The sequence below is a fragment of the Euphorbia lathyris genome, chromosome 2 (assembly GCF_963576675.1).
Source record: "Euphorbia lathyris chromosome 2, ddEupLath1.1, whole genome shotgun sequence".
Lineage (NCBI taxonomy): Eukaryota > Viridiplantae > Streptophyta > Magnoliopsida > Malpighiales > Euphorbiaceae > Euphorbia > Euphorbia lathyris.
The window spans coordinates 60,461,272-60,533,360 of record NC_088911.1 but is presented as its reverse complement, the minus strand read 5'-3'; positions in this window follow the sequence as shown (position 1 = coordinate 60,533,360).

Here is a 72,089-nt window from a genome sequence, read left to right as displayed (position 1 = left end):
AACCATTACACCAAAGCATGCACAGTCTGTTCTTTGATTCCTACAGAACACCGAACAATTCCCTAGATGGAACATACACAAGAGGAGAGAAAAATATGGAAACAAACAATAATTACCAAGGACATGCACAAAAATTCTCAAGGGATATTTGTTCTACATCAAATTACTAATTTAAACAAACAAATTAAAAGCATTTATCATGTTATTTCCGCAATAAATTGTGACACACACAATCCACCCCCAAAAAATAATAAAACATTGTCCTCAATGTTATGAATCACGGCAGCAGATTGTTAATAAAACAGGCAGACCATAACATGATAGAGTGAGGGTGTTAGAGGTTACCAGATGCTAGGATAGCGACTATCGGTACAGATCAGGCGTGATGGGAGAGAGAGGAGTTAACCTCTCTATCCATAGGGGCAGGAATGCCCTCCTCTTTTGAGGAGGCAGCAGAATTAGCCTTAACATTAGCACTGGCAGGTGTTTCGGGAATTTGTCTTACCGGACTTTTTACAGAGAAACCAGAAGGACTTTCCTTGGCATGCTCCTCAATGCAAAGGCTCTTGAGCATATCGATCTCGCCCTGTTGTGACGCGTATTTTTGCTCCATGGCGAATATCATCTCACGGTTTGCCAGATTCTGGGCAAACAGGGCGTTAAATCGATCCATTACATCCTCGCTGGTCAGCTTTTCACACTTCTTATAAAAGTCTAAGTCCTTTGGCTTCTCGACTTGTTCGGAATCCAACGACACTGATACAGTAGGCTCGCTTTTCCTTTTTCGCCTCTTAGTCTGCCGAGATGTAACAAAGTCAGACATCCAGACCCACTTCCCGTTCACCAGTTTTCCGAATAGCATCTTTTGGAGGCTCTTGAGATCAATCGGGTCAGGGTGATTCACAATCGTGAGACGGAAGCGGTCTTCTGGTTTAAAAACCCCGATTGACTCCGCAATCCTGGTGACAATGCTTCCACAACAGATGATCGACGAGTTTTTCTTGGAAAAAGCGCTAATGTATTCTCCGAACTAGAATCCCAAATTCATTCTCGGTCCAACTGCCATACTCCACAACGCGGTGAGATCTGCATGTGGCATGGTGGCTTGGTTTTCCCGGGCGAAGATTGTACCGGAGATCAACTTGTGCAAATATCGAACAGCGTAATCATCGATATTGGACGCCTTGGACGAACTTCCGTCATAATATTTCTATCCTGAAAGTGGTTCCCAGAAGGCCACAGGGTCGAAAACATCAGGCGTTGTGGTGAATGCCTCTTTATAGCTCTCGGATTCTAGATCGTCATCGTCGGCAGCACCTAGCATCTGGTTAAACAGGTTAAGCGAAGGCCTCTGGGAGTGACCCATGAGCCTAAAACTAAATTTTCCCTCTTCGTCGGGTTCGGTTATCTCAGCGTTGTGCTTAAAGGTGGCCAAGAACTCGAGTGTCAGTTCCCGATAGGCAGGTTCCGTCATTTCAAAGAAACATTCAAAATGACCGGCCTTCATGAGGGTGCGCACACGATCCTCGAGCTTCAGCCTCTTTACGGATTCCCAGCAAACTGTTCGGAGGGGTCCGAACTGAAGTTTTGCTAACTCATCATAGTACGCCTGTACAGAGGCGTCTTTAAACTGGGAGAGTTTCTTGACCAACTTTTCATCCGGGACAAAAGCCACAGTGCTCGGCTCCGCCATTTTTGCTTTTGCTTTTTCTTTCTTGGAAAATCCCTCCATTTTCACGTTTTTGTCCGAGCCTCGGGTTCTCATTTCGCTTTTTAGTTTAAGCAGGGTTTTCCAGTGGTACAAGGCACAGATCATGAACTTCCTTTGTGAAAAGAAATCTCAAAGAAAAGAAAGAAATATGGTGAAAGACGGACTGAAATGAGATAAATCTTCTTTAAGTAGGGGAAACGAGGCGTCTTCTCGCCAATCTGTCATTATGAGGTTGAATCAGAGTCGGCCACTTGGACAGATTGGCAGAAAGGTGCGTATTTTCGAATTAGAACGAGGGGTGATGAACGGTCAAGATTTGATTTTAGCATTTATTTCCCCCTAACCGTTCAATCTTATCGAGGAGAAAAATAGGCGGTATGATTGCCTATGGGTATAGGAGTGGACGTTCCACTTTTTTCCTAGCTTTTAATTAAAAAATTTCTACCGCTCTAGTTTCTACGATAATCCCTTCCCTACAAAACAGGTACAATTGTACTACCTCACCCTTGGAAGGATTTTTAGGTTTTACAATTGTGCCTGGGCAGAAGATACTCATTATGAAGAAAAACTCAACACATTTGACACAAGAATAAAAATAAAAATAAAAATAAAATTAAATAAAATGCAAAGTTACTTGTGCTACAATTGGTGTTTGTAGCGGACACCCTGTTCTCGTGCTTTTACTGACTTGGGGGATCCTGGAAATGAACAGTATCGATCTTCCTTGTGTGATCGTTCTCTAAATATGGTTTTAATCTTTGCCCGTTCACCTTAAAAGGATCACCCCCGTACTTGAAAATTTCAACAGCTCCATGTGTGAATACACGGTTCACTATGAATGGTCCTGACCATCTTGACTTGAGCTTTCCTGGAAAGAGCCTTAATCGTGAATTGTAGAGAAGGACGTTTTGTCCTTCATGAAACACCTTGTTCAGGAGCTTTTTGTCGTGCCACTGCTTGGTCCTGGCTTTGTAATTCATCGCATTTTCGTACGAGAACAGTCTGAATTCCTCAATTTCGCTCAGTTGTAAACTTCTCTGTTCACCAACAGCCTGTGTCTCAAAATTTAAAAATGTTAACGCCCAAAATGAACGGTGTTCCATTTCCACCGGCAGGTGATAAGATTTCCCGTGTAACAAACGAAACGGAGACATTCCAATCGGTGTTTTATAAGCGGTACGATATGCCCATAGAGCATCATCGAGCTTGTTTGCCCAATCCCTCCGAGAGTTGCCAACAGTTTTCTCTAAAATTATTTTTATTTCTCTATTGGAGATCTCTACCTGTCCACTGGTTTGTGGATGGTATGGGGTGGCAACCCTGTGTGAGACCCCAAGTTTCCCCATTAATTTTTCAAATTTCGCATTATAGAAGTGGGTCCCTTGATCACTGATGATAGCTCGCGGGACCCCGAATCTGGCAAACAGCCTTTTCAGAAATTTTACTACCACACGGGCATCATTAGTGGGACTAGCCATTGCTTCGACCCACTTGCTCACATAATCCACAGCCACTAAGATGTATTTATTTCCTAAAGATGTCGGGAATGGTCCCATAAAATCTATGCCCTAAATGTCAAAAATTTCGCACACAACTATGTTGTTGAGGGGCATAGCATTTCGAGCCGAAATATTGCCAGTTCGTTGGCACTCATTGCAAGTTCTAACGAAGGCATGGGCATCCTTGAAAAGAGTGGGCTAGAAAAAACCTGATTGGAGAACCTTGGCTGCAGTTCGGCTTGCGATATGGTGTCCTCCGGCTTCACGGTTATGATAGTGGCTTAGAACATCATGTCCTTCTTCTTGCGATATACATCTTCGAATGATTTGGTCCGCGCACAAACTGAAAAGGCAAGGGTCATCCCAAAAGTAATATTTGACTTCAGAGAAAAACTTCCTTCTTTGATTCGTGGATAGGTTGTATGGCTTGAGCGAAGTTGCAAGGTAATTAGCTATATTGGCGAACCATGGCGCAGACTGTGCCGCATATAGATTCTCGTCAGGAAACCTTTCAACAATTTCTGCTTGTTCCAAACTGCCCTGGTGATCAATCCTTGACAAATGATCAGCTGCAACATTCTCCGATCCCTTTTTATCCTTAATTTCTAGATCAAACTCCTGGAGTAATAACAACCATCGGCTCAACCTTGGCTTAGCATCTTTCTTCGCGAACAAGTATCGCAACGCTGCGTGGTCTGTGTGAACAATCACCCTGGATAACACCAGGTAGGGCCTGAATTTGTCGAAAGCATACACAACCGCAAGAAGTTCCTTCTCGGTAGTTGTGGAGTTCTGCTGGGCCTCGTTTAATGTCTTGCTTGCATAGTAGATGGGTCGAAACTTCTTTTCAATCCTCTGTCTAAGAACAGCTCCCACACAATTATCGCTTGCGTCGCACATTATTTCAAACGGTTTCTCCCAGTCAGGTCCAGCTAGTATTGGTGAATTGATCAGTTTGCTCTTCAAGAGTTCAAATGCCTGTACACAGCTTGCGGTGAATACAAATTCAGCTTCCTTATGAAGTAGGGCAGACAAGGGTAGTGCAATTTTTGAAAAATCTTTGATAAACCGGCGATAGAACCCTGCATGCCCCAGAAAACTTCGCATATCCTTTACATTGGTGGGCACAACCAGCTTTTCTATCACCTCTACTTTAGCTTTGTCCACTTCCATCCCTTTTTCTGAAATTTTATGCCCAAGGACAATTCCTCCCGTGACCATGAAGTGGCATTTCTCCCAATTTAAAACCAAGTTAGTTTCCTTGCATCACACAAGCACAGCTTCGAGGTTGTTTAGACAACTATCAAAAGAGTTTCCATAGACCGAGAAGTCATCCATGAATATTTCTACTGTTCGCTCCACCATGTCATGAAAAATGGACACCATGCATCGCTGAAAAGTGGCAGGAGCATTGCACAGGCCGAACGACATTCTTCTGTAAGCATAAGTCCCATATGGACATGTGAACGTTGTTTTCTCCTGGTCCTCACAATGAATTGCGATTTGGTTGTACCCTGAATATCCGTCAAGAAAACAGTAGAATGCATAGCCCACTAAACGCTCTAGCATCTGATCAATGAAGGGCAGCGGAAAATGATCCTTCCTTGTCACCTCATTGAGCTTCCTGTAATCAACACAAACTCTCCATCCTCTGATTGTTCTTGTGGGCACCAACTCTTCTTTCTCATTGAGGACTACTGTCGTTCCTCCCTTCTTTGGCACAACATGAACAGGGCTTGTCCACACACTATCGGATATTGGGTAGATAATTCCAGCATCAAGAAGCTTGATTACTTCTTTACGTACAACCTCCTTCATATGGGGATTTAATCTGCGTTGCGGCTGGATCGTTGGTTTATGCTCCTTTTCCATCAAGATTCTGTGAACACAGACTGCTGGGCTAATTCTTTTTATGTCATTAATTTTCCGCGCGATTGCAGCCTTGTTTCTTCGCAAAACTTCCATGAGTTGCGCCTTTTGATCGGGAGTCAACTTTGAAGATATGATGACCGGACATCCGCTGGGTGGTTCAAGGAATGCGTACTCGAGATGTTCAGGCAATGGCTTCAATTCTGGTTTAGATACAGGCACAGTTGGTACCTCTGGTGGTTCTTGATGAGTTGGAACAGTAGGGTCGAACGGAGGTGCCGGAAGGTTGGACTCAATGGAACAGCCTGTCCCCGCGCATATGTTCACCTCTTCTCCCAATAAAGTTTCTAATGTGTCCTGTTCCTGCAAAGTAGAAAGACTTTGAAAATCATCTAAGAAACAGCATGTGTCATCATTATTATTCGCACGCCTCATAGCCTCGTTCATCTTAAAGATAACTTCTTCCCCGTTAATTCTTAAAAATAAGCGCCCCTCACCCACGTCTATCAATGCCTTCCCTGTTGCTAAGAATGGTCTTCCTAGGATGATAGGAACATGCAAGTCTTCATCTATGTCCATTATAATAAAATCAACGGGCAAAATGAATTTTCCTACTTTTACTAGCACGTCTTCCACAATCCCCCTAGGGTAGCATACGGAACGATCAGCTAACTGAATAGACATGTGATAGGGGTCAAAAACCCCTATCTTTGGGTACGGTTTTAGGACGGGTTTTAGAGTTATTTGGTTAATAAGCGAGCAATTCTCGCATTTAAATGCTTTTATGTGAGTTAGTTAGGAATTGGAAACGTTCTATTTACTTTTCGTCGTTTAGGCTCGTTTTATGATCAATTTAGGCAAATACGGCCGAAATAGCATGCATAGTAGAATTCCGTTATCTTTTGAAGCTAATTGGTCCGTCAAAAGTCGCACCAAACGAAGCGTTTGCTCAAAATAGGCGATTGACGGATCAATTTGGCTTTTGGACTAATGTTTTCTGGAGTTTTTATACGTGTGCAGGTGTAAGTTCGGACGAAAAAGGGCATAGAAGTCACTCGGCATGAATCGAGCACGCTTCGGGCGAAAACGCTCGGCGAGCAGGGCCCCACGGGCCATTTCTGCTCGCCGAGCAGGGCGCTAGGCGCCTGCTCACCGAGCAGGCCACCAGGCGCCTGCTCGGCGAGCAGGGGGCTGCTCGGCGCGAGCAGCCCTGCTCGCCGAGCAGCCTTTCCTGCTCGGCGAGCAGCCCTGCGGGAATTGGTCAAAAAGACCAATTCCGCCCCCACGAAGCCACGTTCGGCCCCACGTCTTCTTACACCAACAAGGACACGAAAATAGGTCAAAACGAGGCCCGAGACGCGTCTATAAATAGGATTTTTCCATTGTAAATTATATATCTTTTTCCTTTGTAATTTTCTTAGCTTTTCACCTTGAGAAATCCTCTCCACCTCCTCCATATCCTTCAAACCTCCATTGAAGACACCTCCGAAGCTCCATTCACCGAGGATTGCTCAAGCTTCATCCTTAAATCCTAGAAAGACGCCTGCATTGGTAGATAGGTTCCCTGAAAGGGATTTTTCTTCTTTTACATTCTGTCTAGCCTCTGATACATGCTATGAATTCTAGGTTTATTGTAACTTCGTGACAATGTTTCCATCTTTGATATATATTATAGTTCTTGTTTATTCAATTGTTTTGATGTTTTAATCTTTGTCTTACGCTTTGTCTGATTGGTTTAACTCATTCGATAATCCCAAAATTAGGTTGGCACATATTGCGAGCTGAATCTGACCTAGTCAGTGCCTACAGGATTGACGACCCTATAGAAGATTAAGCCCAAATTACTGAGCCTTAGAGCTAGTTTCGGCCTTACAAGGGAATCACGAACTAGGGACTTTAGGAGGATAGGTCGGGTTAATCGCCTTGGACACAAGTGACTTAGGTTTCAATTCAATTGTTAAACATTCTATTCTCATTATCATCGTATCCCTTCACGTTCCTTCGGTTAATTGCATTGGTAAAAGATCACTTAGGAGTAGTTTAACTTAATTAGGGGTGGAGTAACTTAATTAGGCGTAGAATCACTTAGTTAGAATTGGATAACTTAGCTAGGAGTAGCGTAATTCAACCTAGGAGTAAACTAATTTAATCAAACAAACTCAAAACCCCCTAAGCCTAGATAACATCCGAGATCGAGTAGCTCGGTACTTGCAAAAATAAATCCTGTGGACGATAACCTGGACTTAAACCAGAAATTTATTACTTGATAACGACGGGGTACACTTATCCCTTAGTGAGTTCCCATCTCTAACCTAGGTGGGGACGCATCAAGTTTTTGGCGCCGTTGCCGGGGATAGTAGATTAATTCTATAAATACCCGACAACCGCCAATAATCAAGTTTTTGGCGCCGTTGCCGGGGATTTATTTCTTCTGCAATATCGAACCAAAGGTCGACTTGTTAGTTTAGGCATTCCTTGTCAATATATCCTTTGTTAATATCATTTATACTTGTTTATATCATACTTACTTATATTCGACTATAACTTATACTTGTATACATAAATACTTGTTGATCATATTATTTGTACTTATAAAATCGTTCTTCCAGCAACTATGGATAACAGAGCGTCAAATCCGTCCATGAACGATCTTAACACAAAAATGGATTTCCTTGTGGCTTCATACAGCCATAATGACCAACCAAGGACACCATTTTGCGAGAGATGCGACCAGAATCACCCCGGTAGGGTATGCCACATCAACTATTACGTACCTAGAGGTGAGAATGTAAGTTTTTTGGGTAATCATCAAAGGTATAATTCTGAACCCTCAACTTACAACTACTACGATCAGGAGCATACGCGATATCCACCGGCGCCTTACATGGCACCTGTGGATACCCTTCCATGTCCCCATTCTAACTCTGATTTTTATGGCAGGCAAACAGAGTACTCAGGAGGAATAATGACCCTCTTAAGAGAGATATCCGTCCGATTGGCAGCCAATGAGGAGGCATGCAGGACCCTGAGTAATCAGCTTGCCACGATCAGACAAGAAGAAAGGGAATACCAAGAGGCGTTCCTCTTACAAGGAGAGGCAATTCACGCCATCACCCTAAGGAGCGGCAAGGAAGTGGACACACTCATGGCACCTCCATCGCAAACGTACCCATCACCTCAGGTAAGTAGGGAACCGGAAGTGGTAAGCAACCCCGGTCCCGCATCTGAAACTCCAGCTCCTGAAGTAGCTGTAGAAAAAGTAGTTAGGCCTTATACACCAAAACTGCCATTCCCTCAGAAGCAGAAAAAGGCCAACCTAAATAAGAAATTTGCTCGGTTCTCGGAAATCCTTAGTAGATTAGAAATAAACATTCCATTAATGGAAGCACTAGAGGAGATGTCGAACTATGCAAAATTTCTTAAAGACATGTTGTCGAAAAAGAAAAAGTTTGGGGAAAATGAGATAGTGGCTTTAACAGAACAATGCTCGGCCATAATCACCCATAAATTACCCCCCAAGCTTAAAGATCAGGGGAGCTTTACCATCCCGTGTAGGATAGGCAACATGCACATAGATAGGGCATTATGCGACTTAGGAGCAAGTATTAATCTCATGCCTTTATCAATTTTCAGGAAATTGGGACTCGGAGAGCCTAAACCGACAAACATGACACTGCAGCTGGCGGACAGGTCGATCGCACGGCCTAGAGGCATAGTTGAAGATGTATTGGTGAAGGTGGACAAACTGATCTTCCCAGTCGACTTTGTGGTCCTCGACATGGAAGAAGATGACTCCGTCCCCATTCTTCTTGGGAGACCGTTTCTTGCAACCGGTAGGACACTGATAGACGTCCATGGAGGTAAATTGGTCCTAAGGGTGTAGGACGAAGAGGTAACATTTAACGTTTATGAGTCTATGAAATTTCCTCAAGAACGCTCCAAAAGTTGTAACTTTGTGGATGCACTAATAGATGAATGTATTGAGGAAGTTGACCTTAACATAAGAAATGCCTCTTTAGAAATCGGTCTAGGTGGTGAGGAATGTGGAAACTCGAATGAACCATTTGAAGATCTCCCACCTGAAAAATGTTATTGGGTTAAGGGTAGAAAAGAGGACTTTGATCATGAGATCAAACCTAAGCCTAAAACCTCGTTAGAGGAACCTCCAAAATTGGAGCTTAAACCCTTACCCAACAACCTGAAATATGTTTTTCTTCAACCTCCCACAGATTTACCCGTCATTATTTCTTCTTTGTTGACAGTTGAACATGAAGAAAAATTGGTGGAGGTGCTGATGGAACATAAAGGGGCCTTTGGATGGTCAATCCACGACATCAAAGGCATCGACCCCAAAATCTGCACGCATAGGATTTTCCTTGAGGAAGAGATCAAGCAATCTGCCCAACCTCAACGACGGCTCAACCCTAACATGAAAGAGGTGGTAAAAGTCGAGGTCATAAAACTCCTCGATGCAGGTATCATCTTTTCGATTTCTGATAGCCAATGGGTAAGCCCGGTTCAATGCGTGCCCAAAAAAGGGGGAACAACGGTAATGGAAAATGAAAAAGGGGAATTAATCCCAACTAGAAAGGTTACGGGTTGGCGTGTATGCATAGATTATAGGAAATTAAACAAGGCCACCCATAAAGACCACTTTCCCTTACCATTTATTGATCAAATGTTGGAACGGTTGGCAGGGCACGAATTTTTCTGTACTTTAGATGGGCTATCCGGCTATATGCAAATTCCTGTGGACCCTTTGGATCAAGAGAAAACCACATTCACTTGCCCCTATGGGACTTTCGCATATAGGCGGATGCCTTTCGGATTGTGTAATGCTCTTGCCACGTTCTAACATTGTATGATGGCTATGTTTTCTGACATGGTCGAGGAGTTCCTAGAAATTTTCATGGATGATTTTAATGTTGTAGGACCTACTTTCGAACAATGTCTTGAAAACTTGGACCGAGTCTTAGAACGTTGTGAAGACAAGAACTTGGCACTTAATTGGGAAAAGTGCCAGTTCATGGTCCAAAATTGTATAGTTTTAGGACACAAGGTGTCGGGAAAAGGGATCGAGGTCGATCCGGCAAAAATTGAGGTAATTGAATAACTGCCACCTCCTACCAATGTGAAATTGGTCAGGAGCTTTTTAGGACATGCGGGGTTTTATAGACGGTTCATAAAAGACTTTTCAAAAATTACTAAACCCCTCACTCAATTATTATTGAAAGATGTTGATTTTAATTTCAATGAAGAATGTATGCTTGCATTTAAATTACTGAAAAATAAATTAATTGAAGCACCCGTTATGGTGAGTCCGGATTGGTCCCTTCCCTTTGAGTTAATGTGCGATGCCAGTGATCTAGCTGTAGGAGCCTGTCTTGGGCAGAGGGTAGATAAACTTTTTCGCCCAATCTTCTATGCTAGCAAAACCTTAAATGATGCACAACAGAATTATTCAATAACTGAAAAGGAATTGCTAGCCGTAGTGTTTGCCTTTGACAAATTTAGATCTTATTTGGTGCTGTCTAAGGTAATTGTTTTTACTGACCATGCAGCCTTGAGATATCTGATGAGCAAGCAGGATGCAAAACCTAGGCTGATCCGTTGGATCTTACTACTCCAAGAATTTGACATCGAGATCAGAGACAAGAAAGGGGTGGAAAACGTGATAGCGGACCACCTATCCAGGTTAGAGTCAGATCAACAATCCTTAGAGCACGAGGCAATCAAGGAGGTATTCCCGGATGAAACGTTATATTCGGTAAAAACTCTCCCCTGGTTTGCAGACATCGCGAACTACAAAGTCGGTAACATTCTTCCTCTTGGTTTAGATGCAAACAAAAGACGTAAGTTTTTGTTTGAAAGCAAACAATATTTTTGGGAAGAATCTTATTTATTTCGATTCTGCACCGATGGCATGATTAGGAGATGTATACCTGAGGAGGAGGTAGAGTCAGTGATTAATATGTGCCACTCTAGGGAACTAGGCGGCCACTTTGGGCCAGATAGGACAGTAGCAAAAATCCTCCAAAGTGGGATTTGGTGGCCACAAATGCATAGTGATGTCAATAGTTATATTAAATATTGTGATGCATGTCAGAGAGTAGGGAATATTTCTAGGAGGAATGAGATGCTTCAACAAGGCATACTCGTCTGTGAGCTATTTGATGTTTGGGGCATAGACTTTATGGGACCTTTCCCTATGTCACACACCAACCAATACATTCTTGTCGCGGTTGATTATGTCTCTAAATAGGTAGAGGCCGAAGCCTTACCCATAAACGATGCTCGAGTAGTGATAAAATTCCTGAAAAAGAATATCTTTACCAGATTTGGCACCCCCCGGACTATCATTAGTGATGGGGGATCCCATTTCTGCAATAAGCAGTTTGACACGTTGCTCCAAAAGTATGGCGTAGCCCATAGGGTCGCAACACCTTACCATCCTCAGACAAGTGGTCAGGTAGAAGTGTCAAACAGAGAGCTAAAACGCATTCTTGAGAAAACGGTGGGGAATGCTAGGAAAGATTGGAGTCTTAAACTGGACGATGCTCTTTGGGCATACCGGACAGCATTCAAGACTCCCATAGGAATGTCCCCCTACCGTTTAGTTTTCGGGAAATCTTGTCACTTGCATGTTGAATTAGAGCACAAAGCTTATTGGGCGCTAAAATTTCTAAACTTTGACCCTAAACTTTCAGGTGACCTACGATTAACACAACTGCATGAACTAGATAAGCTCCGATATAACTCTTACGAGAATGCCAAATTGTATAAAGAACGAACCAAGAGGGTGCACGATAAAAAAGTATAGCGGAAAACCTTCCAAAAAGGCGACCAAGTGCTGCTTTACAACTCCCGATTGAGATTCTTCCCTGGCAAGCTCAAGAGTAGATGGTATGGACCATTCTCAGTTCTTGATGCACATCCCTCCGGTATGGTTGAGATTATGTTGAATGATGGAACCACCCAGAAAGTAAATGGACATCGACTCAAACTTTATCTCGGTAAAGACACATCGGGTGTCCAAATCCTCCGTCTTCAAGATGATCAGTAAGTTGTCTTCTCCACCCTAACTCTTTACACTCGTATTTCATGATTTGTGATGCAATGTTGGAACTTATTGCATGTTTTAGTGTGAGGAGGAGGGGTAGACAAACTTACAAAAATTGTATAAATTTTTAAATTTTTGTTGCGTCGTGTCTAGTTTAGTTTAGCGTTTTTAGGTTTTGTTTATGTTTTTGCATGTTTAGGACCTAAAACCGTGAACCTCCTTCGAATCTAAACTTCGTTATTTGTCTTTGAGGGCTGAGAACCGAATCTAAAATTGCATGACAACTAGTTTAGGCGTAGGACACAACTCTTGTATCTGTAAAAGCATGAGCTACAGTTTGCATTTAGACCCTACTTTTGAAGAAATGCTAAAATCATTACTTAGGTAGATAACTTAAGAATTGAAGGCATGCAATATTAAACTTGAGTTTGGGGAAAACTAGTAAACACAAAATTGAAACCCAAAGAATTGTGAGCTGAATTTGAGCCTAAGAGCGAACATCAAAAAGCTCTTTTTCTTGACATTTTTGTGTGAATGCTTTGACTTGTGGAAGATTACAGATTTTGCACCTAATACTGTGTTGAACCTACATGCAATGATTTGAGATGATAAACGATGAATCAGCCTCATTAGAATTAACCCTTTTTCTTTACCTTATTTTTTTTTCTTTTTCATCCACTCTAGGAAGCCCCTTTGAGCCGACATTTTTGTAGTTGTAGATTTTTCTTTCGTTCTAACCTGTTTTTGCAAACCACAACTTGGTTCGCTATTTAACCTTTGTTTTTGCAAAGCTCGAATTGAGCCTTTGTTTTCTTCTAGCGCTCTATCTTTGTTTATGGCATTACAGTAGCAAGCCAAAAGGCTAAGAAGTGAATGCGCATCACTATTCAAAAAAAAAAAGAGAAAAACAGAAAAAAAAAGAAAAGAGACGAACAAAAGGGAAAAACTTCATTCCCCAGTTCCTAAAAATAAAAAACGTCTCAAGAAAACATCCCAAAAGAAAAAAAATAAGGGATGAATAAAAAGCTCAGTCACTTCGTATTTGCTAAAGCCATTTTAACTTTGTTTTTGTAGCGCTAGAACTTTTAACCCTTGTTGTACCTTTAACCCTCTAACCACATTACAACCCAAATTAGAGGCTGTTTTTGATATCATCGGAGTCATATAGCATAGTAGAGGAACTCGGATGAACGTGCAAAATCAACGTAATCCTAAGCAAGAACATAAGCCGAGAGTAAACACTTTAGCCACCAAAATTGTGTGAATGAGTGAACTACCTATGGTGAGGTGTTTTACTTAGCGATCCCCTTAAACTCGTTTAATTGAACATGTGTCCATTTGCTTAAAACTATGACCCATGATAATTGAAATGCGGCTTTTGGATATCGTGTCTCTACTTTGTATTTCCGAATGCATGTAATTACAGATGCTCGAAGTTGTGTCAAGCACCTAGTCAAACCGGGAGGTTTTCTAGCTTGCTTGTGATGGCGGGTTTAGTTTTTAGTTTACTTGGGGACAAGTAAAGTTTTAAGTGTGAGGAGGTTTGATAGGGGTCAAAAACCCCTATCTTTGGGTACGGTTTTAGGATGGGTTTTAGAGTTATTTGGTTAATAAGCGAGCAATTCTCGCATTTAAATGCTTTTGTGTGAGTTAGTTAGGAATTGGAAATGTTCTATTTACTTTTCGTCGTTTAGGCTCGTTTTATGATCAATTTAGGCAAATACGGCCGAAATAGCATGCATAGTAGAATTCTGTTATCTTTTGAAGCTAATTGGTCCGTCAAAAGTCGCACCAAACGAAGCGTTTGCTCAAAATAGGCGATTGCCGGATCAATTTGGCTTTTGGACTAATGTTTTCTGGAGTTTTTATGCGTGTGCAGGTGTAAGTTCGGACGAAAAAGGGCATAGAAGTCACTCGGCATGAATCGAGCACGCTTCGGGCGAAAACGCTCAGCGAGCAGGACACCACGGGCCATTTCTGCTCGCCGAGCAGGCCCTTGGAGGCCTGCTCGCCGAGCAGGCTATGCCTGCTCGCCGAGCAGGGCGCCAGGCGCCTGCTCGGCGAGCAGGGGGCTGCTCGGCGCGAGCAGCCCTGCTCGCCGAGCAGCCTTCCCTACTCGGCGAGCAGCCCTGCGGGAATTGGTCAAAAAGACCAATTCCGCCCCCACGAAGCCACGTTCGGCCCCACATCTTCCTACACCAATAAGGACACAAAAATAGGTCAAAACGAGGCCCGAGACGCGTCTATAAATAGGATTTTTCCATTGTAAATTATATATCTTTTTCCTTTGTAATTTTCTTAGCTTTTCACCTTGAGAAATCCTCTCCACCTCCTCCATATCCTTCAAACCTCCATTGAAGACACCTCCGAAGCTCCATTCACTGAGGATTGCTCAAGCTTCATCCTTAAATCCTAGAAAGACGCCTGCATTGGTAGACAGGTTCCCTGAAAGGGATTTTTCTTCTTTTACATTCTGTCTAGCCTCTGATACATGCTATGAATTCTAGGTTTATTGTAACTTCGTGACAATGTTTCCATCTTTGATATATATTATAGTTCTTGTTTATTCAATTGTTTTGATGTTTTAATCTTTGTCTTACGCTTTGTCTGATTGGTTTAACTCATTCGATAATCCCAAAATTAGGTTGGCACATATTGCGAGCTGAATCTGACCTAGTCAGTGCCTATAGGATTGACGACCCTATAGAAGATTAAGCCCAAATTACTGAGCCTTAGAGCTAGTTTCGGCCTTACAAGGGAATCACGAACTAGGGACTTTAGGAGGATAGGTCGGGTTAATCGCCTTGGACACAAGTGACTTAGGTTTCAATTCAATTGTTTAAACATTCTATTCTCATTATCATCGTATCCCTTCATGTTCCTTCAGTTAATTGCATTGGTAAAAGATCACTTAGGAGTAGTTTATCTTAATTAGGGGTGGAGTAACTTAATTAGGCGTAGAATAACTTAGTTAGAATTGGATAACTTAGCTAGGAGTAGCGTAATTCCACCTAGGAGTAGACTAATTTAATCAAACAAACTCAAAACCCCCTAAGCCTAGATAACATCCGAGATCGAGTAGCTCGGTACTTGCAGAAATAAATCCTGTGGACGATAACCTGGACTTAAACCAGAAATTTATTACTTGATAACGACGGGGTACACTTATCCCTTAGTGAGTTCCCATCTCTAACCTAGGTGGGGACGCATCAACATGCGAGTAGGTTGGGGTTCTCCTAGTCCAAGTTTTGCATATACAGAATATGGCATGAGATTTATGCTAGCTCCTAAATCACACAGTGCATTTTCAATATTCAGTTTTCCAATAGAACAAGGTATCGAAAAACTCCCTGGATCTTTTAGCTTCTTGGGCAGCTGCTGCTTGTTCTGGAGTATTGACGAACAATATCTGTTGAGTTGTATCATGGAAATGTTCTCCAGTTTCTTCTTGTTTGATAAGATTTCCTTGAGGAATTTGGCGTATGTCGGCATCTGTGCCAGTGCTTCCACGAAAGGAATGTTTATATGTAACTTCCTTAAGGTATCCAGCACCTTCGAATTCTGCTCTTCCAACTTCTTGTTGATTAGATGCATTGGATATGGCACAGGTGGAACATACGGTGGTGGTGGTTTATACGTTCTTTCCTCCTCCTCTTGATCTGTCTCACTTGCTTGGTTAGCCTTCCTTGTTTCTTCATTTCTAGGAACAGCCTATTCCTATTCTCCTTCAGCTTCTTTGGACGTTCCTACACACTCAGCGTTCTTATCAGATAAAACCATATGTTGAGTTTCCTTACCAGACCTTAGGGTGATTGCCATGACGTCGCCTTTAGGGTTTGGCTCTGTATTGCTCGGCATTATCCCCTTTCCTTTTGATGTGGACGCAGCTATCTGGTGAACTTGTGTTTCTAGACTCTTGATTAATGCCTGCGTCTGTTTCATGAACTGCATCATCATTGTTTTCATATCTGGTTTGACATCTTCCTTTTGTGGCACATGTTGCTTATAGTGCTGCTGAGGTTGTCTTTGGTAATGTCCTCATTGCTGTTGTTGATACCTAGGCTGATCTGGATACTGTGGTGGTCCCAGCTAGTCTGGTTGGCCTGTCCATCCAAAATTTGGATGGTTCCTGGTTTCAGAGTTGTACGTGTTAGAATAACGGTTAGGCTGGTTCCTCTGATTGTACCCTGCGTAGTCGCATTCAGCCCATGTGCCTTTTCCTTGCTTAACTCCGGGACAGTTGATATTGAAATGAGCTCCTCCGTAAAAACCACAACTGTCATTGAATGGCGGTTCATTGAATGGTGGTTCATTGTGAATAGACGAGACATTTATCTTTCCCAGCTGTCGAGTAAGATGTTCTACTTGGCTTGTCAATTTTGACACGACATCCTCGTTTCCTGTCCTTTTCCCTTCACTTCTGGACGAGTGCCAGTTGTAACTCGTGCTGACCACTTTCTCTATTAGGTCATATAAAGCTTGTGGCTCTAGATCTTCGGGGTTACCATTCACGATAGATTCAATTTGGATTTTGTAAATGTTGGTCGCGCCATTGTAAAAATTCTGCATTTGCATCCACATAGGGATACCATGATTTGGCACCCTTCTGAGCAGCTCTTTGTACCTTTCTCATGCTTCAGCCAGCGACTCATCTTCGTCCTGTATGAAGCGTGACACTTCATTTCGTAGCTTGATGGCTTGTCGAGGTGGAAAATACTTCATCAGAAAAGCTCTTGCCATCTCTTCCCAACTCGTGATCGTTCCCGGCTGCAAATTTCGCAGCCAGGTTTTCGCTTTATCCCTCAGGGGAAAAGGAAACAGCTTCAATCTGATCACGTCGTTAGAGACACCCCTGTTCGACCTGAATGTGTTGCACAATGTGATGGATTCTTGAAGATGCCCATTTGGATCTTCAGATTGAAACCCATTAAATTGCACTGAGGCTTGGATCATCTGTATCATGGACCCTTTTACTTCGAACATGTTGTTCCCCTCGTTGGGCAACACGATACACGATGAGTGTCCCTCGGTAGTTGGTCTAGAGTAGTCTCTGATTCTCATAACAGGAGGATTATTGTTTTCTCCTTCTTCTTCTTGGTTTGGTGGAACTGGCTGTTCTGGGCCTTCCCTTCCAGCCATTCTTCTTTCTCTTTGCCTTTCTCTCTGTCTAGCACGTCGAGCTCCCGCTCTGTTTCGTCTACACGTTCTCTCTAATTCGAGATCGATAGGAAAAACAGGAGGTGCAGCTCTACGCATAAACGGGTAATTAACTTCTTTGTTCCTGCACGCCTTAACACACAGATTAAAAACACCCTGTCTTACAGAAATTTCAGCTATAAATTTGTTGCTCTCAATCCCCAGCAACGGCGCCAAAAACTTGTTGTCCTTAGATTAGACTCTAGCAAGTGCACTAGATACAAGTAATAAAGTGATAAGTGAGTATCGTCTCCACAGGGATTGTGATTCAAATCAATATTAGAAATCGTTGCTAAACAGTGTGTGTCACAACAGTGTCTTCTTTTATCATTGATTGTTTGATGTTGGTTACTTAACAATTCAGGCAGACTGATGAAACAAGAAAATGAAATAACTTTTGCAAAGATTTTAGAGAATAGAACAGGCTCGACATAGCAGAACACGGTGTGCTACGTCTTACAACATTCCATGAGTACAAGACAATGCCAATGAAGCCAAAGTTTTAGTTTGAAGTGAGTTTAAGTCAACTTTCGTGTGTTCTCAAACTCCTAAGATTTACTAACACCTTTAGCGTCCTAAAGATACGTTCTTTCTAGCATTAAGAACAAAACTGCATTTCTATATGAGAAAACCCTTAACACAACCTTCTAACTTGTCAGCTTCGAAGTTGGGAGATCAATAGAGATATCGGTGAAGATGAAAGCAGTGTCCTATCATTCATCTAACACATACATAAATGCTTAAGCATGAAAGTTAAACCCTCATTGACCACAACATTGGCAAAATACGAAATATTCATTAAAACATTGTAACACTTACATCACCGGGTCGGCCAGGCCGTGCCCGTTCAAAATGGACTACTCACTCATATCGAGCAGTGAGCAGTCAATGGTTCTTGATACAGCTTGAGACTCCATGTGAGCTCTCTTCTTTCTTCTATTCTATTTTACTAAAGAAAAATACTAAAAATCCGAACTCCTAAACTTTTCTCTGCTTCACCTACTTAAAGGGAAAGACAGAGGCCAAAATCGGTACAACTTTCGTACCCTTTCTACAAAATAAGTCAACTACCAACTACGATTAAAATAAACTAAAATGATTAAACTTCGATTAACCCTTGAACACTCAAGGGGGTGATACTTCAAGTCATCTTGCTTCTTTAGGCAATCCCATCGCCACACACTTTCACCTGCCGCTCTGCCGCTTTCTCTGCCACTGCCACCATGATCTGTTGCTGTCCATCATTGGATAATCCGGCGTTTGACCGCTGGATACAAGTAAGGCTCCACTCCTCTTGGCTTTAGCAAAACAAGTTGTTTCCAGCAAGTTTAGCATTTCTCTTTGCTTATCTGCACAAGGACAGTAATTAGCCCTTATTTCTTACCAAATGACATAATAAAACACCCAAATTCCCTTATAAACACTATGTTAAACTTAGTCAATTTCATGCCTAACAGTTCCTAACCCCCCCTGGAACTAATCCTACTACGTTACATGGGACCAAGAAGTGGTATCAGAGCTCAGTAGCTCACTATTCAAGATAAAACTATCTTGAGCTGATCCCTGTAAATGGCTGAGAACAACACTCGTTTCCTTCCAGGAAATCAAACAACACAGATATTCCCTGAGGGATTATCTATTAGTCGGCCTCCTTTGTTCTTTGGATCCAATTATACATTTTGGAAGAACATGATGAAAAACTTTATTCAGGCAGTAAATATGAGTGTTTGGCTAGCTATAGTCCAAGGCCCGTTTGTTCCCTACGAAATTATTGACGGTGTAAAGACTATCAAGAGTGAGTCTAAGTGGTCAGAGGATGACCTTAAAAAATTACAAAATAATGCTTCGGCTATAAATATGCTTCACTGTGCGTTAGATGCTGCATAGTACAATAAGATTTCAGGTTGTGACAAGAAATCTGAAAGAAGCTAGAGGTGACATATGAAGGAACTAGCAAGGTCAAGGAGTCTAAAGTGAATCAGCATATGCGGCTATACGAGCTGTTCGAGATGAATGATAATGAAGACATCTCAGAGATGAATGCAAGATTCACTAACATCATAAATGAGCTTAAGAGACTCGGCAAGAACTTCACAGAAGAAGAACAGGTGAAGAAAATCTTGAGAAGTCTCCCCAAGAGCTGGCAAGCTAAGAAGACAGTTGTGGAAGAAGCTCAGGACCTGACCACGTACAAATATGATGAGCTCATTGGATCTCTGCTGACCCACGAGATCTCCATGAAGAATTTTGAGGCCAAAGAAAAAACTGAGGACAATAAGCAAACATCTCTTGTCATGAAAGCTGACTCAACAGAAGCTGACTCATCAGATGATGAGGAGATGGCCATGTTCGCAAGGAAGATGAAGAAGCTGTTTAAGAAAATGACAAATACAGCAAAAGACCATTCAAAAGAAGTGATAAACACAAAGCTGAGTCTAGCGACAGTAGATACAAGAAGGACAGCTCAAAGCCCGTCACCTGCTTTGAATGCCATCAAGCTGGGCACATCAAATCAAGTTGTCCCACCTTAAAGAAAGACAAGAAGGGAAGCAGAAAGGCAATGGTGGCCACATGGAGTGATAGTGATGAGTCAACCTCGTCAGAAGCTGATGCCATCGAGTCAGAAAATATCTATTTCATGGCTAACGAAGCTGCTGACCACTGTCTCTTTGAGCAAGTTGACCTCTCTGAAGAATCTGATCATGAGGAACATACAACTGAGGTAATGTCTCTACCCTTGCTTAGAAATGAAATGATTAATGCCCTGAGTGATCTCTATACACTGATAAAAAGTGTAATAATAAAATAAGAGCACTCAGCATGCGATGTGATGAGATCGAGGAGGTTAAACTCAGTGACATTCGACATCTCCTTCAGGACAACACTAGGCAAGATGAGAATCTAAAAATCATGCATAGGTTTGTCTCTGAAGTCCAATCAGATTCCAAGAAACTGAGGAAGGACATCACATCAATACAGAATCAGTTGAACACATCGGCTAAGAAGAGGTTCCATCCAAAAGCTGAGTACTCAGGTACTAGTCAGCGAAGGTGGAATACTCAACAGAATGTCCAATGTGACTTCTGCGGAAAGAAAGGACATACCACAAAGGTATGCTGGCATGCTCAGCACAATCGTGCCGACCAAAAATGGAAACACCCTCAAAGGGTAGTTTTTTGTGACTTTTGTGGAAAAGATGGCCACACTATAAATATATGTCGTCACAAGATGAAATATGATGCTTCACCTGCTGACTCTAACAAACGAGGACCTAAAAAGAATTGGGTACCTAAAGATAACTAGTTACATTGCAGGTGAGCCTGAGGTGCACGGAGAAGTCAAATCTATGGTACATTGACAGCGTATGCTCGAGGCATATGACTGGTGATGAAACTCAGTTCATCACACTTGTGCATAAATGAGGAGGAAATGTAAGTTTTGGAGACAACAAAAAGGGTAAGATAGTAGGGTCAGGTACCCTTAGTGGTAATCCTACTATTGAGTCAGTCTCCCTAGTCAGAGGTCTTAAATATAACCTATTGATCGTAGCTCAGCTGTTCGACAGTGGTAGAAAGGTTGTATTTAATGCCATTGAGTGTAGGATACTCGAGGGAAAAACAAATGACTTGATTTTAACTGCCCCTCGTGTTGAAATTTTTTTCATGCTAAACTTAGAAAATAAGTTTTCAAAGAATATATGTTTAGTGTCAAAGGAAGATAATTCCTGGCTATGGCATAAGAGACTTGGTCATGTAAGCATGGACCTCCTAGCCAAACTAGCAAGAAAGCAATTAGTTGAGGGTTTGCCCAAACTCAGATGTGAGAAGGATCAATTATGCAATGCTTGTCAGCAAGGTAAACAAACCAAAAAGTCTTTTCAAAGTAAAAATGTAGTCTCAACCAAGCGCCCATTAGAGTTACTACACTTGGATCTTTTCAGACCAGTCCAGCCGCTGAGCTTGGGTGGTAAGAGATTTTCCTTGGTCATTGCAGATGATTTTTCTCGGTATACTTGGGTTATCCTGCTGAGTAGCAAGGATGAAGCCTTTGAGATGTTGATAAGTGTCTAATTCAACGTTCAAATGTCCACTTTAATGCTAGGTTATTTAATTAATTTGGTGTTGTTTTGGGTATTATTGCTTGTTTTGGTTTGATTTGCCTCCACAGGACTCAAATGATTAAAAGGAGCAGAATTGGACTTAATTGAAGAAACTTTGGACCAGAAAGGAATTTGGAGCTGAATAAAAGGAGCTGAAACGAGAATGGAGTTAGTCTTGCCCAAGACTAAGGACCTCTGAATCTGCTGATGTCCAGAATTGACCAGGACTCTCCTTTATTCTATCAAGAATGAACCTGGACAGTTGGATGACTAAGCATACACGAAATTAGGAGATATGACAGATTAGAAAAGATTTGTGATTAGGAAAAAGATTATTTTGTTAGCTAATTTTTAGGAGAGGCTTTTCTCTACAAAAAGCCTCATTCACGTTCTTAGAATAGGTTCTTTTTAGGCTTTATTTTTTCAGTATCATTTTTGTTCTCTTTTTGAAACAGAAACATGTGTTCTTCCATGGCTATTCGTAGCTAAACTTCTATATTCGGTTAAGGGTTAATCCAAAGGAGGTTTTTTCTTCATTATCGTGAGATTGTTGTGCTTTAATTATTCTTATTAATCTACCGTTTATTTGTTCATTGCATTTAGGGATTTATTCTCGATTGATTATTCAATCTTCGAATGATAACTGCAGATCATTCTTTGAATTGGATTGTCATACGACTAAATTGGTAAAGTTAGAGTTTTACCTAAATGAACCAATCATAGTAGCAATCGATAATATAAATTGAGTTAGTTTTGTATTTGAAAGAATAGATTCAGATTTGACAACCTGAGATTGTCTTTCATGTGACATTAATACAAAATTAATTAGGTTTATTTGAGTCGAATGAACAAGTAATTTAGTTTCTGAATCATCTAGGCTGAGTGTCGGTTGGCTAAGGTCGGGTTTTTCTAATTCATCAGGCTGTCAATAGATTAAATCTTGACCGCTAAGGCAGGATTATTTATTGATTAGGAACTGGTTATACGCGCGTGCTTGACCAGTTTAATATTAAGGAAGAATACTCCAAACCGATCCGGTATGTGTATAAGAGTCTATTTTATCTGTCTGTGATCGATACTGAGTGAATTACCTACCTGCGAACCCCCTTGACCGGATTTCTCCAAAACGTTGTTTACAAATCATATTTACTCTTGCTAATTTTATTTTATTTGAAATTCTCAATTGGTTAAATCTCACAAATCAAAACCTCCTGTTTATTTACTTTGTTTATTTATCAAGTCATTATTGTTTTGATTCAGTAATATTCTCTTGGGTTCGACCTTTGCTTACCCTTGTTACAAATCCATATTTCGGTCAAGTAAAGTATTAATTATTTTTGGTGGATTCGACACCCATCAAATTTTGGCGCCGTTGCCGGGGAATATTCTAACTTGATTTAAAGCAATTTATGACCAGGTCTGAAAATTTGGAACAACTTCTTTTTGAATCAGAAATAGAAAAAACAGCAAGGAAACTCCGAAAAGAAGCAAAGCTGCAGAAACTTCAAGGTGTTGAAACTTCAAGTTCTAGTGAAGAAGAAGAAATTTTCAGTGAAGAAAGTGAACAATCTGAAGAGGAGACGATGGCAGCCAGAACTTTAAGACAACTTCATGCACCTTAGGCTGATCAACAGCCCTTATGCGTCACATACCCAGTCCTAAATGCGGCTTTTGAACTTAAATCGGGACTGATTCATTATTTGCCTAAGTTTCATGGAGTGGAAAGTGAAAATCCACATAATCATCTCAAAGAATTTCACACGGTCTGCTCAAGTATGAGTCCACAAGGAATAACCGAGGAACAAGTGAAATTAAGAGCTTTTCCCTTTTCTTTGCAGGATGCGGCTAAAGACTGGTTTCTCAACCTGCCATCTGGATCCATCACAACATGGATGGGTATGGCACAAGCATTCTTAGAAAAGTATTTTCCAGCTTCTCGAGCAGCAATGATTCGAAGGGAGATTAGTGGGATAAGGCAAAAAGATATTGAGACACTCCATGACTATTGGGAGAGGTTCAAAAGGTTATGTGCAAGCTGTCCCCAACATGGTATAACTGAACATTCTCTTATTCAATATTTTTATGAGGGAATGTTAGGAGTGGAAAGAAAAATGGTAGATGCTGCAAGTGGGGGAAGCCTCATTGATAAAACACCATCTGCTGCTAAAGAATTGATCCAAAGCATGGCAGCAACTTCCCAACAATTTGGCAAACAACAAGATGCTCCACGAAAAGCGTATAAGGTAGGTACTTCTTCCATTGAAGAAAAATTAAATACTTTGACATCTCTTGTACAAAATTTGGTTGTAGGGAAGGTAGCTCAAGTGAAAACATGCGGGATATGCTTAGTTATCGGACATGCCTCGGATGAATGTCCCACAGTGCACGAAGGTACACTGGAGCAGATCAATGTCGTCTTTGGATATTAAGGGCAGCCCCTACAGAAATATGATCCATACCTCAGCTACAAGCAGCAAAATAATGTGCTTCAACCGAATGCAACCCAACAATATCAGCAAAGACCTCAACAATATAGACATGTTCAAACAGATCCAAATTCAGGTATGTTGTCAAATTCTAATGATCAGTTTGTAATGTCTAATCTGCTGAAATTTCAGGAAGAACAAGGCAAGGTCAATGCCAATTTTCAAGCCACCTTACAAAATTTAGAGAAGAAAATGAGTCAGATAGCTACCACTCTGAGTGCAATACAGTCCCAGGGGAAGTTACCTTCACAAACTGATCTGAGATAGAATGTGAGTGCAATTTCGCTTCGCAGTGGAAAAGAATTAGTCTTGCCCAAGACTAAGTCTATTTTCGAATCAGAACAGCCTGTGTCAGAGAAATCTGCAAGCAAAGATCAAGTATATGAAAATGAGACAGAAGGTTCAGCTGGTAAGTCATCTGGAGAAAAAGCCACAAATCAAGACACACCTTTGGTAATTAGACCACCTTTCCCTAGTCGTTTGGCCAAATCAAAGAAAGAAAAGGAGGAGAAAGACATCTTTGAGACGTTTCGCAAGGTTGAGGTAAATATTCCATTGCTTGATGTTATTAGACAAATCCCTCGATATGCTAAATTCCTCAAAGAATTGTGTGCTAACAAGATTAAAAAAATTGGGTATGAAAAGATAACAATGGGTGAGAATGTGTCTGCTGTCCTACAAGGAAAAATGCCCCAAAAGTGCAAGGACAGAGGTATGTTTGCTATTTCCTGCCAAATCGGAAATACTAGTATTAAAAGAGCAATGTGTGATCTAGGAGCGTCAATTAATGTCATGCCTAAATCAATTTATTCATCTTTAAATGCTGGTCCTTTAGAGGAAACAGGAGTAGTAATCCAACTCGCTAACCGGTCTATAGTTTATCCCGAAGGTTTATTGGAAGATGTTCTTGTGCAGGTTAATGGTTTAATTTTTCCAGCTGATTTCTATGTCGTAGACATGGAAGATGAAGATCGCTCTTCGGATTCATCGAAAATCCTGTTAGGTAGACCATTCCTAACAACTGCCCGGACAAAAATCGATGTCCACAAAGGAACAATGACTATGGAGTTTGATGGTAAAATTGTTCAATTTGATGTTTATAAGGCCATAAAAATTCCTAATGAAGTGTCTTCTGTTTGTGGCATAGATATTATTGAACCCATAACACGACATGATTCTGAGTTTTGTAGGAAAGATGAATTACAGGTGGTTGTTGAAAAGAGCATCGAAATTGAAAGTGTTAGGAAGCCACAAGTACATGAGCTTGAAGAGTTGAAAAATGAAGCTTGCGAAAGCTCGAGAATCAATAAGCTAAAGACCAAGAAATTTCATGATGACATAATTGTCCAGAAACAATTTCAAATAGGACAAAAGGTATTACTACACCATTATCGATTGAGATTGTTTTCCAGGAAATTAAAGTCCAAATGGATAGGACCTTTCATGGTCATGAAGATTTACCCTCAAGGTGCTGTGGAAATTAAGAGCTTGGAGAATGGGAAAGTGCAAAAAGTAAATGGCCACAGACTCAAGCCATTTTACAAGAATATCCCAATTGGAGGGTCTAGAGAAGTTCAATATCTTGATCCAGGAGACTAGCCTTAGACTTCAAGAGTGTCTAGCTAAAGACGTTAACTAGCGGCGCTATTGGGAGGCAACCCAAGTTGGTCTTGCTCAAAGATCCAAGTTATCCTTTATGTTTTGTTTTTGTTTTTGTTTTATTTTATTATTTTTTTTAATAACTAACTTAATTTCCATCATCTTCTTCAATAGGCATGTGTTTCCTTTTGATTTAATTTGCAGGTGTCAAAGAGCTTAAAAATGGTGGAATAAGCTTTAGTTTCTTGTTAAGTGGGCTTAAGGACAGGTTCCTCCAAATATACGGCTGAATTGGTAAAGTTAGAGTTTTACCTAAATGAACCAATCATAGTAGCAATCGATAATATAAATTGAGTTAGTTTTGTATTTGAAAGAATAGATTCAGATTTGACAACCTGAGATTGTCTTTCATGTGACATTAATACAAAATTAATTAGGTTTATTTGAGTCGAATGAACAAGTAATTTAGTTTCTGAATTGTCTACGCTGAGTGTCGGTTGGCTAAGGTCGGGTTTTTCTAATTCATCAGGCTGTCAATAGATTAAATCTTGACCGCTAAGGCAGGATTATTTATTGATTAGGAACTGGTTATACGCGCGTGCTTGACCAGTTTAATATTAAGGAAGAATACTCCAAACCGATCCGGTATGTGTATAAGAGTCTATTTTATCTGTCTGTGATCGATACTGACTGAATTACCTACCTGCGAACCCCCTTGATCGGATTTCTCCAAAACGTTGTTTACAAATCATATTTACTCTTGCTAATTTTATTTTATTTGAAATTCTCAATTGGTTAAATCTCACAAATCAAAACCCCCTGTTTATTTACTTTGTTTATTTATCAAGTCATTATTGTTTTGATTCAGTAATATTCCCTTGGGTTCGACCTTTGCTTACCCTTGTTACAAATCCATATTTCGGTCAAGTAAAGTATTAATTATTTTTGGTGGATTCGACACCCATCAGATGTTCTCAACACTGATTAGAAAACTTGAAAATAACAAAGACCTAAAATTAGCTCACATCCGAAGTGATAATGACGGAGAATTCAAAAATCAACAGTTTGATGAACCTTAGTTGAAAGGAATAACAGAACCTTAGTTGAAATAGCTAGGACAATGCTGACTGAGAATAGGCTTCCAAAGTATTTCTGGGGTGAAGCTGTGATAGGGGTATTTTACCCCTATCTTTTAGCGTGATTTACGGTTCAATTTTAGAAGAAATAAATAAGTTTAATTACAAAAATAGAGTGTTTTAATAAAATAACGAAATAAAAATAAATTCCATACTTTTGGTTAATTTTCCGTATTTTTGATTAATACTAGTAAATAAAATATCAAGCTAACTCGGCTCCCGAGAATTGTATTTCAAGTACGAGCAAGAAGTGAAAATCCACCCATACACGCGAGGCGCATCACTCCTCACGTGAGGCGTGAAACACTGGATCAGAAATAATTGACTTATCCACAGGCACCACGTGGGATCTAGTCACCAATACGCGCGGCGTGTACCACCAAACGCGGGGCGTGGAACATGTGTCAGAAATGATTAACCTAATCCTGAAAGTCAGACTGCACGGTCTCCCTGAGTCAACTATCCATACACGGGACGTACCACCTTACACGCGGGGCATGTAAGGAAGTTCTTCAATGCAAAAAGCTCAGAGACTCATTTACGCGGGGCGTGCTTCAGCTACGCACGGCGTAAAAGACCCAATTCAAGCAATAAAAACTCAGAAACTCAAACACGCGAGGCGCATCCCAGTCTACGCGGGGCGTGTTTGAGACAACAAGATCTGGAATTGGTCCACATGTAGGAGATTTCTGACGGAATGGGCAAACATGCGGGGCGTTCCACACCCTACGCGAGGCGTATTATGGGATTTCTGCACAAAATCATGTTCCTCCATGCTTGTACCTTGTGAAATTACAATTTCACCCCTAGTTTGATGTGTATAAATAAGAGTGACTAGCACTCATTTGTTATATCTTAGACACCTTGTAATATACACTTTCTTGAGATTAAATTCTTGTCATTTGTAGTTTTAGATTTTGTTTTTAGGCTTTATATAGCCAAACTCTTCCACCTTGAGAGCTTGTTCGTTGATTCTGACATTCCATCAAAGTTCCGCTCCATCTCCGTGCACCAAGCTCGAAAGCTCCACCATCCAAGTCCGAAGAGACGGCTTTGAGTCCGGTTAGCTAGTTCCGAGGGTGGATTCTTCCCTTTACACTTGCTAATTAGCTTGCAGTCATCCTATGTACTAGGCTTGGTTGTAATTCATATTTACATTCCCGATATTTATAATTTATGATTCATAATCTTCTTTTCTATATATGTGTTGATGTTTGTTACTTGTTTTGATATTCAGAATTGATTATTGTGTAGGAGAACGCGATTTTCGATGCCATTCGGGCTATCTTTAGGGATTCATATAGGTGTTGCCTTACCGGAAGTGACAAACCGGAAACCATAGGAATTGACAAGCCACGGAACTTACAGGCCCTAATTTCTGATCCCGAGCATTAGACACGCCTTGACTAGGAACCACGTAGTCTAAGTACTTCACGAGTCGGTCACACTACACGTAGTCGTCATTGCACGAACAAACCATCAACCGTATAAACATTAGAAGTCGTTATTTGTCATATTTATAACTTATCACATCCGCATCACTTCATAGAGTTTCGTTATATAAATTCGCCTCACCCGTAGTTAGGAGTAGTTTGTAGTTGGTCCCCATATCAACCTCAAAGTATTCACCGCTTAAATAACGTATAAAACCGAGTCGTTTAATACTTGCAGTTATAAATTCCGCGGATTCGATACCCGGTCTTAACCGGATTATTACTTGATACGACGGGGTACACTTGCCCCTAAGTAGTGACGTCTAGTAAAGATAGAGCATTTAGAAAGATCACATCCATAGTCGTAACGCACTTATCGTAATATACATTTTGTCGTAGAAAACACTACACTAGACGGCACGCATCAAGTTTTTGGCGTCGTTGCCGGGGATTTATAATATTTTGCAATATTAGACAAAAACGTTTTATTGTTAGTTTAAGCATTCTTTTTGTATAAATTGTTTATATATACTTTTACTAACATCATTCTTTCTTGTTGATATTGTATTTTATTTCATTCTTTTTATGCACACCCGATCTCGGAGTGATTCTCTCGTTCCTATTGATCTCGAAATTGAACGTACTCTTTGTAGGATTCGGAGAGAGAAAATGGCAACCCTCAACAATGACGCTAACCAGCCCGAGGGCAACCAAAGGCCGTCGGAGCAGCCCGTGAATAACAACCGCAATGGTGGAGGCAATGACATACGCTCGATGTTGGAGATTCTTGCTCCGCATCGCCCTCAAAACCGTAACGGAATCATTGCCCCCACCATTCCGGCCGACACATATGAAATAAAGACTAGCATGATCCAATTAATCCAACAACTTGGTCAATTCGGAGGGGAACCCCATGAAAACCCTAACGAACACCTTGATAAATTTCTTATGTGTGCCGAAACTTCTCAGCAAAACGGTGTTCCGATTGAGGCCATCCAACTAAAATTATTTCCTTTCTCTTTGATAGGACAGGCGTTGGAGTGGTTGCATTCGTTAGAGGCGGGATCGATCACATCATGGGAGGAGCTTGAGAAGGAGTTCCTTTCTTACTACTTCCCGCCTTCTAAAACGGTTAAGTTGAGGAACGATATCACTTCCTTTCGGCAACTTGGATACGAGGCCCTCCATTCAGCTTGGGCTAGGTTCCGAAAGTTGCTCCGAAGCTGTCCCCACCATGATATTCCTAAGCATGATTTGGTAAGTGTTGGTCCCTTATAACGTAACAGGTTAGTTCCAAGGGGGGGATAAGAACTATTTAAAATTTTAGCACGTTAAGGCTGACTTCTTTTACTTTGAAAAGGAATTACACAACGCGCTGAGTGAAGTAAGACACTAGCTTAGTCAACTGGTGACTAAGTCAGCTTCTTTCTTTGAGTCAGGAGATATCACTTAAGTCTATTCTTGAACTCAGATACTCAATGCACACAACTCAGCGTGACCTCTTTACTTGGTCAGTTTTGTTTAAGCAAGCAATATATATATTAAAGGAGTTAAAGGTTAGAACGATGTTACTCAGCAGATTTATCCAGGTTCGGCCTCTACGCCTACGTCCTGTCCTCGGAACACGTTCCGAGCTTTCGAATTCTCTATTGAGCTCTTTAACGGTAGAGCATCAAACCTTTTACAACAAGAAGCTGAGTATAACAAGAGTACCTTCCTCTATACCTCTACTCACTCCTATTCTATTGCTGAGTACTATAACCGAGTACTCAGCCTCTCCTTTCTAATTCTAGAAATGATAATAAGTTTGTCCTAAACAACAATTGCTAAGACACTTTAGATGATTGGATAATCACTCTAGACTTTTACACAGTAATATGGAAATTGGTGTAAGTATTTGCTTTGCTTTTTCACACAGATTCTTCGAGTAGAAATTTGGTCAGCGTAATGGCTTGTTGAAGATCTGCATCGAATGAAGCAACTGAAATGCCTATTTATAGTGACACATGAGGTATCAGTTATTTCAAATTTCGAAATAACCGTTGGAGGTAAACGGCTTGATGTCGTTGTCACTCAGTACACGCTCAGTGCCATTGGCCAATCAGATTATTGTATCTTCTGTCTTCGGTCAGTGCTGAGCAGCTTTTAGACAGACAGGCAGAATGTTTCGCCTTTTATGGCAAAGTCTTCCAGACAGCTTTCTGTGTCTTCTGAACTTTACCCAAAGTAGAAATACTTTGTCTTGAAGTTGTTCCTTGCTCAGCTGCTGTCTTGTACTCTTTGTCGTCCAACTCAGCAGCTTCGTTCCGAAGTAGATAAAGAAAGTCTTCCAGATCCTTCTTCATACTGAGCTGCGTTTTTTCCACAACGACAGCGTTTTGTTTACACGGGCCGAGTTGTCTTGGGCCTTTGACTTTCCTTTGGGCCTTTAGCCTTTTAGTCTTTATGTCTTATAAATAATTTAACTCAACATTGAACAAACACATTAGTGTAATAAATCAAAGCATTTAAACTTAGTGTGTTTTAGAATATTTTTAAACATATACTCAAATAATTTTGTCAAATCAAAATCATGTGGAAAGGTGTTTCAACAAACTCCCCCATTTTGATGTTGGCAAAACTATTCAGTGAAGAACTCAGTTTTGAGCTCCCCCATGATAGTTGACCTTTTATAACTTAATAAACTCCCCCGTAAGGGTTGAGCTACTGACACAGTTTTACTCTAAACATTTTAACTTTAATCGAGTAAGTCCTAGGTCAGTTTTCAAATAAAGGTCAGCTCATGAAACATATTCTATTAACTCAGTTTTAAGCGGAAGATTTAACTATCAGAGAGCGCTGAGTATTTTGTTGTTCAATGAGTCTTATAAGACAATGTTTTAATCATACAAGACAGTGTTAACAGCATACAATCAGAAGACATTAAGAATGATAAACACAGTTGATGTATGCAACACATAATAGCTCAGCATCACATAAGATTTTAATCAAGTTGAAAAATTTGATGCAAGCATAGTATTAATAAGTAATCAGCATTATACATAACAGGGATACTTAAGACTTAGAAACTAGCTATCCTAACTACGCTATTTCTTCTTATATATCAGTTTTCCCTTTCCCTTAAGCTGACTACTTCCAACAGCCTCATGCTGAGTTCTTCCTGTTTGTTCTTTCTCCCTCGTTTTGGCAGCATCGAGAGGAGGAGGAGGCCTGAAGGTGCTGTTTTGAGCAGCTTCAGATATGCGAGCTGAGAAGTCCTTCAGCTTTCCGGTGCTTTCATTTATGCCATCAAAGACAGCAATACCATCGTCTAATACCTCTTAAGGCACACCAATTTCAGCAGCACTGAGGATGCTCAGTGCGTAGGCTTGAGATTTACCCATCCAAGTGAGTGTATCAGTCAGCGCAGCATAAGCTTGATGAAACATCTTGAGCAGAGATGAGTCATAGAACTGGCGCTGAATGTTGGAATGACGGACATGGGTAAAGATTTGATGTGTATACTGGAGAATCTCATTCTGCTTCATCTGGTCAGTGTCCATCTCTGCCTTGTTTAGATTCAGAAGACGAACAGCTTCGCCGATCTGTTCTACTGAGCATTGGGAGTAAGAGGAAAGCTGATGGTTTGTCTTCTCTTGCTCAGTTTGAACTGGGGTGAATAACTGATGAACTTCGGCAGAAGTTGCATACCCTGAGTTCGTAGCTGATAAGGATTGAAATTGTCCCTGTAGGGAGTTGATATGTTGAACCATGGTCAGCTGGAGTTCAGCCATCTTTGTTATAGACTCCTGCTTTGGTTGTTGGGCTTGGATATTGATCATTACACTCAGCAAGTCTTTTAGACCTCGAACCTCGTTGAGAAGCTGAGTGACTTGTGGAAGCTGAGTGGACTCATTATCGGAAGACCCAGCAGCAGTGTCTGAAGTTTGATGAAGGTCTTGGATCAAGGCCTGAGCCGAGTGAATTATCCTTCTACCAGACTCAGTGGCAGTGAGGTAGTTGTATGAGTCTTCATTAGTTTGACTAGCTGGTGGAGGAGTGAGATTCAGTGCATCATTTGTAGTGCTAGTGGGGTCAGTGACTGGTCTTAGTGTTTCAACCTGCACTTGTTCTGTAGAATGGAGAGGTGATTGAACAGCAACATTTGATGCAGGTTCAGACTGAAGCTGACTTCCTATTGAAGGTGGGATAGGTTCAATGCTGACTGGAGCAGGAATTTCCTTAGCTGGCAGAGGGCTAGGTTCAGCATCTGCATTGAGAATTGGCTCAGTGTTGGTCGGGTTCTTAGAAGCATCTAAGTCAGCTTGTTCCTGTGGATGAGAAACAGAGGCTTGCTTTTCAGTTTGCTCTGGCAGAGTCGTAGAAGGTTTTCTGAAGAATTTAAGCTTGATATTCGATGGATCAGTGGTTGGTCTTTTCTGCGTTAGATCATCCATGAAATCAAGCACTGTTGTTGTATGTGCCTTGACAAGCCTTCTTCTTTTTCCCTGAGTTCTTGGAGGAGTGGGATCAGCGTGAATTGAATGAGATGGAGAATTTTCTCCTTCATCAGCATCCTGCTATTCTGTTTGCTCAGCACCTTCTTCTGTAGTCAACTCAGTGTGAGTTGGCTCAACATCTTCTTCACTTGCTGTCTCCTCAGTGTCATCCTAACCACTCTCTTCTCCTTATTCTTCTTGCTCATCATCCTGATCTTCCTCATCTAATTCTTCTTCCAATTGTTCAATGAACTGATCATCCAGTTCAACTTCATCGTTCTGTTGCTCAGCGGCAATACCTTGAATCTAAGCATAGTGAGAGTTGTCGGGAACAAAGAAGCCAGCAGGAATGGCATCGATTGGACTTAACTCCGAAGAGTTCTTCTGCTTCTTACTCAGAGGTTCTTCATCAACGTTTTCCCTTTCATCTGCCTCAGGCTCATCTTGCCTAGGTCTTTTCTCAGCTGACTTGGGCTCAGCTTGTGCAGTCGTTCCTTTGGACACAATCTTTATCTTCTTAGGGGCGGGAACAACTTCCTTAGAGGTGCTTTGCACAGCTTTCCTCTTCCTGTCAGCAGGGGCCTTAGTTCTTTTGCCCTTTTTGACTACCGTCCCCTCAGTGTTTGGGTCAGCAACACCTTTTGCTTTCTTGATTGGCTGATTAAACTTTAAAGGAAATAGGGCAGCGGCAGTAATCTCTGATCCTTGGCCCTTAGTTTCCCCCGTGAGGTCTACTCGGTGGTCAAGGAGGATTTTGGTAATGAGTGAGCCCAGCCTTAGAGTTCCAGTGCTCCTTTGAAAACCGACAATCAAGAATACTGGCATGTTGATGGGCTTGTATGTCAGCATATGCCATATGAAGCATTGCTCAAAGTTTGTTGCTGAGCTGGTGCAATTTATCTTCGGGTAGATGTAATTGATCAGTAGGTAGTGTGCCATCTTTTGGCGTTGGCCCATTGAAGTACTGGAGATTTCTCCAGCATGGCCAGTAGGTTTGCAGAACGTAGTGGAATACCCAGTGATGTCCTGATCTCCAGACTTCCTAAGAATGGCTCCTTCATTCTTGAGTTTTAGAAGGCTGGCTAGGTAGGTGGGATTGATGAAGATGGTTTTGTCCTTCACCTTGGTGACTAAGTGGTCCTGGTTATCACAGCGACACGCAGGTTGTGGTAGAACTCCCTTACCAAGTCAGGGTAGGTAATGTAGCTTATTGAGAACAGCTCGGTCCAGCCATTCTTTGAAATCCACTCACAGAATGGTTGCTCTCTTTCCACAAATTCTTTCGAGAACCACCTTGAGTAGTCAATCTTGTATTCCCTGACATTTTCATAGACCCTGGTATATGTTCGTTGCTTAGGTTTCTTTACCTTGGAGGAGGTACCTTGCTCAGTTTGGGTTTTCTTGCTCGGTGTGGTAGCTTTGGTTTGATCATGCTGGGTAGGAGATTTAGGGTTTCCAGCAGGTTGGTGACCGGCATCGGAGATGTTTACAGAGACGTTCATCATTTTCGCAGAGAAGATTTGAAGGATTTGAAGATTTTGAGAGAGAAAGTGTTAATGGCAGAGAATTCTTTAAGCGTAAAGAAGTAAAGGTGGGGATTTGCCCACTATTTATAGAGGTGAGAGATGGATCTTATCGAATTCATGTGTCAGTTTTGCCCTTGGGATATTCAACCGACAAGAATCCTGGCATTTATGACACATTCGGCGCATACGTCATCCTAGGTGGCTATACGCGTGCTTTTGCATTCAATGCAACGGATCAATTTACTCAGTGTGAGAATCCTAATCGTTCTATATTCTGAGTAGTCAGTTTTATACAAACAGATGGTTTAAGTAATTGGTTGCTTAGTTTGAGATAACTACTCACTCCGCATATTTGCTCAGTATGTGATATTCATTCAATTAGCATTAAACACTCAGCATACATCTATTCACTCAGCAAATAATAGCATAGATCATTCAGCATGGTAATTCACTCAGCATGAATCTATATTTAGAACTGGAATTTAGTGAAGAGTGTTGGTCCCTTGTAAGGTTGCAAGTATAGTTCCAAGGGGGGGTTAGGAACTATTTAAACTTTTTTCGCAATTAGGGCAGACTTCTTTTTCTAAAGAAAAAGGTTTTAACAGCGGCGCTGAGTAAACAGCAAGATACTGGCTTAGTCAACAGGTGACTAGGTCAGTTTCTTAGCTTGAGTCAGGAGATAGCACTTAGAGTCTATTCCTGAGCTCAGACGTTCAACGCGCACAACTCAATTTGACATCTTTACTTGGTCAGTTTTGATTATTTAAAGCAAGCAATATAAATAAGGAGTTAAAGGTAAGAAATACTTCACTCAGCAGATTTATCCAGGTTCGGCTTCTTCTAAGCCTACGTCCTGTCCCCGGAACACGTTTCGAGATTTCAAATCCTCTACTGAGCTCTTTAAAGGTAGAGCCTCAAACCTTTTACAATATCAGCAATTGAGTATGACAAGAGTACCTTCATCTATACTTCTACTCAATCCTAATCTCTCGCTGAGTACTTAAAACCGAGTACTCAGCCTCTCCTTTCTATCTCTAGAAATGATAAGTGTTTTGTCCTAATACAAAGATGTGCTAAGACACTTTAGACGATTTAACAATCACTCTAGACTTTTACACAGATATAAGAAATTGTAGTGTAAGATTTGCTTTGCTTCTTGCTTGCAGAACTTGTGTAGAAATTTGGTCAGCGTAACTGCTTGATCAAGTTCTGTATCTTGTGAAGCTTATGATGGCACTATTTATAGAGACGCCTGGGCGTCGGTCATTTCGAATTTCGAAATAACCGTTGGAGGGAAACGACTATATGTCGTTGTCATCCTGACTTGCTCAGAGCTCTCGGCCAATCACAATCGTGTATCTTCTGTCCTCGGTCAGCTCAGCAGATGGTCTCTCCTTTTATGGTAAGGTCAACTGGACAGCATACTGTGTCGTCTGAACTTTGCCAAAAGAGGAAACACTTTGTTTGGAAGTTTTCCTTCGCCAGCTGCTGTCTTGTACGTTTGTCGAGACTACTCAGCAGCTTCATCTTGAAGTTGTTCCCGAAGGTCTTCTAGATCCTTCCGTTTGCTGAGTTGCGTTTTGTTCAAAACGGCAACGTCTTGACATACGCGGGCCGAGTGTACTGAGTTGTTTGACTTGGGCCTTGGCTTCCGTATTGGGCTTGGGCCTTTCAATCCTTATGACTTATAACATTTATAACTCAACATTGAACAAACACATTAGTAGAATAAATCAAATCATTTAAACTTAGTGTGTTTAGAATATGTATTTTGGATTATACTTAAACAATCTTGTCAAATCAAAATTATGTGGAAAGGTGTTTCAACAAACTCCCCCATTTTGATGTTGGCAAAACTATTCAGCAAGGAACTCAGTATGAGCTCCCCCATGATAGTTGACCTAGTATAATTTAGCAAACTCCCCCGTAAGGGTTGAGCTACTGACTTAAGTTTTACTTGAAACTTGTAAGGGTTTACATGAGTAAATTTAAGGTCAGTTTTCAGATTATAGGTCAGCTATTTCAACATATTCTATCTACTCAGTATTAAGCGGAAGGTTTAATCATATAGAGCGCGCTGAGTAATTTTTTTGTTCAATGAGTTCTTATAAGAATGTTTTATAAACACATAGGTCAATGTCAAACATGTTATCAGCATTTGATTTAGTCAAATAATTTTACAAGTGTTAAGCATGGCTGATTCAATTGAAGATACTCCATAACTCAGTATTTAGCAATATATATCATAACTTAAGATTTGAAGATGATGAAGATAAGGATATGATATATTTATGGAAGTCATTCATTACACAGCAACACATAAAAAGATATGGCAACAAAAGGTTAAAACTGTATACTGAGCTAGCCTATCTATTTCTTTTTCTTGTGTTGTGAAGACTGACTTCGCTCATACTGACGTCGCTCGTGCTGAGCTCTAGCTGCTTGCGCTTTCTCCCCCGTTTTGTCAACTTCAGGGAGCTTGAATGCATCGGTTAACACGGCTCTAGTCAGTTCTTGAGAAAGCTCCTTAAGCTTCTCAGCACTCTCATTTACGCCATCAAAAATGGCAACTCCATCAGCTGATACTTCGACTGGTACTCGAAGATCAGCAGCACTGAGCATATTTACACTGAAAGCTTGAGCTTTGGCTTGCTAGAGGAGTGCTTCAGAGAGGCCAGCAAAAATTTGGTGGAATGTCTTCAAGAGAGCTGAGTCATAATGATGACGCTGGATATTGTTGTGACGGATGTGGTTGAAAGATTGTTGTGCGAGAGACAACAACTCATTCTGCTTTAACACATCAGTATCCATCTCTTGCTTGTTTAGGTTAAGTAGCCTGATGGACTCATCGATTTGCTCAACGGAGCACTGACTGTATGACACCATTTGCTCATTGGTCTTGAGTTGCTCAGTATGAAGCTGAGCAAAGAGCATTTTGAGTTCAGAGGAAGTGGCGTAGTCAGTGTTCACAGCAGACAACTTCTGGACTTGGTGATGGAGAGAGTTCAGATGTTGAACTGTTGTCAGCTGTATCTCTGCCAACTTGGCAAGGGAATCCTACTTAGCTTGCTGGGTTTGGAAGGACAAGACAACATTCAGCTGATCCTTGAGTCCCTTGACTTCGTTGAGAAGCAGAGTGACCTGGGAGAGCTGAGTGGTCTCAGGAATTGAAGATCCAGCAGCAGGCGAAACGGAATGTTGAAGATCGTTAATAAGTGCTTGCACTGAGTCAATGAGCTTTTTGCCGGACTCAGTGGCATTCAGATGGACATCAGTATGACCAGAAGGAAGTGGAGTAAAAGGAGTACCCTGGTCAGTGACTGGATGAGTTTGCTCAATCTGCACTTGAGTCGGAGGAATTGTTGATTGATCAGTAGAGAGATTGGTTGTGGAAGTAATAACCCGAACACTGTCTGTGCTGAGTGCGGAAGGATGGGGAGTCAGCACCATACTTGAGGAGACAGCATGAACAGTGGACGGTTCAACCTGACTGGTTGAAGTGGTTGAAGTGTTATGGTCGGCATGTTCCTGTTGAGAAGAAACAGAGGCTTGTTTTTCCAACGGCGCTGAAGTAGAGGAAGTTGATTGCCGTTTGAAAAATTTCAGTTGAACAGTAGAAGGGTCCTTAGTTGTTTTGGATAGGACAAGGTCAGGAAGAGTTGGAAGTTGCACAGGAAGTTCACTGACTATCTTCTCACTGGCCTTGACCAACTTTTGCCTTCTACGAGGTGGAGTGTCAGTATGGGCAGGTTCTCCTGAGTGAGTAGGGAAGGATTCCTGTTGCTCAGTATGAAGCTGGTCAGCTTGCTCTTCAACTTGATCAACAGTGTGTTGGTCAAGTACTTGCTCAACTCCTGCAACCAACTCAGTGTCGACATGCACATCTCCACAAGCTAACCCAGTATTAGCATCCTCAGCTTCAATTTCGCTGGCAGTTTCCTCAGAATCCTCAACGTCATCATGACCGCTGGCTTCTTCATCTTCTTCCTCAGTACTATCTCCATCAAGTTCTTCCTCAACTTGGGAGATGAAGTGGTCATCTAACTAGACCTCAGGTTCCTCAGACTCAACATTGGTACCTTGACACTGGGTGAAGTGAGAATCACCCGATACAATGAAGTCTGTCGGTATGGCTTCTAGAGGTGCCAGTGTTGAAGACTTCTGCTTCTTCTGAGGTAGCTCAGCAGCTTCCTCAGTGCCAGGCTCATCTTGCTTGTTTCTTTTCTCAGCTGACTTGCCAACTGACTTCTGCTTCTTTGCTGGAGACTCAACGTTTGGAGTAGGAGTCTCAGCAGTTTTCCTCTTGCGGGAAGCTGGGGCCTTAGTTCTTCGCCCTTTCTTTGGCTCAGCAGTTTCCTCAGCTTGGCAAGCATCAGCAGCAGCAGCAACTTTACCTTTCTTCAAAGGCTGTCCAAACTTCAGCGCCCTCAGTGAGGATGCTGTTATCTCAGATCCTCGGTAAGATTCCTCACCTTGGAGGTCAATCTTGTGGTCAATGAGGATCCTAGTTATGAGTGACCCAAGTCTCATCGTACCCGTGCTGCGTAGGAACCCAGCAACTAAGAAGACCGGCATGTTGATGGGGGTGTACGTCAGCATGTGCCATATGAAGCACTATTCAAAGTTTGTTGCTGATGTAGTGCAGTTGATCTTCGGGTAAATAAAATAACTCAGCAGGTAGTGAGCCATTTTCTGGTGCTGACCCATCGAAGAAGCTGAGACTTCTCCTGAGTAGCCATTAGGTTTGCAAAAACTGTGTACATAGTTTGTCTTGTCATGATCTCCCGATTTTCTCAGCCTTACTCCCTCAGTTTTCAGTTGGAGAAGGTTTCCTATGTACAAAGGGTTGATGAAGATGGTTTTGCCTCTTACTTCAGTGCATAGGTAGTCGGTGGAGTCACTGGCAACCTTGAGGTTGTGGTAAAACTCCCTCACTAGGTCAGGATAAGTTTCATCCCTGACAGAGAACAGCCTAGTCCATTCATTCTTGGAAATCCATTCGGCAAATGGCTGTTCATGTTGTACGAAATGCTCAGAAACCCATCTGGAGGGCTCAACCTTCCATTCGCGGACATTTTCGAAGACCTTGGAGTAGGTCCTGATCTTAACAACTTTCCCTTGGCCAGAAGTTTGGCCAGTTTTACCCTTGCTCGGTGTAGAAGGGTTTCGTGAAGGTTCATCGGAGCTGGACTTTTCGTGCCCGGCACCGGAGACATTGTAGGATATCTTAGTCATAGTTCGAAGATAGGAAGTGGTTAGAGGAATTTAAGAGAGAAAGAATTCTTTGCCTTAGAATGATTAAGCGTAAAGAATAAAAGATGGGGAATTTCCCATAATTTATAGGCGGAGTGAACGGTGTGGATCTTAATCGAATCCATGTGTCAGTTTTGCCTTGGGATCATGTACCGACAAGGATCCTGGCATTTATGACACATACGGCGAATACGTCATCCTAGGACTATACGCGTGCTTTGCATTTATGTTAACGGATCTAACACTCAGTATTTAGAATGTCAAGCGTTTGATATTCTGAGTGGTCAGTAATGCATTTACGGATGATTTTAAAGTTTAAGTTTAAACTAATTTACTCAGTGTGCAAGTTACTCAGTATTTGATGTTCAGTCAGTTTCGATGAGTTACTCAGCAAACAATCAATCATTCAGCATAGTAATTCACTCAGCATTCATATTCATTTAGCACAGGAATTTACTGAAGAGGATTAAACATACCAATTGCTTCTCTCAGTATGCTGAACTGCTCACGAGCCAGTGGCTTCGTGAAGATATCCGCAAGTTGTTCGTTCGTTGGGACAAAGGTCAGCTTGATCTCACCCTTGAGTACATGGTCTCTAATGAAGTGATGTCTGATGCTGACATGCTTCATTCTGCTGTGTTGAATTGGGTTCTTGGAAAGATCAATTGCACTTTTGTTGTCACACTTGACTTCAATTGTCTTCGTTTGAACACCATAGTCTTCAAGCTGTTGCTTAATCCATAGGACTTGAGTAACACAATGACCAGCAACAATGTACTCAGCTTCAGTGGTAGACAAGGCTACTGACGCCTGCTTTTTGCTGAACCAGGATACAAGACAGCTTCCTAAGAAGTGGCATCCTCCAGAGGTGCTTTTTCGTTCCAGCTTATCTCGTCCATAGTCAGCGTCAGTGTATCCAATGAGTGTAAAATCATGAGTATTTGGATACCACAAACCTGCGTTTACTGAGCTTTGCAAGTATCTAAGGATTCTTTTTACAACAATGTAATGAGATTCCTTAGGGTTAGATTGATATCTAGCACAGTAGCATAGTGAAAACTGAATGTCCGGTCTACTGGCTGTTAAGTAAAGTAGAGAGCCTATCATATCTCGATATAATTTGCTGTCTACAGACTTACCATTCTCGTCAGCGCAGAGGATAGTGTCAGTGCCCATAGGAGTGGATATTGGCTTGCAATTCTCCAAGTCATATTTCTTTAATATCTCCTTGGCATATTTGGCTTGACTGATGAAGATGCCATTCTTTCCTTGTTTAATTTGAAGACCGAGGAAGAAGTTGAGTTCTCCCATCATGGACATTTCAAACTCAGTCTGCATTTGTTTTCTAAACTCCTTGCACATTGATTCGTTAGTTGCACCAAATATTATATCATCAACATAAATTTGGGCCAGCAGGGTATCTTTACCCTTTTTCTTAATGAATAAGGTTGTATCAGCTTTACCCTTGACGTAATTTCTAGTCAGCAGGAAACTGGTCAGCCTCTCATACCAAGCACGTGGTGCTTGCTTGAGGCCGTACAGAGCCTTTTTGAGTTTGTAAACATGGTTTAGGAACTTAGGGTCCTCAAAACCTGGAGGTTGATTCACATAAACTTCCTCGTTTATAACTCTATTAAGAAATGCACTTTTGACATCCATTTGGAATAATTTAAAATTCATGTAAGATGCATATGCACATAGAATTCTAATTGCCTCTAGCCTTGCCACTGGGGCAAAGGTCTCACCGTAGTCAATACTTTCTTGCTGACTGTAGCCCTGAGCTACAAGCCTTGCCTTGTTCCTGACTACGTTTCCTTGTTCATCCATCTTGTTCTTGAAGACCCATCTTGTTCCGATGGTCTTTTGACTCTTTAGATGAGGTACTAGCTCCCATACATCGTTTCTTCTTAATTGATCGAGCTCCTCTTGCATTGCGTTCATCCAGAATTCATCGTACTCAGCTTCAGCGAAATTCTTCGGTTCTTGTACTGAGACGAAGGCAACATTGCTGAGGTACTTCCTGAGTTGATTCCTCGTCATCAGGGTATTCCCAGCAGAATCAAGGATTGCACTTTCTGAGTGCCCTCTTGGGATCCTTACTTCTTTGGGTAGATTTGTGTCTTGTGCTGTCTGTGTTTCAACAATCTCTGCAGAAGTAGATGGGTCAGTAAAAGTAATCTTAGGTTCACTCTTACTCTTGGTCAGCCTTTTTGTGAATGACTCAGTAGCTGGTTCTGGGTCAGCAATGGTTACTGAGTGTGGATCATCTTCGGTCAGCGGCTGGTATCTACCTGCAGGGTCAGTTTCATCAAACTCTACATGTATAGACTCTTCTAAAACTTGAGTTCGTTTATTAAAAACTCTGTATGCTTTGCCGTTTGTTGAGTAGCCCAAAAAGATAGCCTCATCAGCTTTTGAATCAAACTTTGCTAAGCTATCTTTGGTATTTAAAATAAAACATCTACAGCCAAAGGCACGAAAGTATCCAATGTTGGGCTTTCGTCCTTTCCAAAGTTCATAGGGGGTTTTCTTGAGTATAGGTCTAACTAGAGCCCTATTAAGAATGTAGCATGCTGTGTTAACAGTCTCTCCCCAAAAATACTTTGGAAGCCTATGCTCATCCAGCATTGTCCTGGCTATTTCAACTAGAGTTCTGTTCTTCATTTCTACAACCCCATTTTGCTGAGGTGTTCTAGGAGCAGAAAAATTATGGTCAATGCCGCTGGCTTCACACAATTCAACAAACTTTTGGTTTTTGAATTCTCCACCGTTATCACTACGGATATGAGCTAATTTTAGGTCTTTTTCATTTTCAATTTTTCTAACCAAATTTGAAAATATCTCAAAAGTCTCATCCTTGCCGGTCAGCAAGATAACCCACGTATACCGAGAGAAGTCATCTACAATGACCAAGGAAAATCTTCTTCCACCCAGACTCAGCGACTGGACTGGACCAAAGAGATCCAAGTGTAGTAACTCTAACGGACGTTTAGTTGAGACAATATTTTTACTGTGAAAAGATTGTTTGGTTTGTTTTCCAGCTTGGCAAGCGTGGCATAATTGATCTTTTTGAAATTTAAGTTCAGGCAGTCCCTCAACCAATTGCTTTCTTGCTAGTTTGGCCAGGAGGTCCATGCTTACATGACCAAGTCTCCTGTGCCATAGCCAGGAATTTTCTTCCTTTGTTACTAAGCACACAGTTTTTGAAAACTTTTTCTCTAAATCTAGCATGAAGACATTATCTATCCGAGGGGCAGTTAAAATTAACTCATTTGTTTTACCCTCGTATATTTTACATCCAGTAGCATCAAATATAACTTTTCTCCCATTGTCACATAGCTGAGCTACGCTGAGTAAGTTATATTTGAGTCCGCTGACTAGGGAGACAGATTCAATAGTAGGATTACCTCCGATGGTTCCTGAGCCTACTATCTTACCCTTCTTGTTGTCTCCAAAACTTACGCTCCCTCCTCGTTTACATTCAAACGTGATGAACTGAGTTTCATCACCCGTCATATGCCTTGAGCATGCGCTGTCAATATACCACATCTTTGACTTCTCGGCACATCTCAGGCTTACCTGCATTGTAACTAGTTACTTTTAGGTACCCAATTCTTTTTGGGTCCTGACTTGTTAGGTGCAACAGGTATAGCATCATATTTTATTTTATGGCGACATACATTGACAGTATGGCCATTCTTTCCACAGAAGTCACAACTGACCTTCTGTTTAGGATTTTTTACTGACTTGTCAGTACCCCTAGTGCTGAGCGTGCCAGCACACCTTAGTGGTGTGTCCTAACTTCCCACAAAAGTCACACTGGACTTTTCGCTGGGGATTCCATCTCTGCTTAGTACATTGGTACTGAGTTCTCAGAGGAATGTTATTTTTCTTAGGAACCTTTAGTTGGTTCTGGATGGTTGTGACGTCCTTCCTCAGTTTCTTTGAAACTGACTGGACTTCAGAGACATACTCATGCATGATTTTCATGTTATCATGCAGAGTTGAATTGTCCTGAAGACGGAATCTGAGGTCACTCAGTTTGACCTCTTCCACTTCGTCACAGCGCCCGCTGAGTGCTCTAACTTTTTTATTACACTTTTTGACAAGTGTATAGAGATCACTCAGGGCATTAACCATATCGTTTCTGAGCTGTGGAAGAGAAATTACCTCATTTGATTGCTCTTCATCATCTGATGCGATGGATGGGTCAGCATGCTCAGAGACGCATGGCTCAGTAAGTTCATCAGCCATGAAGCATATCTTCGCTGACTCGGTGGCCTCAGTTTCTGTGGACGAAGACTCATCGCTGTCGCTCCAAGTAGCCACCATTGCCTTCTTCCCACTTTTCTTGTCTTTCCTCAGCGTGGGGCAGTTTGACTTAATATGGCCAGTTTGATGGCACTCAAAGCATGTAATGGGCTTTGAGATGTCCTTTCTGTATTTGCTGTCACTTGAGTCAGCCTTATACTTATCAAACTTTCTGTAAGGCTTTTTAGAGTATTTGTCACTCTTCTTGAATAGCCTTTTCATCTTCCTTGTGAACATAGCCATCTCATCATCGTCAGTTGAACTCCCGTCAGTGGAGTCAGCTTTCATGACAAGTGACTTCTGCTTCTTGTCTTCAGATTTTTCCTTCACCTCAAAGTTTTTCATGGATATCTCATGGGTCAGCAATGAACCGATGAGTTCGTCATATTTGTAGGTGGTTAAATCCTGAGCTTCCTCAACTGCTGTCTTCTTTGCTTGCCAGTCTTTAGGAAGACTCCTGAGAATCTTTTTGACTTGTTCTTCCTCAGTGAAGATTTTCCCAAGTCTCTTGAGCTCATTAATGATGTTGGTAAACCTTGCATTCATGTCTGAAATGCCCTCATCATTGTTCATCTCGAACAGCTTGTACAGTCTCATCTGCTGATTCACCTTGGATTCTTTTACTTTATTTGTTCCCTCGTAGGTGACTTCCAGCTTTCTCCAGATCTCTTGTGCCGACTCACAACCTGAGATTTTATTATATTCTGTAGCATCGAGCGTACAATGAAGCATATTGATAGCCGAAGCATGGTTTTGGAGCTTCTTAAGATCATCCTCTATCCATTTGGCCTCAGCTTTTACAACTGTTTGGCCAGCCACAACCTCGACAGGTACAAATGGGCCTTGGACTATAGATAGCCAGGCACTCATGTTTGTAGCCTGAATGAAGTTCTTCATCCTATTCTTCCAGAAGGTATAGTTTGACCCGAAGAATAGGGGAGGCCTAGTAATGGACAGCCCCTCAAGCAGTATTTGAGTTGTTTGGTTTCCAGGGAGAAACTGAGTGCTGTTTTCGCCCATGGTAGGGATTAGCTCAAGGTTGTTAGACCTTTTAGAGTGAGCTTTTAAGCTCTGATACTACTTGTTGGTCCCTTGTAAGGTTGCAAGTATAGTTCCAAGGGGGGGTTAGGAACTATTTAAACTTTTTTCGCAATTAGGGCAGACTTCTTTTTCTAAAGAAAAAGGTTTTAACAGCGGCGCTGAGTAAACAACAAGATACTGGCTTAGTCAACAGGTGACTAGGTCAGTTTCTTAGCTTGAGTCAGGAGATAGCACTTAGAGTCTATTCCTGAGCTCAGACGTTCAACGCGCACAACTCAATTTGACATCTTTACTTGGTCAGTTTTGATTATTTAAAGCAAGCAATATAAATAAGGAGTTAAAGGTAAGAAATACTTCACTCAGCAGATTTATCCAGGTTCGGCTTCTTCTAAGCCTACGTCCTGTCCCCGGAACACGTTTCGAGATTTCAAATCCTCTACTGAGCTCTTTAAAGGTAGAGCCTCAAACCTTTTACAATATCAGCAACTGAGTATGACAAGAGTACCTTCATCTATACTTCTACTCAATCCTAATCTCTCGCTGAGTACTTAAAACCGAGTACTCAGCCTCTCCTTTCTATCTCTAGAAATGATAAGTGTTTTGTCCTAATACAAAGATGTGCTAAGACACTTTAGACGATTTAACAATCACTCTAGACTTTTACACAGATATAAGAAATTGTAGTGTAAGATTTGCTTTGCTTCTTGCTTGCAGAACTTGTGTAGAAATTTGGTCAGCGTAACTGCTTGATCAAGTTCTGTATCTTGTGAAGCTTATGATGGCACTATTTATAGAGACGCCTGGGCGTCGGTCATTTCGAATTTCGAAATAACCGTTGGAGGGAAACGACTATATGTCGTTGTCATCCTGACTTGCTCAGAGCTCTCGGCCAATCACAATCGTGTATCTTCTGTCCTCGGTCAGCTCAGCAGATGGTCTCTCCTTTTATGGTAAGGTCAACTGGACAGCATACTGTTGATGCTCGTAAAGTATATAGCATTTAATAGGACAAGTGTATCCTATCGCAACAAGTAATATTGTGCTAAGCACGAGATCGAACCACAAAGACTATTCGTTATAACTAGTAAATCTAACGAGTATGATTAATTGTTTAGAGAGTTTGAATAAAGGTTTGGGTTTGGAATAACTAAATAACTAAATTGAAAGCAATAATAAGATAAAGCGAACAATTGACAGGGTAGAAGGTGGACAATCTAGGCTGAGGAATCCTTTGATTAAATCTTATGTATGGGTTTAGGGAGTTCAGAATTATGTTTTACCAGTGATTTGATGGTAATTGCCCTAAGTGAAAGACTAATATGATCAGTATTGTCCTTCCTATTCACATGCATTTGGGTGACGGCTTGATTAGGCATATACCCTAGGTCATGCAAAGCATTAGGTTCATTGGCAACTAAGGCTAAAGCCGTAGCCCAGCCACGAAGCCGCACTCCTAGTGGTCTCTAGCGAGGTCAAGTTTACATAGATTCAGCATAGACAATTCCGTGGTCAGGTTCTCATCTATCTATAATCCTATTTAATGTCAGGGTCACAGGCATTAGGCACATTATATACATAAACAGGCTAGTTGATCATTATCAATGTTCATTCTAGCATAAATCCTGTTCCTAACAATATCTAGGCATTAAGCATGCATAAACTGATCAATCAAAGGTCCTAAATCCCTAATCATACATATTCATACAATCAATTTCATCCCCATCCCAAATTGGATGGGGATCAGTTCATAGACAAACCAATCATAGCAATAGGAGTAATGGAAAAGAGCTTCAATTGAATATAAAGGTAAGAGACAAAAGGGAAAGAGAGAAGAAATCTAGAACCCGTTTGTCGATTCCAATTACAAAATAGAAGATCAAGCGCTTCCCCCATCAATCGTTCTTAAAAGGAAAGACAAAACTGAAAGTAAACCTAATCTAGAAAGCAAGGAAATAAAAAGCTAAAAACTCTACATTACGACGGCTCTTAAGGAATCCGTCCCCGAATAACTGAGAGGAGCTCCCTATTTATAGAGATAGGGCGAAACCCTAGTGTCTCCGGGGGTACAAAGGTCGTTTTCTATATTAACAGGGGCTTTTTGGGCATAATAGTTCGACATTCCAGCAAGGGAAACGCCTCTCCCTTCCTCGTCTCGTCGAGAAAGGCAGTGTCTCGTCGAGACGAGGACCTGTCTCGTCGAGACACTTATGTGTCTCGTCGAGACAGGCCTTGTCTCGCCGAGACGCTTTTGTGTCTCGTCGAGACAAGTGCCAAAATGGGGCAGAACTCTGGTTTTTATCCGTTTTGGTCCCTAGGCTTCCAAAATATGCTCTAATGGTCCCTGGCGAGTCCCAAAAGTGCTCCGACGGTCCCTGAATTGTCCAGAATTGCTCCAAAAGGCTCGGTCTGGTTCGGGAATGCTCAAATAGGCCCAAAAACACCTGAAAACACAAAAAATGCCAAAAATAAGAGAAATTACTAATTCTAACTAAAAGATAACAAAACAATAATAAAACTGAAAGGAAATAAAGCAAAAGGAAGCTAAAAGGGGCCTAAAAACCCTATACAAATGGGAGCTATCAACCGTGTCGTCTGAACTTTGCCAAAAGAGGAAACACTTTGTCTGGAAGTTTTCCTTCGCCAGCTGCTGTCTTGTACGTTTGTCGAGACTACTCAGCAGCTTCATCTTGAAGTTGTTCCCGAAGGTCTTCTAGATCCTTCCGTTTGCTGAGTTGCGTTTTGTTCAAAACGGCAACGTCTTGACATACGCGGGCCGAGTGTACTGAGTTGTTTGACTTGGGCCTTGGCTTCCGTATTGGGCTTGGGCCTTTCAATCCTTATGACTTATAACATTTATAACTCAACATTGAATAAACACATTAGTAGAATAAATCAAAGCATTTAAACTTAGTGTGTTTAGAATATGTATTTTGGATTATACTTAAACAATTTTGTCAAATCAAAATTATGTGGAAAGGTGTTTCAACAAAGAGGATTAAACATACCAATGGCTTCTCTCAGTATGCTGAACTGCTCACGAGCCAGTGGCTTTGTGAAGATATCCGCAAGCTGCTCATCTGTTGGAACATAGGTCAGCTTGATCTCACCCTTGAGTATATGGTCTCTAATGAAGTGATGTCTGATGCTGACATGCTTCATCCTGCTGTGCTGAATTGGGTTTTTTGATAGATCAATTGCACTTTTGTTGTCACATTTGACCTCAATTGTCTTTGTTTGAAAACCATAGTCTTCAAGCTGTTGCTTAATCCATAGGACTTGAGCAACACAGCTTCCAGCAGCAATGTACTCAGCTTCAGTGGTAGACAAGGCTACTGACGCAGCTTCCTGCTAAACCAGGATACAAGACAGCTCCCTAGGAAGTGGCATCCTCCAGAGGTGCTTTTTCGTTCAAGCTTGTCTCATCCATAGTCAGCGTCAGTGTATCCAACGAGTGTGAAATCATGCGTGTTGGGATACCATAAACCTGCGTTCACTGAGCTTTGCAAATATCTAAGGATTCTTTTTACAACTATGTAATAAGATTCCTTAGGGTTAGATTGATATCTAGCACAGTAGCATACTAAGAACTGAATGTCCGGTCTACTTGCTGTTAAGTAAAGTAGAGAGCCTATCATACCTCGATACAATTTACTGTCTACCGACTTACCATTCTCGTCAGCACATAGGACAGTGTCAGTGCCCATAGGAGTAGATATTGGCTTGCAGTTTTCAAGATCATATTTCTTCAATATCTCCTTGGCATATTTAGCTTGACTTATGAAGATGCCATTCTTTCCTTGTTTGATTTGAAGTCCAAGGAAGAAGTTGAGTTCTCCCATCATTGACATTTCAAACTCAGTCTGCATTTGCTTGCTAAATTCCTTGCACATTGACTCGTTAGTGGCACCAAAAATGATATCATCCACATAAATCTGAGCCAACAGGGTATCTTTACCCTTCCTCTTAATGAATAAGGTTGTATCAGCTTTGCCTCTGACGTAATTTCTAGTCAGCAGGAAATTGGTCAGCCTCTTATACCAAGCATGTGGTGCTTGCTTGAGGCCGTACAGAGCCTTTTTTAGTTTATAAACGTGGTTTGGGAACTTAGGGTCCTCAAACCCTGGAGGTTGATTAACATAGACTTCCTCGTTTACAACTCCATTAAGAAATGCACTCTTAACATCCATTTGAAATAATTTAAAGTTCATATAAGATGCATATGCACATAAAATTCTAATAGCCTCTACCCTTGCCACTGGGGCAAAGGTCTCACCGTAGTCAATACCTTCTTGCTGACTGTAGCCCTGAGCTACAAGTCTTGCTTTGTTTCTGACCATGTTCCCTTGTTCATCCAGCTTGTTGCGGAAGACCCATCTTGTTCCTATGGTCTTCTGGCTTCTTGGTTTTGGCACTAGATCCCATACTTCATTTCGTCTGAATTGATCAAGTTCTTCTTGCATTGCATTCATCCAGAATTCATCATACTCAACTTCAGCGAAATTCTTTGGTTCCTGGATTGAGACGAATGCTACGTTGCTGAGGTATCTCATGAGTTGATTTCTTGTCATCAGGGTATTCTCAGCGGCATCAAGAATAGCACTTTCTGAGTGGCCTCTTGGTATTCTAATCTCCTTTGGTAGATTGATGTCTTGCGCTGGCTGTGTTTCAACAATCTCTGCAGATGTAGATTGGTCAGTGAAGGTAATTTGAGTTTCACCTTTACCTTTACCTTTGGTCAGCCCTTGAGGAAACAACTCAGTAGTTGTTTCTTGGCCAGCGGGTGCTGAGTGTGGATCATCCTCGGTGAGCGACTGGTATCTACCTGCAGGGTTAGTTTCGTCGAACTCTACATGTACTGACTCTTCTAAAACTTGAGTTCGTTTATTGAAAACTCTGTATGCTTTGCTGTTTGTTGAGTAGCCTAAGAAGATAGCTTCATCAGCTTTTGAGTCAAACTTAGCTAAGCTATCTCTAGTATTCAAAATAAAACATTTACAGCCAAAGGCATGAAAGTATCCAATGTTGGGCTTTCGTCCTTTCCAAAGTTCGTAGGGGGTTTTCTTTAGTATAGGTCTAACAAGAGCCCTATTAAGAATGTAGCACGCTGTGTTGACACCTTCTCCCCAAAAGTACTTTGGAAGCCTATGCTCACTCAGCATTGTCCTAGCTATTTCAACCAAGGTTCTGTTCTTCCTTTCAACAACCCCATTTTGTGGAGGCATTCTGGGAGCAGAAAAATTATGGTCAATGCCGCTGGCTTCATAGAATTCAACAAACTGTTGGTTTTTTAATTCTCCACCATTATCACTTCGGATGGAGCCAATTTTAGGTCTTTATCATTTTCAAGTTTTCTAACCAAATTTGAAAATGTCTCAAAGGTCTCATCCTTTTTACTCAGCAAGATGATCCAAAGGTGCCGAGAAAAGTCATCTACAATGACCAAGGAAAATCTTCTTCCACCCAAACTCAGCGGCTGGACTGGACCGAAGAGATCCAAGTGTAGTAACTCTAATGGACGCTTAGTTGAGACAATGTTTTTGCTATGAAAAGATTGTTTGGTTTGTTTTCCAGCTTGGCAAGCGTGGCATAGTTGATCTTTTTCAAATTTAAGTTCTGGCAGTCCCTCAACCAATTGCTTTCTTGCTAATTTGGCCAGGAGGTCCATGCTTACATGACCAAGTCTCATGTGCCATAGCCAGGAATTTTCTTCCTTTGATACTAAGCATACAGTTTTTGAAAACTTTTTCTCTAAGTTTAGCATGAAGACATTATCAATGCGAGGGGCAGTTAAAATTAACTCATTAGTCTTACCCTCGAATATTTTACATCCAGTGTCATCAAATATAACTTTTCTCCCATTGTCACATAGCTGAGCTACGCTGAGTAAGTTATATTTGAGTCCGCTGACTAGGGAGACAGACTCAATAGTAGGATTACCTCCAATGGTTCCTAACCCTACTATCTTACCCTTTTTGTTGTCTCCAAAACTTACGCTTCCTCCTCGTTTACGCTCAAATGTGATGAACTGAGTTTCATCACCAGTCATATGCCTCGAGCATGCGCTGTCAATATACCATATCTTTGACTTCTCAGCACACCTCATGCTTACCTGCAATGTAACTAGTTACTTTTAGGTACCCGATTCTTTTTGGGTCCTTGCTTGTTAGGTTCAACAGGTAAAGCATCATGTTTTATTTTATGGCGGCATACTTGGGCAGTATAGCCATTCTTTCCACAGAAGTCACAGCTGACCTTCCATTTAGGATGTCTCACTGACTGGTCAGCACCCCAGTGCTGAGCGTGCCAGCACACCTTTGTGGTGTGTCCTTTCTTCCCACAGAAGTCACACTGGACATTCCGCTGAGGATTCCATCTCTGCTGACCAGTACTTCGGTATTGAGTATTCAGAGGAATATTTCTTTTGTTTAGAACCTTTAGTTGGTTCTGAATGGATGTGACGTCCTTTCTCAGTTTCTTAGAATCTGATTGGACCTCAGAGACAAACTTTTGCATAATTCCAATGTTACTATGCAAATCTGAGTTGTCCTGAAGAAGATATCGAAGCTCACTCAGTTTGACCTCCTCAACCTCGTCACATCGCCTGCTGAGTGCTCTAACCTTTTTATTACACTTTTTGACAAGTGTGTAGAGGTCACTCAGGGCATTAACCATTTCATTTCCGAGGAAGGGGAGTGATATTACCTCAGTTGAATGTTCCTCATCGTCAGATGCAATGGAGGGGTCAGCATGCTCAGAAACACATGGCTTAGCAAGTTCATCAGCCATGAAACAAATCTTCGCTGACTCAGTGGCATCAACTTCAGATGATGATGAATTATCACTATCACTCCAGGTTGCCAGCATTGCCTTCTTGCCGTTCTTTCTTTCTTTCCTCAGCGAGGGACAGCTTGACTTGATATGACCAGTTTGATGACATTCAAAGCAAGTAATGGGCTTTGAGCTGTCCTTCTTGTCGCTGGAGTCAGCTTTGTACTTATCAAACTTTTTATAAGGCTTCTTAGAATATTTGTCATTCTTTTTTAACAGCCTTTTCATCTTTCTGGTAAACATAGCCATCTCTTCATCGTCTGTTGAGCTTCCATCAGTGGAGTCAGCTTTCATGACAAGAGACTTTTGCTTCTTATCTTCAGACTTTTCCTTCACCTCGAAATTCTTCATCGAGATCTCATGGGTCAGCAGTGAGCCGATGAGTTCATCATACTTATAGGTGGTTAAGTCTTGAGCTTCCTCAACAGCGGTCTTCTTTGCTTGCCAGTTTTTAGGAAGACTCCTAAGAATCTTCTTGACTTGTTCTTCCTCAGTGAAGATCTTCCCAAGTCTCTTGAGCTCGTTGATGATGTTTGTAAACCTTGCATTCATGTCAGAGATTCCTTCATCATCATTCATTTCGAACAGCTCGTATAGTCTTATCTGCTGGTTCACCTTAGACTCCTTCACTTTGTTGGTTCCTTCGTAGGTGACCTCCAGCTTCTTCCAGGTCTCTTGCGCTGACTCACAACCTGAAATCTTGTTATATTCTACAGCATCAAGCGCACAGTGAAGCATGTTTATAGCCGAAACGTGGTTTTGTAGCTTCTTGAGATCATCTTCTGTCCATTTGGCCTCAGCTTTGACAACTATTTGGCCAGCCACAACTTCAACAGGAACAAATGGGCCTTGGACTATTGAAAGCCATGCACTCATATTTGTTGCCTGAATAAAGTTTTTCATCCTATTCTGCCAGAAGGTGTAGTTAGACCCGAAGAATAGGGGAGGCCGAGTAATGGACAGCCCCTCAGGTAAGATCTGAGTTGTCTGGTTTCCTGGGAGAAACCGAGTGCTGTTTTCAGCCATAGTGGGGATCGGCTCAAGGTAGTTAAACCTTTCACAGTGAGCTTTTAGTCTCTGATACCACTTGTTGGTCCCTTATAACGTAACAGGTTAGTTCCAAGGGGGGGATAGGAACTATTTAAAATTTTAGTACGTTAAGGCTGACTTCTTTTACTTTGAAAAGGAATTACACAGCGCGCTGAGTGAAGTAAGACACTAGCTTAGTCAACTGGTGACTAAGTCAGCTTCTTTCTTTGAGTCAGGAGATAGCACTTAAGTCTATTCCTGAACTCAGATACTCAATGCACATAACTCAGTGTGACCTCTTTACTTGGTCAGTTTTGTTTAAGCAAGCAATATATATATTAAAGGAGTTTAAGGTTAGAACGATGTTACTCAGCAGATTTATCCAGGTTCGGCCTCTACGCCTACGTCCTATCCTCGGAACACATTCCGAGCTTTCGAATTCTCTACTGAGCTCTTTAACGGTAGAGCATCAAACCTTTTACAACAAGAAGTTGAGTATAACAAGAGTACCTTCCTCTATACCTCTACTCACTCCTATTCTATTGCTGAGTACTATAACCGAGTACTCAACCTCTCCTTTCTAATTCTAGAAATGATAATAAGTTTGTCCTAAACAACAATTGCTAAGACACTTTAGATGATTGGATAATCACTCTAGACTTTTACACAGTAATATGGAAATTGGTGTAAGTATTTGCTTTGCTTTTTCACACAGATTCTTCGAGTAGAAATTTGGTCAGCGTAATGGCTTGTTGAAGATCCGCATCGAATGAAGCAACTGAAAGGCCTATTTATAGTGACACATGAGGTATCGGTTATTTCAAATTTCGAAATAACTGTTGGAGGGAAACGGCTTGATGTCGTTGTCACTCAGTACACGCTCAGTGCCATTGGCCAATCAGATTATTGTATCTTCTGTCTTCGGTCAGTGCTGAGCAGCTTTTAGACAGACATGCAGAATGTTTCGCCTTTTATGGCAAAGTCTTCCAGACAGCTTTCTGTGTCTTCTGAACTTTACCCAAAGTAGAAATACTTTGTCTTGAAGTTGTTCCTTGCTCAGCTGTTGTCTTGTACTCTTTGTCATCCAACTCAGCAGCTTCATTCCGAAGTAGATAAAGAAAGTCTTCCAGATCCTTCTTCATGTTGAGCTGCGTTTTGTCCACAATGACAGCGTTTTGTTTACACGGGCCGAGTTGTCTTGGGCCTTTGACTTTCCTTTGGGCCTTTAGCCTTTTAGTCTTTATGTCTTATAAATAATTTAACTCAACATTGAACAAACACATTACTGTAATAAATCAAAGCATTTAAACTTAGTGTGCTTTAGAATATTTTTAAACATATACTCAAATAATTTTGTCAAATCAAAATCATGTGGAAAGGTGTTTCAACAGTAAGTACTTTCTACCATGGATTAACACCCGCTAATCGTGCAACCGTTGACTCTGCTGCAGGTGGGGATTTGTTTTGGAAATCGGCAAGCGAGGCTTATGAGCTCATCCACGAATTAGCTAGGAAAAGTGTCCAATAGCAAGAAGATCGGCTTGCCGGACCCTCGCGAAATCAAACTTTTTCCATGGAAGACGAGGCTCCCAAAATCTTCATGGTCAAAATGAATAAAAAGCTGGACGCCCTGATGGCGCAAATGAGCCTCAAGAATACAGCACAAGTCCTAGTGTGCTCACATTGCGGTGGTGACCACCACGGTAAGGATTGTCAAGCCAGAAGCCCTTTTGCCGGCGATACCAAAAGCGTAAGTTATGTAGGGGGGCAACAAATGTATAATTCTTATCATAACTCCTATCCTAACTCAAATGCTTATCACCACCGTAACAATAATAACAACGGATGGAGGCCTCAACACCAACACCCGAATTTGTCTAATGATAACAAGCAGAAGGTGTTGAAACCCCCCATCCGAACTCCATAAGGAGTTCGTGGAGCAAGGTTCGGGCCAATTCCCTCATGCCCAAGGAGGACAAAATTTTCAACCTCTTAGCAATGCGCAAGACCCTATGGTAATTGATCTTCTCAAAGAAATATCTTCCCGTCTTGCTAACAATGAAGCATTTTGCAGGGATTTGGGACGTCAAGTGGCCCAATTGAGTCGCCAACGATAAGAGAGACGACATGAGTTTCTCCCGATTAACACCGAACGAAACCCGAGACCAAAGAACCGGAAGACCGCACAAGCGATAACTCTCCGTAGTGGTAAGGGTTTGGAACCACCGATTCCAAAGGCGACTCCAACTGCTCCAAAGGTAAGTGACGAACTGGATGTGGTAAGCAACCCCGGTTCAGATCCGAAACCCATGACTTCCTCGGATAAAAATAAAAATGTATGTGATCCAAATGGAGCTTACGTACCGAAGCTCCCTTTTCCGCAATGACTTAAAAAGGAAAAATTGGATCACCAATATGGCAAATTTTTGGAGATTTTTAAGAAACTTCACATTAACATCCCGCTTGCGGAGGCATTGGAACAAATGCCTACATATGCGAAGTTTCTTAAAGAAATCCTCGCCAAAAAGAGGAAGTTAGATCATAATGAAACGGTAGCGCTCACGGAGGAATGCTCCGCGATCATAACAAACAAACTCCCACCTAAACTCAAGGATTTAGGAAGTTTTTCTATCCCTTGCACGATTGGTAATGTTGAGTTTAGGAGAGCTTTATGCGATTTGGGTGCTAGTATCAATCTAATGCCTTTATCTATGTTTAGAAAGCTTGGCTTGGGAGAGCCAAAGCCTACCAATATGACGCTCCAGTTGGCCGACAGATCCATTGCCCGGCCAAAAGGGGTTGTGGAGGTTGTCTTAGTGAAAGTGGACAAGTTCATTTTCCCCGCCGATTTTGTAGTACTCGATATGGCGGAAGACGAGTCGGTACCGATCCTCCTAGGACGAGCATTTCTTGCAACAGGTAGGACTCTCATTGACGTCCACGAAGGTAAGCTTATCCTACGGTTGCAAGACGAAGAGGTAGAGTTTAATGTATACAACTCCATAAAATTCCTGTCTAATACCATGGAGGATTGTAACTTTTTAAATTCCGTAGACTCTATTGATCTTTTTGTTGAGGATTTTTGTGATAGGTCTTCTATGGGAACCTCTTCGGAAAAAGATGGTAATGAACATTTGGATGAGGAGCCATTGAACAAGCCATTTGAATACTCCTCCGAAATAGAACAATGTCTATTGGCAAGGAGCCGGTTCGAGGGTTTGGACCGGGACAGCAAAGCAAAGCCAAAGTCCTCTCTCGAGGAGCCTCCGACTTTGGAACTTAAACCCTTGCCTCCTAATTTAAAATATGTCTTTTTACAACCTCCTAATTTCTTACCAGTTGTTATATCTTTGCTTTTGACAGCAGAAATGGAGAAAGCGTTAATTGCGGTGTTACAAAAACACAAGGGTGCATTTGGATGGACCATTCACGACATTAAAGAGATCAGCCCCACCATTTGCACACACCGCATCTTTATGGAGGATAAAGTCAAACCCTCCGTGCAGCCGCAACGACGACTTAACCCCAACATGAAAGAGGTAGTAAAGGGCGAGGTAATCAAACTCCTCGACGCAGGTATAATCTTTCCTATCTTCGATAGTCGATGGGTTAGTCCGGTCCAATGTGTTCCCAAAAAGGGGGGCACTACGGTGACGGAGAATGATCAAGGGGAATTAATCCCCACATGAAAAGTGACGGGGTGGCGAGTATGCATTGATTATAGGAAACTTAACGAAGCCACCCGAAAAGATCATTTTCCCTTGCCGTTCATTGACCAAATGTTGGAAAGAATGGCGGGACATAAATTCTTTTATACCATAGATGGCCTCTCCGGCTACATGCAAATCCCCGTTGATCCTTCGGATCAAGAAAAGACAACATTTACTTGTCCGTATGGGACATTTTCATATAGGCGGATGCCATTTGGGCTTTTTAATGCCCCCGCCACCTTTCAACGGTGCATGACGGCTATATTCCGAGATGATTGAGGACTTCATGGAAGTCTTCATGGACGATTTTTCTGTTTTTGGATCGTCCTTTGAAATTTGTTTAAACAATCTTGATAAAGTCCTTCAACGTTGCGAGGACACTAATCTCGCTTTAAGTTGGGAAAAGTGTCAGTTTATGGTTCAAGATTGTATCGTTTTGGGACACAAGGTGTCCGGGGAAGGAATCGCGGTCGATCCGGCCAAGATTGAGGTGATCGAAAAATTACCTCCTCCAATCAATGTTAAAGGAATACGGAGTTTCTTAGGTCATGCGGGGTTCTATAGGAGATTTATTAAAGATTTCTCTAAAATAGCAACCCCTTTGACCCAACTCCTCGCAAAGGATGCAGAATTTAGTTTTTCCTCCGAATGTTTGCTTGCATTTAACACGCTAAAGGAAAAACTAGTTAATGCACCCATCATGGTGAAACTCGATTAGAGTCTTCCCTTTGAACTTATGTGTGATGCGAGTGATTTGGCTGTAGGTGCTTGTTTGGGCCAACGGGTGGATAAAATTTTCTCCCCATTTTTTATGCGAGCAAAACGCTCAATGAAGCCCAACAAAACTATTCCATTACGGAAAAAGAGATGCTTGCTGTAGCTTTTGCTTTCGATAAATTTAGATCATATCTCGTGTTATCCAAAATTATCGTATACACTGACCATGCAGCTCTCAAGTACTTAATGACTAAGCAGGATGCCAAACCACGATTGATACGGTGGATTCTACTCCTACAAGAATTTGACATCGAAATTAGGGATAAGAAAGGAGTGGAGAATGTCGTAGCCGACCATCTTTCCCGGTTACAAAGCGAGCAAGCCACATCTCCGGAAGTTATGGAGATCAAGGAGACCTTTCCCGACGAAACTCTTTATGCGGTAACACCTTTAACTTGGTATGCCGATATGGCAAACTACAAAGCCGATAATATTCTTCCCCTGCATCTTACTTACGAGCAACGTAGGAAGTTCTTTCATGACGCTAAGAACTATTTTTGGGAAGAGCCCTACTTGTTTAAATCTTGTGCTGATAATGTCATTCGTAGGTGCATACCGGAAGATGAGGTAAATCATGTGTTGCATATGTGTCACACCCAAGAGCCGGGGGGCCACTTCGGCCCTAGTCGGACTATGGCAAAGGTTCTACAATATGGCTTTTATTGGCCTACCTTGTCCAAGGATTCCCAAGACTTCGTCAAATCATGTGACGCGTGTTAGCGGAGCGGGAACATCTCCCGTAAACATGAAATGCTCTAACAAGGGATCCTAGTTTGCGAACTTTTTGATGTTTGGGGGATAGACTTTATGGGACCTTTCCCTAAGTCGCATAACAACGCCTACATTCTTATGGCGGTTGACTATGTCTCCAAATGGGTGGAGGTCGTTGCTTTACCCTCAAACGACTCTAAGGTAGTAGGGAAATTTATAAAGAAGAACATTTTTACTCGGTTTGGAACCCCTCGAGCTATCATTAGTGACGGGGGCTCCCACTTTTGCAACCACCAATTCAATCAACTATTACATAAATACGGGGTTGCACACCAAGTTTCCACCCCCTACCATCCGCAAACTAGTGGATAGGTCGAGGTTTCTAACCGTGAACTAAAACGAATCTTGGAAAAAACGGTTAGTGCCTCTAGGAAAGACTGAAGCCTAAAGCTCGACGACGCCCTCTGGGCCTACCGTACGGCGTTTAAAACGCCTATCGGGATGTCTCCTTATCGTTTAGTTTTCGGGAAATCGTGTCATTTACCGGTGGAATTAGAACATAAGGCCTATTGGGCTCTGAAATTTTTAAATTTTGATATGCAAGCCACAGGGGACCAACGTCTCCTCCAACTCAATACCCTTGATGAACTTCGTCTCGGTTCGTATGAAAACGCCAAGATTTACAAAGAACGTACGAAGAAATGGCACGACAAGCACGTGCAAATCAGGGAATTCAACAAAGGGGACCAAGTCCTCCTTTATAATTCTCGCCTCCGCCTATTCCTAGGAAAATTAAAGAGTCGGTGGTCGGGACCGTACACCATTGTCAATGCCCACTCATCCGGAGCGGTCGACATCCAAGGTTCCGACAACGAAACCCATCGGGTGAACGGCCACCGCCTGAAAATCTATTACGGAGGCACTCTTCCACAACACGGGGAAACCACATTCCTCAAAACACCGTGAGCATGCACACATCACGAGAAAGTCGGGCTACTCCGACTCTAAACGTAGCCTCGGTTTGCGTTCCTCAAACCCTTTGTATATATGTATCAAATCTGTTTGTTCTTTTTAGGCACTATTCTTATTTTCTTCAATTAAAATCAACGAAAAACAAATCCCATACGAATCCAAATACCTCACGCGGGACGTGCACACCGTCACGCCCCGCATTTCTGAGCCTCTGGCCAAAATCGGCCTAAAATGCACCTTTCACGCAGGGCGTACACCCTTTTACGCCACGCGTGATCGCATTTCTTCCGGCATAAAAAGCCAGAAACTCAAACATGCGGGGCGCCCCTCTTCCTGCGCCCCACGTATTTGAGCTCTGCCCAAAAAAAGAGCTCAAAACGTACCTCCTATGCGAGGCGCCCCACTGGGCACGCCTCGCGTAGGACCAAACCTTCGATGGGTCTAATTCTAATTTCATGTCTATTTTTGTTTTTGTTTTTCTCTTCTTTTGCGACGTCCTTGGAATAGACGTCATTTTAATAACGCGGAGGGCCGTGCAACCCCGCACTCATCGTTTGTTTTGCACTAACAAAAACAAAAATAAATAAAAATCAAATAAACAACAAAATAATGGAACTAATTTATCGATTCTGAAATTTTTCCGACACACTGCCTCCCTCGGAAATAAAATAAAAGTTCCGTTATTTGTCCTTCAAATAAAAAGACGGAACACAAAGGATCGATTTTAATGAGAAATTTTAGTCTTAATTTTGAAGTTCTAGAATTTATGCAAAGCCTAGGCTTATACTAAATAAAAGCATTGAGTCCTAACCCACATGTCATCTCCATAATGAAATTTAAAAAGGCAATAAAAACGGGATGTTTGAAAGTTTAGCGAAGACTCGATAGTACACAATTTAAACCCGAAATTTTGTGAGATATTTTTGAGCCTAAAGGAGTTCGTACGAGAACTCTATTTCTTTCACAATTTTTCGAGAGCTTTGACTTCACTCGACTCATAGAGTTTGCACCTAATGCCGGGTTAAGTACACCTATTTTGGTTAAGATGGCAATAGATGATAAAACAAACCCACTTAGTCTAATTCTTTTCTTAATTCATTTTTTCTCGTTTTTATCAACCCCTAAGAAACCCCCTTGAGCCTACTAACCGACTTTTCTTGTTAATACCCTTTTAACAATTAACCCTCTTTTTCCTCTTGTTTAAATACCAACAAAATCAATTCGCACCCGAAATAAGCCAAGGCCTTGATAAATAAGCACCTTAAACTTTCGAAATCGTTTTTGTGCTGCTCTAAAAAAAAAGACAATCAAGAGCAAAACGACATTCTCAAGCTCCACACGAGCAATTTCGAGTTATATCTTATGAACTCACCAAGGCCAAAATAAAATACGTTGCAATCATCAAAATGGTATTTAAACTCGAGTTTTCAAAAATTAACCAATAAAAAGCCACCCACATTACAACCCCCCTTCAGGTTCATTTTTAATATTGTCTAAATCATAACATAGGAGGAAAAACCCGGATAAAAATGCAAACTCAAAGTGACCTCGGGTAAGTGCAAAGAAGAGTGCTAAAACACCGACCCACCAAAGTTTGAGCGTAAGAGTGAAATCCCTTAGTGAGGTACTATCGGGTTCTCAAAAGATAATCCACCCCCGTTACTATTGCCTATTAATTTTGATCATGGAGGTTTCAAATAAGTTTTGGTCACTCGATTGTTTGCGTAGGTGTTTACCGAAAACTTTGCATAAAACTTTAACTTTGAAATCACGCACTTGGTAAAACCAACCGACAGTTTGTTTCTTAATAAATCTCAATCCCTTGTCTTTCGATTTCTTTTACTTGAGGACAAGTAAAACTTTAAAGTCCGAGGAGGTTTGATAGGGGTATTTTACCCCTATCTTTTAGCGTGATTTACGGTTCAATTTTAGAAGAAATAAATAAGTTTAATTACAAAAATAGAGTGTTTTAATAAAATAAGGAAATAAAATAAATTCCGTACTTTTGGTTAATTTTCCGTATTTTTTATTAATATTAGTAAATAAAATATCAAGCTAACTCGGCTCCCGAGAATTGTATTTCAGGTACGAGCAAGAAGTGAAAATCCACCCATACACGCGAGGCGCATCACTCCTCACGCGAGGCGTGAAACATTGGATCAGAAATAATTGACTTATCCACAGGCACCACGTGGGATCTAGTCACCAATACACGCGGCGTGTACCACCATACGCGGGGCGTGGAACATGTGTCAGAAATGATTAACCTAATCCTGAAAGTCAGACTGCACGGTCTCCCTGAGTCAACTATCCATACGCGGGACGTACCACCTTACACGCGGGGCGTGTAAGGAAGTTCTTCAATGCAAAAAGCTCAGAGACTCATTTACGCGGGGCGTGCTTCAGCTACGCATGGCGTAAAAGACCCAATTCAAGCAATAAAAACTCAGAAACTCAAACACGCGAGGCGCATCCCAGTCTACGCGGGGCGTATTTGAGACAACAAGATCTGGAATTGGTCCACATGCAGGAGATTTCTGACGGAATGGGCAAACACGCGGGGCGTTCCACACCCTACACGAGGCGTATTATGGGATTTCTGCACAAAATCATGTTCCTCCATGCTTGCACCTTGTGAAATTACAATTTCACCCCTAGCTTGATGTGTATAAATAAGAGTGACTAGCACTCATTTGATATATCTTAGACACCTTGTAATATACACTTTCTTGAGATTAAATTCTTGTCATTTGTAGTTTTAGATTTTGTTTTTAGGCTTTATATAGCCAAACTCTTCCACCTTGAGAGCTTGTTCGTTGATTCTGGCATTCCATCAAAGTTCCGCTCCATCTCCGTGCACCAAGCTCGAAAGCTCCACCATCCAAGTCCTAAGAGACGGTTTTGAGTCCGGTTAGCTAGTTCCGAGGGTAGATTCTTCCCTTTACACTTGCTAATTAGCTTGCACTCATCCTATGTACTAGGCTTGGTTGTAATTCATATTTACATTCCCCATATTTATAATTTATGATTCATAATCTTCTTTTATATATATGTGTTGATGTTTGTTATTTGTTTTGATATTCATAATTGATTATTGTGTAGGAGAACGCGATTCCCGACACCATTCGGGCTATCTTTAGGGATTCATATAGGTGTTGCCTTACCGGAAGTGACAAACCGGAAACCATAGGAATTGACAAGCCACGGAACTTACGGGCCCTAATTTCTGATCCCGAGCATTAGACATGCCTTGACTAGGAACCACGTAGTCTAAGTACTTCACGGGTCGGTCACACTACACGTAGTCGTCATTGCACGAACAAACCATCAACCGTATAAACATTAGAAGTCGTTATTTTTCATATTTATAACTTATCACATCCGCATCACTTCATAGAGTTTCGTTATATAAATTCGCCTCACCCGTAGTTAGGAGTAGTTTGTAGTTGGTCCCCATATCAACCTCAAAGTATTCACCGCTTAAATAACGTATAAAACCGAGTCGTTTAATACTTGTAGTTATAAATCCCGCAGATTCGATACCCGGTCTTAACCGGATTATTACTTGATACGATGGGGTACACTTGCCCCTAAGTAGTGACGTCTAGTAAAGATAGAGCATTTAGAAAGATCACATCTATAGTGGTAACGCACTTATCGTAATATACATTTTGTCGTAGAAAACACTACACTAGACGGCACGTATCAAGCTGTCAACACAACTTGCTATATACTCAATAGGGCTCTAGTTAGACCTATACTCAAGAAAACCCCTTATGAACTTTGGAAAGGACAAAAACCCAATATTGGATATTTCCATGCCTTTGGTTGCAAATGCTTTATTTTAAATACTAAAGACAACCTTGCTAAGTTTGATTCAAAAGCTGATGAAGCTATCTTCTTATGGTACTCAACAAACAGCAAAGCATATATGGTGTTTAATAAACGAACTCAGGTCGTAGAAGAGTCTGTACATATTGAGTTCGATGAAACTGACCCTGCAGGGAAGACAAGTCAGCCTATCGAAGATGACCCATGCTCAGCTTCCGCTAACCAAAATGGAGCCACTGAGTCACAACCTCAAGGGCTGACCAAAGGTAAGAACGAACCTGAAATTATCTTTGCTGACTAATATAATCCTGCAGAGATTGTTGAAACACCGACTCCTTAAAACTCAACACTGTCAAAAGAGATCAATATTCCAAGAGGACACTTAGAGAAGTCCATTCTTGATGCTGCTGAGAACACCCTGATGACTAGAAATCAACTCAGGAGATATCTCAGTAATGTTGCGTTCGTCTCAGTTCTTGAACCGAAAAACTTTTCACAAGTTGAGCACGATGAATTCTGGATTAATGGGATGTAAGAGGAGCTCGATCAATTCAAGAGAAATGAAGTATGGGATTTAGTGCCTAAACCAAAAAACCAAAAGACCATAGGAACAAAATGGGTATTCCGTAACAAGCTAGATGAACAGGGAAACATAGTCAAGAACAAAGCCAGACTTGTAGCTCAAGGTTACAGTCAGCAGGAAGGTATTGACTATGGTGAGACCTTTGCACCCGTAGCTAGATTAGATGCAATAAGAATATTGTGTGCATATGCTAGCTTTAAGAATTTTAAACTGTTCCAAATGGACGTTAAAAGTGAATTTCTTAATGGAGTTATAAATGAAGAGGTTTATGTTAGTCAGCCTCCAGGGTTTGAGGATCCAAAATTCCCAAACCATGTTTATAAACTCAAAAAGGCTCTGTACGGCCTGAAGCAAGCACCACGTGCTTGGTACGAAAGGTTGACCAGTTTTCTGCTGACCAGGAAGTATGTCAAAGGAAAAGCTGACACAACCTTATTCATTAAGAAAAAGGGTAAAGACACCCTGTTAGCACAAATATATGTAGATGATATCATTTTTGGTGCTACTAATGAATCTATGTGCAAGGAATTTAGTAAACAGATGTAGACTGTGTTTGAAATGTCAATGATGGGAGAACTCAACTTCTTCCTTGGACTTCAAATCAAACAAGGCAAGAATGGCGTATTCATTAGTCAAACTAAGTATGCTAAGGAGATATTGAAGAAATTCGATATGGAAAGTTGTAAGCCAATATCTACTCCAATGGGTACTGACACGGTGCTCTGTGCTGATGAAAAAGGTAAGTCAGTAGATAGCAAATTGTATCGAGGTATGATCTGTTCTCTACTCTATCTAACGGCAAGTAGGCTAAATACTCAGTACTCAGTATGTTACTGTGCAAGATATAAAGCTGACCCTAAGGAATCTCATTACATAGCTGTAAAAAGAATTCTTAAATATTTGCAAGCTCAGTGAATGCAGGCTTATGGTATCCCAACACGAATGATTTCACACTAGTTGGATACACTGACGGTGACTATGGATGAGACAAGCTTGAGCGGAAAAGCACTTCAGGAGGATGTCATTTCCTTGGAAGCTGTCTGGTGTCTTGGTTCAGTATGAAGCAGTCGTCAGTTGCTCTGTCAATAACTGAAGCTGAGTACGTTGCTGTTGGAAGCTGTGTTGCACAAGTCCTATGGATCAAGCAACAGCTGGATGATTATGGAGTCCAAACCAAAACAATTGAAGTCAAATGTGACAACAAAAGTGTCGTTGACTTATCTAAAAATCCAATCCAACACAGCAGGATGAAGCATGTCAGCATAAGGCATCACTTCATCAGAGATCATGTACTCAAGGGTGAGATCAAGCTGGCCTATGTTCCAATAGATGAAAAGCTTGCAGATATCTTCACGAAGCCATTGGCTCGTGAGCAGTTCAGCATACTAAGGGAAGCTATCAGTATGTCTAATCCTCTTCAATAAATTTCTGAGCTAAATGAATATTGAGTGATTATAAAATGCCGAGTGATCATTACATGTTGAGTAACAACCATATGCTGAGTAAAACTGAATACTATGAAATCACTATATGCTGAGTTGATATATATATTGAGTGATTACTAAATGTTGAGTTACTTCATATGATATGAATCCCTTCCACATTAAACTGAGCACTCAGAACACCAAACGTTTAGTGTCCTAGATGCTGAGTAAGACAACTTGCGAAATTTAATGCTTGCACGTGTATTTAAGTAGCCACCTAGGATGACGTAAGCGTAATGATTAGAAAACCATACGCCGAATGTGTCATTAATGCTAGAGATAACTGTCGTTGATCTATTCGAGAACGAACCGCCATTCCGACCTATCAGATCAACACACACCAGCTATAAATTGTGGATGACTTCCCACTAACTTCTCTTTATGCTTGAAACATATCACACTCGATCTCTCTCTCTGAATTCCCTAATCCTCTAACTCTCTCAAAAACCCTCAAGAACACCATGTCGAGCGATTTCGAGAATAACTCCGGCGAGAACTATGACGACAACCGCTCAGACATTAATACTGCCTCTCTTGCTGAGCAGGAATATCAGGAGACTTCCTCAGAGTCTCAAGAACAAATGCATGGTCAGCATGACCAATCAAAGGGTGAGGCCAGTCCCCACGGCAAAAACCCACCTCCTGACCAACCAACTTCATCAAAGAAGAAGAAGGAGAAAAAGAACCAGAAACATAAGGAAAGGACATTCTCCCCGGTCCTTAAAAATGTTAAAACTCTAAAAGTTTTCCATTCCCGCTGGTTCTCCAAGAGCTTCGTACAAGCTGAGCAACCCTTCTGCGAATGGATATCGAAGAATGACTGGACCAACCTCTTCTCTCTCCTGGAACCACTTATCCACAATTAGTAAAGGAATTCTACACAAACCTAAGGGTAGCCGATGATGACTGCGATTATATGATCACGAAAGTCAAGAATAAGGAGTTCACCATCACTCATTCTTATCTTGCTAAACTGCTAAAACTGGAGGAAGAAGGATCAGAACTCATGTGCACAAACGACTACATGCACGTTGATTACGAAGCTGAGTTCTGCAAACCCAAGAATCACCACTGAGGGACCCAATCACAAACTTAACTGGGCTCCAATTCCAGTTCTTCACCGACATCACTGAGCCCACTCCAGACAAAGTAAAGGAAAAACAAGCCTCTGTTTCTCAAGCTGAGGAACAAGCCAATAAGGGTCAAATTTCTGCCAACACCTCTGCTCATCCTTCCACTGAGCAAGTGCTCGAAGTTCCTGCTGCTCAACAAAAAGAGTTAGCAAAGGAAACTCCACCTGCTAAAGACAGTGCTAAGTTGCCTCCACCTCAAAGTTCTACTCAACTCCAGACTGACCCTGAGCAGGTAAATAACACTGCTAAGCAACCACTTCCTTCTTCTACTGAGCAGTTAGAAAACCAGGCCGCTCTTGATGCTGGCCTCAACAAAAGTGCAGCTGCTGACCAGGCTGGCACCTCTACTTCTGGGCAGCACCAAAATTCTCCACCTGCTGCCGCTAACCAGAAAACGGCCACTGAGCACAACACTGATGATCCTTATACTTATTTGGATGCTTTTGAGTCTGGAAGAAGAATCATCCACTCTGCTCAAACTCTACTTCAAGAGATTCATCAGTCTCAAGCCGATGCTACTGGGTCTATTCCTGCTGAGCCAACTCAATTTTCCTCCGTCACGCAACTTTTGACCGAACTCAAAGGTCTCAAGGAGCTGATGAGTGTCATGACTTCTCTAGTCTCTCAGCAGCCCAAGAAAGAATTCATGGTCAAGCTGGCCAAACTTCAGCTGATGATGGTTAATCATATGAACTCGATCGAAGGGAAAATCAACGCCCTAACTGCTGCAAACTCATCATCCGCCACTTCTGCTGAGGTCACTCAGCATTTCTCCCAGCTGTCCGCCGAGGTAACCGGGGCTCGTGAACTTATCTCCTCCTCTTCTTAATGCTCCATAGAACAAATCGGTGAGGCTATACGCCTACTCAACTTCAGCAAAGAAGAAATGGATATTGATCAAGTCAAGACCAATGACATTTTGCACTGCACCAGGTCAACACTTGCGCATGTTCGGCACATTAATACTCAGCGTCATTTGTATGATTCTACACTGCTCAGGATGTATTATCAATCCTATGCACGAATGACGGACTCCATTACTTGGATAGGGAAATCACTTGAGTACCTACTCAGCATGCTCAGCGCAAATATTAAAATCCCTGCTTCAAGTATGGACGATGGCGTGCAGGTTTTTAAGGGTCTTAGAGAAAGTACGGGTCACATGCAAAACTATTCATCCATACTGAATCGTGCTGTTCAACAAGGATAGTTCTATGCTCCTCCCCTTTAATCTAATGATGCTGGCAAAATAGGGGAGAAAGATCAATCTAAGCAAGCTGCTGGAACTCAGCAGAAAACGGGGGAGCGAAATCCCTTGGTGAGGTACTATCGGGTTCTCAAAAGATAATCAGCCCCCGTCAATATTACCTATTAAATCTCGATCATGGAGGTTCCAAACAAGTTCCGTACTTAATTGTTTGCGTAGGTACTTACCGAAACCTTTGCACAAAACCATAACTTTGAAATCACGCACTTGGCAAAACCAACCTTCGGTTTGTTTCTTAATTTTCTCAATCCCTTGTCTTTCGATTTCTTTTACTTGAGGACAAGTAAAACTTTAAAGTCCGAGGAGGTTTTATAGGGGTATTTTACCCCTATCTCTTAGCGTGATTTACGGGTTGATTTTGGATAAAATAAATAAGTTTAATTACAAAAATAAAGTGTTTTTGATAAAATAAAGAAATAAAAATAAATCTCGTACTTTCAGTTTATTTTCCTCGTTTTTGATTAGTTTAGGAAATAAAAACGTCAAGCTAACTCGGCTCTCAAGATTTGTATTTCAGGTACGAGAAAGGAGCAAAAATCCACTCCATACGCGGGGCGTATCATCCCTTACGCGGGGCGTAAAATATGGTGTCAGGAATAGTTGCCTTATCCACAGACACCACGTAGAACTGACTCAGCATACGCGAGGCGTATGACACCTTACGCGAGGCGTATGACACATGTCGGCAATAATTGGCCTAATCCTGAAAGTCAGACTGCATTGTCTCCCGGAGTCAACTCTCCATACGTGGGGCGTATCATCCTTTACGTGGGGCGTACTTCAGCTACGCACGACGTAAAAGCTCCAATTCAAGCAATAAAACTTCAGAGACTCAAACATGCGGGGTGTACAATCCTTTACGCAGGGCGTGCTTGAGACAACAAGACAACGAATTGGTCCACATGCAGGAGATTTCTGACGGAATGGGCATATACGCGGGGCGTGTATCACCATACATGGGGTGTATTATGGGATTTCTGCACTCAATGATGTTGCTCCATACTTGCACCTTGTGAAGTTACATTTATGTCCCTAGCTTGATGTATAAATAAGAGTGACTAGCACTCATTTAGGGGGCTTCTACATCACCTTCTACCCTCTACCATATACACCTTGTACATAGCTACATTTTGCTTCTCTTAGATAGTTGTTGTGTAGTTTTGTAGTATAGATTCAGTTTATGTAATAAAACTCTCCCACATTCACCGCAATACACATTTAGTCGTCGTAAGAAACTCTACCACTAGGCGTCGCCCCATCAAGTTTTTGGCGCCGTTGCCGGGGATTTATAATATCTTGCAATATTAGATAAAAACGTTTTATTGTTAGTTTAAGCATTTGTAAATATTATTTTCTCTTTTTGTGAATAATTTATTTCGTTTTATGTTACTAATGATTTGTTTCAAGGTATGATGCTTCATAATCGTCATCGGTGGGACAACCGCATGGATGATGAATGCCCACACTCAATCTCGCAATTCGATGTGATAGACTCTTTGCTTAAAGATATTCATGAAGGATTATCTAACACTGAGACATATTTCAGGGAAATAGGAAATCTATGGGCCAGATTGAAGTCTCCTCGTGATTCCGCCGCGGACGAATCAAGTCGAGAGTCCAATTCGGTTTGTCAAAATGGGAAGCTCGAGTTAATCAGGTTTTCTCAAAAGGATTCCCCAAATATTCAAGGCTATCTCAGTGGGGAGAAAAATAAGCCGGTTGTGTGCGGGCCCATGAAAGTAAATCCAAAGTTAGAAGAGTCGGAGGTTCCTTCTACCTCGGAACATCTCGCTCCTTTTGAACTACCAAAGGAGTAAAAAATGGAGCAAACTAAACTTTTCGATAATTTCTGTACATATAGTTTTTGGTTTTTGTCAAATTCTTTTGAAGCGAACAATCTGTTTTGCAGGTACGGGTTGTTTATTCAAGAATTTGAATTCCTAACGCGAATGGAAGCATACAACTAGGAGGAAGTTCAAAGTCGAGCTACTTCGACTCAAAACGTAGCACCGGTTTGAATTCCTCGAACCACTTGTCTATATGTATTATAAACTTTATTTCGTTTCTTTATTTTGCATTGTTGTTCTATTTTCATCTTCACTTTATTTTGTTTTCTTCTATTTTCTTCTATTTTTATAAAACCAAAAGAAAAACAAATCCCTTTTTAATCCAAATTTTATGACACGCGGGGCGTACGCACCTATACGTCCCACGTATCTACGTGTCTAATCCTCGTTCACAATAAAAGACACGGGACGCGGGGCGTCTCTCCTACCACGCCCCGCGTACACTTTACTTTTCGTCACTTTTTGAATAAACGCCACGTGGGAGGACACGCGGGACGTACCCCAGGCACGCCCCGCGTATCCTCGGGGAGTTGTGAATTAAAACTCCTCATGGCAACTCCCTTTCCCTCAAACTTCCCATCACTCATCTTCCCCATACACATTTTCCCCTTCCACACTCCACCTTCCTTTCCATCCAATCAACTTCCATCCTTCCAAATTCAAATTTTCAACTTCCCTCCATAATAAATTTTCATTAACTACCCCCCTTAATTACAACTTAATAAAAATTAAATAAAACATAAAAATCATAAAATCAATTAAAAATCATTAAACACTCATAAACCCAAAAATAAAAAAAATCAGAAAATTACCAAAACCACAAAAATCCTTCATCTTCCGTCGTCATACGCAGGGCGTAACCCCATTTACGCCCCGCGTCTCCGCCCTTTTTGTCATAAAAAAGGAGCAGGAGGTCTGATACGCGTGGCGTAACCCTAATTACGCCGCGCGTATCTCACCATTCTTGCACAAAAATAACATCAGGGGGAGGGATACGCGTGGCGTGGCCCCTTTACGTCCCGCGTACCCCTCTGGGAATCCGAGCTTTGCTTGGATTCCCCACTTCTCCCCTATTTATATCTCCCATTTTCTCCCTTCCCTTCCTCACAACTATCTCAACTCTCTCCCAACCTTCTTCCACCTTCTCCCAATCCTTCTCCATTCCTAACTATTGCCATGGCACGAAAGAGAGCCACCGACATACGCCCCCCACAGTCCACTCGGGCCCATTCCTCCCGTTCCGCACAAAACTAACAATCACATCCACCTCTCGAACGGGAGGGAACTCCACCACTTACCCGCCTACACCGGGCCCCTTTTCATCTCCTAACCGAGGGGGAGGCCAAGCACTACCAAACACTTTCCGCCGCCCACTTTATGGAACTTCCGTACATTGAGCGGAACACTCTTGACCGTTTCGGCCTTGGCGGAGCCTTCGTGGAGCGCCTCCGTGCCCTCTCTTGGTACGATCATTTTCTTGCACGGCACCACGTTTACCCCTCCTTAGTTTTGGAGTTCTACACCACCCTCACCTCTAACAATGTTTCCGGTGCCACCCTCTTCCATTTCCGCCTTCACAACCACCCCTTCACCATTGATACCCAATGGCTCTGCAATCACTTCACCAAACAAGCAGAAGATGGTATCTCCCATTGGCCCGAGGATGTTTCCGCTCGTGATTTTTGGACCTCCATCACCGGGTCCGAGGATTATGATGTCTCCAACCTCCGCCCCTCTCTCATTCATGATCCAATCCTCCAACTTCTCCACCGCTTCATCTCCGTCTACTTTTCGGGGAAGTCGAAATCCACCAAGGTCAACAAGGACGAACTTTTGGCACTCTATTGTTGTGTCAACAACCGTGCCTATGACCTCTCCTATCTTGTGGCCGTCCAACTCCACCACATTTCCACCCGAAAGCGGGGCAAGATCGGGTTGGGCCATCTAGTCACTCTTTTCGCCACTTCCACTCTTGGCGAGGCCACCCTTGCTCGCCTCCCAAGCCTTTTGCCTCGACCCGTGGAGAAAAATGCTTTTAAGTCCCTTAACCATCCCACTTCGGGCCCGGGAGAGACTTCGGGGGCGGCTCATGCCAACGAGGAAGGGGGTTCGGATTCGGATTCAGATTTGGGTCTCAACTTTAGCCATCCACCTAACCATGACTTCAATGCCATCTATGCTCGGTTGGATATCTTGGAGGATAACCAACACCGGGACCGGGTTCATTATGACTCCCAATTCGCCACCCTCAACACCCGCTTCGACTCCATCGAAGCACTACAACGGGAGGATCGGGTTCATCTCGATGCTCGATTTGACGCCCTCACCAACTCCTTCGCCTCCTACTTTAATATCCGTGACCATCTGCCTCCACCACAACCATAGTTTCCCTTTCTTTTCTTTTCATGTTTTCTTTATTTTCTTTTTCACGTTGTTTTTATTATTTCCTATGTTGTTTTTATGTTTGTAATGTAGGATGTTCTCTTTAATTGAAATTGTTAAGTTCCGTTTGTGTTTTGTGCTTTCGTTCTTTTCATTTTATTGTTTAAGAATAACACCACGCAGGGCGTACCTCATGGCATGCCCCACGTACCCCTCATTTTTATACTTAAAAAAGTTCAGAAACTCAAACACGCAGGGCGCCCAGTTCCTGCGCCCCGCGTATTTGAGTCTCTGACTCCAAAAACAATATAAACAACACCTTACGCGGGGCGCCCTCCCTATTACGCCCCGCGTATTTGAGTCTCTGACTCAAAACGCACAAATAATGCTACCCTACGCGGGGCGCCCCCCTGGGCACGCCTCGCGTAGGGCCCCTGACCACTAAGGGTCTTCTTCTTTCCCTTCCTTAGCTTTATTTTTGTTTTTGTTTTAGTTTCTTTTTGCGACGCCCTTGGAATAGGCGTCATTTTAAATAACGAGGAGGGAAGTGCAACCCCGCACTTAACGTTTGTTTTGCACTACCAAAAACAAAAATAAAAATTTTTGTACAACAAAATAATTAAACTAATTTATTGACTCTTTTAAATTTTCCCGACACGTTAGCCCTCCTTCGGAAATTAATTAAAGTTCCGTTATTTGTCATCAAAAGTAAAAACGTCGGAACATAAAGGAATGATTCGATTAAGAAATTTTAGTCTTGATCTTAAAGTTAGGGAATTTGTGCAAAGCTTAGGTTAGTACTAAACTAAGGCATTGAGTCTTAACCCAAATGTTATCT